This window comes from Crinia signifera, chromosome 8 (genome assembly GCF_055691185.1).
Source record: "Crinia signifera chromosome 8, ASM5569118v1, whole genome shotgun sequence".
Lineage (NCBI taxonomy): Eukaryota > Metazoa > Chordata > Amphibia > Anura > Myobatrachidae > Crinia > Crinia signifera.
The window spans coordinates 62513341-62566153 of record NC_139224.1 but is presented as its reverse complement, the minus strand read 5'-3'; the positions used below and the strand labels follow the sequence as shown (position 1 = coordinate 62566153).

The 52813-nt window shown below is 43.4% G+C and overlaps 1 protein-coding gene across 2 annotated transcripts; it reads right to left on the bottom strand.

Annotated features, from left to right (window-relative positions):
• Positions 1 to 10808: 10808 nt before the first annotated feature.
• Positions 10809 to 52544, bottom strand: GSG1 (germ cell associated 1). 2 transcript variants are annotated; one of them, XM_083156577.1, is made up of 6 exons: positions 52451 to 52544; positions 45667 to 45979; positions 30019 to 30066; positions 21191 to 21343; positions 12989 to 13100; positions 10809 to 12560 (listed from the first exon to the last, which is right to left on the bottom strand). In XM_083156577.1, the coding sequence occupies exons 1-6, from the start codon at positions 52505 to 52507 to the stop codon at positions 12269 to 12271; spliced, it is 975 nt and encodes a 324-aa protein (XP_083012703.1). In that variant the 5' UTR covers positions 52508 to 52544; the 3' UTR covers positions 10809 to 12268. The 2 variants fall into 2 exon arrangements, with proteins under 2 accessions (XP_083012703.1, XP_083012702.1); XM_083156576.1 differs by lacking the exon at positions 52451 to 52544 and having other exon boundaries at positions 45667 to 46054.
• Between the last annotated feature and the right edge of the window lie 269 nt (positions 52545 to 52813).

Genomic DNA, 52813 nt, shown 5'->3' with positions numbered 1-52813 from the left:
GGATACTTTAACTTCAGCAGTCACCAATAACACTGACATGCCACAGCCCCGGATTTAACCCCACCATGGGCATTATAGTTTCTCATGGCATAAACCTGGTGCGCAGGCAGAGCTGGATGTAATACTCAGATCCCTGAGACTCTGCATACCGCACCATCTTTATCCAGGTACCTTTAATGATTGCATCTTTAAATAAAATGTGTCTAGCCCTACCCCAGGCCCTAAATTTCTAGGTGAATGAGTAGACTTGAAAGATTCTTTCACAGTGTAGGGCACAGGTCTTCAACCTGAGTCCTGAACCAACATCCCAAAGACCCAAACACAGTTATTTTATTGCTTTTTGAATTACGCAACAGCATACCTCCCAACTGTCACGATTACAGCGGGACAGTCCCGATTTTCGGGTCCTGTCCCGCTGTCCCACCCACGGCAGGCATTGTCCCGCTGCGGGGGGGTGGCAGTTGGTAGACCCCCCAATCTAGTAGAATAGACGCTGTGCGCATGCGCACAGCGTCTATTCTCGTATGAAAATGAGGCAGCAGCTAATTAGCATAAGCCGCGCCCTCATTTGCATACACCCGCCCCCTTTTCGGACGCTCTCCCTATTTCTTCAGGTCAAAAGTTGGGAGGTATGCAACAGTAAATAAATAACACCAATATCATCTGCTATGTACTATGTACTTACCTAGGTACACCTGTGTTTTTGTTGTTGTTTTGTTTTTTGTTCCCTTCCTGCTAATATACTCATACTGTACTTATGGGCATTGCATTTTTCGTGGGGGCTATTGCTTTTTGTGGAATAGAATAACTATGTATCTTATGCACTAAATGTAAATATTTTGATACAACATTAAATGTGCCCAGAAACTGAAATATAAATCTTTATCCAATAAAATTTGTCTGACTTTTGTTTTCTTTAAATGAATGATCCATATTAAAATGGTTACCAACTGCAAGTCAAGGGACAACTCAGAAGTGGAACTACCATTGTTACAGCAGTTGCATTGCTGCCCCTCTTACCCTCTTCCTGTCACCCACTGCTTTTCCCTGTCACACTCTGCCTCTCCCTGTCACACACTGCTGTGCTGCATATTTTAAACGTGGATTGGGGTACAGGAGGGTCCTAAATTATATTTTTGCACCTGGGCTCACCACCCACAAGTTCTACCACTAGGACAACTGCAAGCCGTATAGCACATAATGGGGTACAGCTATAAATGTCTCACAGGGTAAAAATCCCACAGATATAATGGGGGAAATTTACCAATATGAAAAACCTAGTTTTTCGTATTGGTATTTTCCCTACGACTGCATACGACTGTTTAAGTCGTATGCAAAGTCGTGTTCCGGAGGATCAGTTACAAAGCAGTCAGATACGACTGCTTTGTAACCCACCGATGTCGTAGGAATTCGTATTAGCGGCCGTATATACGGCTGCTAATACGAATTATTTGTAGCAGTCTGCACGGATCAGTCAGATCCGTGCAGGCTGCAAGGTGTAAAAAAAAATTAAATAAATAAATAAAAAAAAAACGGCTTGGGGTCCCCCCCACAGCCGAAACCAGCACCAGGCTGACAGAGGCTGGAGCCGGTAATTAAAAATCAGGGAACCCGACAAATAGGGGTTCCCTGATTTTTAACAACCAGCCCCAGGCTCCTGCTCTGGGGCTGGTTCCCAAAATACGGGGGACAAAATGACTAGGGGTCCCCCGTATTTTAAGAACCAGCCCCAGGCAAAACCAGCCAGCAGGGTAATGCCACAGCCGGGGGGAGACTTTTTATGCAAGTCCCCCCGGCCAAAGCACTAACCCTACCGACCAGTCAGCCTGGCCAGGGGCCCTGGGGGAGTGGGGACCCCCCCAATAAAGGGGTCCCCCCCCCTCCAGGACTTACCTGACCAGGCTGAAGCCTGGTGCTGTCCTCGATGCCCCTGGGCGGTGGGCATCGAGCTGATAGCGGTGTAAAAAATAGAAAAAACTATTGTTTTTTACTGTGGCACTACAAGTGCCAGCAAGCCTCCCCAGCAAGCTGGGACTTGGAGAACCACAAGTCCCAGCCTGCTGGCCATTAAAGGGCCCGCTGGGTCTTGTAGTGCCACAGTAAAAAAAATAGTTAAATAAAACACACTGACACCCATTTTAAATAAAAGTTGAATACACACATTACATACATACTGATACTTACCTTTCTTGATCCCGTAGGTAGCCCTGGTCCTGATGTCGTCCTCCAGGTCCATGTCGGCTGTCTGCGTCGTCCTCCAGGTCCATGTCGACGGTCCGTGTCCTCCTCCAGGTCCATGGCGGTGTCCGGGTCCGAAGAAATCCATGTTGGAGCTGTGGAAGGAAATCCTACTCACCTGGTCCTGCGCTGAAGAAGTCTTCTCTTGATCCGACGTAATCCAGGTAATCTTCACAGCTGTCGGCGCTCCCCGCTGTCTCCGCATCGCGCTGAGGAGAGATGCTGAGAAGTTTCATATTCGGCGCCTCTCCTCAGACTGAATTCTATTGGCCGCCTAGCAGGCCAATCAGGAGCCGAGAAAGTCGGCTCCTGATTGGCCTGCTAGGCGGCCAATAGAATTCAGTCTGAGGAGAGGCGCCGAATATGAAACATCTCAGCATCTCTCCTCAGCGCGATGCAGAGACAGCGGAGACAGCGGGGAGCGCCGACAGCTGTGAAGATTACCTGGATTACGTCGGATCAAGAGAAGACTTCTTCAGCGCAGGACCAGGTGAGTAGGATTTCCTTCCACAGCTCCAACATGGATTTCTTCGGACCCGGACACCGCCATGGACCTGGAGGACGACACGGACCGTCGACATGGACCTGGAGGACGACGCAGACAGCCGACATGGACCTGGAGGACGACACAGGACATCAGGACCAGGGCTACCTACGGGATCAAGAAAGGTAAGTATCAGTATGTATGTAATGTGTGTATTCAACTTTTATTTAAAATGGGTGTCAGTGTGTTTTATTTAACTATTTTTTTTACTGTGGCACTACAAGACCCAGCGGGCCCTTTAATGGCCAGCAGGCTGGGACTTGTGGTTCTCCAAGTCCCAGCTTGCTGGGGAGGCTTGCTGGCACTTGTAGTGCCACAGTAAAAAACAATAGTTTTTTCTATTTTTTACACCGCTATCAGCTCGATGCCCACCGCCCAGGGGCATCGAGGACAGCACCAGGCTTCAGCCTGGTCAGGTAAGTCCTGGAGGGGGGGGACCCCTTTATTGGGGGGGTCCCCACTCCCCCAGGGCCCCTGGCCAGGCTGACTGGTCGGTAGGGTTAATGCTTTGGCCGGGGGGACTTGCATAAAAAGTCTCCCCCCGGCTGTGGCATTACCCTGCTGGCTGGTTTTGCCTGGGGCTGGTTCTTAAAATACGGGGGACCCCTAGTCATTTTGTCCCCCGTATTTTGGGAACCAGCCCCAGAGCAGGAGCCTGGGGCTGGTTGTTAAAAATCAGGGATCCCCTATTTGTCGGGTTCCCTGATTTTTAATTACCGGCTCCAGCCTCTGTCAGCCTGGTGCTGGTTTCGGCTGTGGGGGGGACCCCACGCCGGTTTTTTTTTTATTTATTTAATTTTTCTATTTTTTTACACTGATCCGTGCAGGCTAAAACGCAAATACGACATGAAAATGGTGTTCTATTTTCCTGTAGTATTTGCGTGGGTGTTTTACACCACTAAGCAGCCGTATTATCAGTACGGCTGCTTAGTAAATCAGAAACCACCATTCTTTGAATGGTGATTTCTGTCGTATTCTATCGATGGTGTAGACATTTGTAAATACAAATACGAATGTTCCATCTTTAGGACTACGAATTGTTGTATTTTTGGGATTGTAAATCCCGAAAATACAAATTCGTAAAAAAAAGGTGTATTTCTCCCTACGAATACACCTTCTTTCTACGAATCCATTTTGGTAAATGTCCCCCAATGAGTCAGATGGAAAAGTAGTAAGCTAGGGAGTACAGAATGCTATTTGAGAAGACACTGTTCCACCTGCTTTTGGGGGGAAATTGCATGGATGTGTGAAGTGTTGAACTGGGGGTTGAATGGCCCACCAGGAAATGCAGATTTAGGGGCCCAAGCTTTAGGGGCCCAAGCTTAAGGGGTGTTGCTCGTAACCTGATAACTTGTGGTCAACAACAATAAAATAAATTGGAAATAGGGGTTAATTTATCAAGCAATGAAAAGATTAGAGAAGTGGACCAGTGAATTTGCCAATAGCAACCAATAAGTTTGAACTAGTATTTAGCAAGTATAACTTATCCTCTACTCTTTCCATTGAGAACCAAGCACCCAAATTAATCTTTGGTCCTTTGGGACTACGTTCCGGACTCTCTAATGATGTACAAATATATCATGTGAGTGCATGGTCTGGAGTCTGACCCTTACAGGAGGAGTGGGTTGGATCCTCAAGAAGTGGGGGCTACCAGAGTTTGCTCTGTAAAGTTGCAGGCTGAACCTAGATTTTTGCAAATGATTATTGCAAAAGCAATGACATTCCATGCTATGGGCCTAATTTAGCATGAATTGCTAGTTAGAGAAAAAGCAGTTGCCTTTGATCAAACAAAAAGTATAACCGCAGAATTGCGAATATATCAACCAACCAGTATTTTCCATCTAAACACACGATGGGTGTTTTTGCCCAGTGTGTATGCTGACAGATGATGGAGAAAATTGCTGGGATGAAAAATGCTCAGTGCATACTCACTGAGTGTTTTTCGCCCCTTTTAGTGATTTTCCCCAGGGTAGACGGTTTTCCATAGCAGGATGCTATGGAAAGCCATCCACTCCACTGCTGGTAATACCAGCAGATGAGCGGCCGGGCCAGTAACGATGCGGGAGCCTGCATCAGCACTCACCACTCATCACTGCCCTGTACACACTGGGCAGCTTTTGAACTGAAAGCAGTTGAAACAAGTAAACTAAGCGACTCAAAGTCACCCAGGGTGTATGGGCATTAAGACTAGGGCTTCCACTAATCTGCTAAAGAACCAGGCTGACCCACTCAAAAAATGCTTGGGCACACCTGTGTTTTCACATTTAGGGCAGGATGTACTAAAGGGAAAATGCGGTAAAACGGGGCTTTTACCGCATTTTCCTATTTACCATCACCCGTCCGCCCCGTCTTCGCCTGGCAGGGTATCGCCACCCAGAGGGTGGCGATACCCTATAGAAGCCTATGGGCTTCTATCGCCGCCCGCCGCCGCGCGCCCCCCCTCCCGTTCTCCTTTGATCTCCTCCTCCCCCAGCAGGTGTCACAGCCGGGAGGACATCCGGCTGCAGGGGGGAGGAGGAGACGCAGGGGGACACTGGCAGCCGCCGGGATGTGACGGAGAACCCCGCAGACCACATCACAGGTATCGCGGGGGTCTCCCTCACCACAACCCGATGCTAGCCGCATTTGTTAGTACATATGCGGCAGCATCGCGGCGGCTGTCAGTTGAAGGGCGGCGAAGTATATTAATACATCCTGCCCTTAAACACTGGCCTCTTGTCATTTGAACTGTAACTGCAGTCGTTTGGATTCGGTATGAAATCTCGATGGTCAAAATCGCCACAGGGTGAAAATCCCAAATGGGTCATAATATCGACAAGGACAAAATCCCGACAAGGTCAAAATCCCGACAAGGACAAAATCCAGACAAGGTCAAAATACCGACATTTAGAATGTACAGGTGAAACAGACAACATGACATGGGTTTTTCCACTGTTTTTTGACCCGAATGTCGACATGGACACAGTTGGAAGTGAACCGCAGCCCCTCGCTTTGCTCGCAATGCTTCTGGCACGGTGCCTCGCTGCGCTCGGCACACTATTTTATTCTCCCACCATGCCCAAGTGCAGGGCTGGGCAATTGCGGCCCTCCAGATGTTGATGAACTACACATCCCAGGATGCTTTACATTAGTTTTGCTATGTGGCCATGCTGAAACTGATGCAAGGCATGCTGGGATGTGTAGTTCATCAACATCTGGAGGGCCGCAATTGCCCAGCCCTGCCCTAGTGGATGATAGGGCATGAAATACCGCCTGTCGGCACATGTCAGGTCAAAAAACAGGGGAAAAAACCATGTCGACCTCACGACCTGTCGACACAAAGTCATGTTGACTGTTTCACCTGTACATTCTATATGTCGGTATTTTGACCTTGTTGGGATTTTAAATGACGGGACTTTGTCCTTGTCGGTATTTTCAATGTCGGGATTTTGTCTTTTGTCCTTGTCGGTATTATGACCCATTCGGGATTTTGACTGCATCCCAGTCGTTCAATAGTCTAACAGACTGTGACTTCTCTAAATAGCGATCCGTGCTGAATAAGGCCCTAGGTACAGATAAGATGCACGAGTGTGCCTTATTTAAACCACCCAGAATTTTATTCTCAATTTAGAGAATCATAGTTTGTGAAGGGTGCGATGGGCCATTGCCACGGTGTTTCAATGTCGGCAAACATGTCTACCTATGTCTAGGAAGGAGATACAGGTAAAGGAGGATGAGAACTGTTATCACACACTTAAATAAAACAGAAGGAAAGGCAGATGCTAAAGTGGGGGGAACGGGTGGAACTGAGAACCTATATTGGTGAGGTGGAACATCCACCTTGGCCATGATAGTAATTCTAAAACTCTAAAAGCATTATAGTTTGCAGGGGGTGCCGAAAACGAAACCACTGGCCCTGGCTCTGCCTAATATTGGGAGGAGAGGGGGGAGGAAATATATGGCAGAGAGAAATAAGTACCACCACCTCTCCAGGACCACTTTAAGCCCGGAGTCAAAATATCAAATCATTAAAGGAGAGGAGAAGTGGACAAGTGGCAAAGCTGCCCGCAGCAACCAATCAGATTCGCTCTCATTTTATAGAATATACTTAAATAAGCTAGAAGCTAATTAGTTGATGTGGGCAACCAGTCAGTCCATTTTCCACTTTCCATCAAAGTCTCACTTGGTTAGACAAAAAAAAAAAATCAATAGCGCTGCCACAAACTGACTTTAAAGGAACTAGCAAACAATCTAAAGAAAAACGTTCTATAAAGATGGTAACATTTCTCTAAACTCCATTAGATTACTCATATTGAAAACGTACTTATTATTGTGACTTGTTTCTAGATATGTTTAGCAGAAATCTGCACAACAGTCATTTCAGGAAAGTGTAGTTGCGGAGTGAGTTATCCAAACGTAAGTACATGGAGGAGAATAAGCATATGACCCAACACTTGCTGACAGTTTTACATGTGTTATTTCATATACTCTGTCTCTAATTTGAAACATTCCTTAAAATGTTCCTTTCCATATGTTGGTTTATTTTCATAATTTCCAGCATGAACTTGTTAGGCATTTTGTGTCACTTATTACAGGGCCTCGGATTCATTGAAATCATTATATTAGACACCTGGAAGCTATTACTCACCACTTAAATGAAACAAGAGTGAAGTGAGGAAAGACGGCAGATATAAGAGGTGCTTCTCTTATGCAGGACCCACAGGTTTCAGACAGGGTCATAACTAGCTGTGTGCCAGCAGTGACTTGCCCCCAGCATATCTGCACTGCACTGTGTTCCCCAGCTGCTGGATCATCAGTTAATTATAGCGCAGCCTGCTGTCTAGGACACAGAGGGGGAGTGGTGCACTGATGCTGACTCTACTTCTGTGGGCATTATGTGTGGATGGTGAAATGTGTCTAAGGGGCTCCACATGGCACTGTGTGGTGTAATGTGAATAATGGGCACTATTGTGTGGTGTAGCCACTATGGAGAAAGAGAAAAAAAATGTCTCTGCTTTGCGAGCCAACTTAGGGCTGTTTCACACAGTACGGTTCCTGCCGCACGGTGAAATCCCGTACGGCCAGGGAGCCGCGCCGCACTCAGCAGTTGTGAATGGACACTATTGTGTCCATTCACACGGGACGGCCACGGCCCGGCCGCACGGCTGCAGCCGGATCCCCCCACTGGAAGGGACGGCTGCCGGGCTGTGGCCATCCCTGCCATTATAAAATTCTGAGTGCGGCGCGGCTCCCTGGCCGTACGGGATTTCACCGTGCGGCAGGAACCGTACTGTGTGAAACAGCCCTAACGCCGCCCACATGAATGCTCACACAAACCCCACGCGTGCTGGACAGTGAATGTCCCCACATACATGCAAATAGATGTTTTGCATAAACAATCATTTGCAGCCTTGTGTGCGGGGCCAAAATAATTCAATAGCCGCCGACCATTGAATGATTTCAGAAACGCTCGCTAATCTAAGTCACTCTCTGAAGACTAATGGTGTGTACACATGGGTACAATCTGCATGAGATTTTGACTATATAGTCAAAATGTCATCGGGATCGCATGCAGATCGCATGGAGTTTTAACCCTTGCGATCCCGATGCGCGTTCACGTATCGCAAGCAGAAAGTCTTGGCTGCCTTGACTATATAGTGCAGATTTGCACTATATAGTCAAAGTTGTATGCAGATCGCATGCATGCCGTGCGATTCGATCCCGATGCGATCTGATCAAGAACAACACACGTGGCCAAGAATTGTCCCCTTAATGCGCATATTGTAGGTGAGAATGTTTTTACAGTCTTCTGACTGCTTAAGGCAAAGAAGAGAAACACAACTCTACTGTAGTTAGGAATGCAGAAACTACATTTTTCAGTTAGAAATCTGTAAATCCTTAGTGTGTCTTGTATGGTGCTGTATGTTTATAAAAATAGATCGAATGGCTAGAAATAAAAGAATCCCGTGTTACAATAAGTGCACAGCATCATCAAATATAATGCCGAAGTGCCCAATATTAGTTATTTACACAATAAATCGGACGAGTCTTCTTGCCTTTTTATAATATGGGAATTACTATAAATTACTTCCTGTTCCATTCAATCAGTAAAAAATTATTGGTGGTCAATTACTAGGTCATATCACCAAAAAGATTACAGAGGAGGATCTCAGACAATTCCCATAATCCTTTGGTTTCTTTATATCTTTCATTCAGTGCTTTGAATCCCCTTTCATAACTAATTTCCCTACAGTTTTGAAGGGAACGCCTAATCCCAGGATTACAGATAAGGCCCTGATTTGTTTATTGGAGATTATGTAGTCGAGGTTAGCATGCCTCAAACATGTGCAGAACCAAGGGTGGGGAATGAACCTTTAGAGACTATGGCATTGTTCAGTTATGGCTACATCCAAAAAAATGTGTTCAGGTCAATTAACCCATTGAAGGAACTGTCTTATTTTAAATGGAAGAACCGGTTTGAAACAAGTTGTACTCCACATAACTGCCAGTATACACCAGCTCCTTTATTAGATACAAAATACAGCAACTGAGCAAGGCTCCTAGGTGTATTCCGTAATATGGTCATAGCGCAACTACACTTCATACCCTTCACTCTCCTATAAGGGGCACATTTATTGACTAGATCCTTCAGGACCCCTCAGCACTACTACACATGCACTGTGTGGTCTGCAGGCTGTGTATTTGCAGTAGAGCTGAGGGGCCCCCGAAGTAGTAGAGCAGGGCCAGACTGGTTATCTAGCGCTTCTGGAAAATGCAACCGACAGAGATGGGAGGTTTGTGCAGCTCTGCTTCCCGGCACAATGTTAGATTGCATAAAGAAATGGGAATGGAGGGCTGAGAGACTACACCCCCTTGACTTGTAGCCACACCCCCTTTCAAAGCCTCACTCCATCTCTGTCAAATATGGATCCTGCAGATCCCTCTCCCATTAAACTCTGCGCAATGTAGCCAATAGAAGTTAGCAATAGCTACTGGGGCCCAATTCAGGTATGCTTCACATTCCATTGGAATAAAAACATCATAATGTTTCTGTCAATAGATATTTTAGTATATTTTATCTTAAACACATTTTATTCAGTGCCCTCATCCAGAGCAATTGTATATATATATATATATATATATATATATATATATATATATATACAAACATTATGCATGTACAGTATGTAGTTTAAGCAGAGTAGAATAAACATGTGAAGAGAATCGCTGCACAGGACAGCATTTATACACAAGAGAATCTAATCCTTCACAAAAAAAGCAAAACGTTTCCAGAGGTATTTCCTCCTTCAGCAGACTTCCATATACACATACTGTAGATTCCTGTGCTTAGCAGAGCTATCCCCAGCAAGTGTTGACAGTTCAGTTTCTACAACAGTGATTCTCAAAACTCATAAATAAGTTTATTTTTAAAACCCAGGTGAGAAACTGAAATGGCTCATCTAGTAAAAACCTTAATTAGTGAGGAAGTGAAAAGATCTGTCACACACTTGTATTTTGTACAGCCAACAGCAGCATTTTATAAGGTGTTGAGCTGATCTCACTTAACCTTTGTATGTACACAACTATAAATATTGCAGATCGCTGTAGACTGAAGTCTTTGCTGTGGTCCATAATGAATATTCATAGGCAAACGCAAGAGGGTTTCCGGTTCCCCGGAAGCCGCCATCTCTTAGCAAGTATCTCAAATTATGACAACAATAGCAATGCTACATAATACGGAAGATGCCGCTACATTATGCATTTACGTAAAGTGTCAGACTTGTGGCACCTGCCCAGTGGTAGCAGCTTCTTCTTTCAAGTTTTCTGTGTGTGTGTAGTTCTGAGGGGTGAATTTATGAAGCTTGGAGAAGTGTTATCTATCCCCATAAAGAACATTATGAGCAAGGTGATAATGGTTCAGCCAATCAGCTCTTACCTGTCAATTTACATATTGTAGCTGATTGGCTGAACCATTATCACCTTGCTCATAACGTTCTTTATGTGGATAGATAACACTTCTCCAAGCTTCATAAATTCACCCCTCAGTCCTCAATCATTGCACAGGACCAAAGAGCAGTTGCCAGGAATTAGAGACAGGAGCCTAATGCCGGGTACATACCACAATGATCCTGATAGTTAGCAGACATTGCACGATCTGTTAACGATCTGCTAACGATCAGGATCGTTGGAGCACACGATCTGCATATGATCTGCTAACGATCTGCATCCAATCTGAATGTGTATCCAGTACTTTTACAGATCCTACCTGCAGCAGGTAGGATCTGTAAAATGACCAAATGAACAGCAGGGATGCGCATCGGATGCAAATCAAATCTAAACAAGCAAAAACATGCCAAATCTACATACAATCTACATAAAATCGGTTGGAATTGGATCCAGATTGATGGGATTTAGCCTTAATCGTTCTGGTGTGTACCCTACATTACCATGAGGTGGAAGAAAGTCTGCTTAGTGCAGTAATGGTTCTATTCTGTTTCTGTACAGTATTTATTATAGTATGTTTATCCTTTTAATGACCACATATATATATATATATATATATATATATATTTATATTTATTACATATGTTTGAAACAGCCATATACCATTGAAATATTTATACTGTATTGAATACAGTATCCAGTGTGTAAAAAGACAAATGTGTACATTAAGGTCCGGTGTCATTATTAGGTTCTTCTACAGCTCGTCCAGACTTATACTCTTGCTCTAATGCCCTGAATTGTGGACTGCTTGTGGACCCCCACCCCACACACTTGCCACTGATAGTCACATGCTTTAGTACCCTTCTTGGTGTGTATGCTGTTTATCTTAAACTAAACAAACATCTGCATATGAATTGTTTTTTTGTTGGCGAGCTGTTTGTTCTCAGCAGAGGGTCAATATGAAATCACCAGGAAGGACCTGCAGATGCAGTAACAATTGTTTCCACATTAGATGCTACTTAAGGCCCATACACACTGGGCAATTTTGAGCTGAAAGCTGCTCAAAGTTGGTGTTTTGAGTGTCTTTCAGCTCAAAGCCGCCCAGTGTGTACGGCCAGGTGATAAGCGGTGAACTGTGATGCACGCTCCGGCATCATTGCCAGGAAAGCTGTTCATCTGATTGTATTGCCAGCAGATTAGCGGCTTTGCATAGCGCTGCGCTATGCAAAGCCATTCCAACAGTGTGTATGCACTGAGCAGTTTTCCTCCCAGCGATGACAGGGGTCATCTCTGCACATACAAGCTGGGCAAAATCGCCTAGTGTGTATGGACCTTTACTAAAACTCAGTCACAGATTTCGAGAAAAAAGAGCGGAACTGGGAAAGTGCAATGTACATGAAAGTCTGTACAGACAGTTCTGGGAAATCTAAAGGCCAGTCCTGCTAGCCATAACATGTTTTACATATATTGGTGGATATTTAAATTGCATCCACTGCAACTGCATAAAAGCCTATTGTAAGAGCAGTCTTCTGCAAGAACAGTTCTGTGTTCATCTCCAGTTATCTAGCAGCGTTCCTCTTCCAAGGACTCTTCCACATCTTGAAGGTCCATTGTATGGTCCCTGAGCAGGACTTTCTTATGAAGTTCTGAGTAGAAGTCCACACTCTGTGACACAGAGTGGATAGGCTTGTCTCTATAGAAGCTCATCTCTTTGTGATCTAGGAAGCACGTCTGCTCTTTCAGACTCTGCTCAAACGCTTTCTGGTTTCTTCGGAACTCCAGCACAGTTTTGGTGTATGTGTTGAGAGTTGTCACAGCAGAAGCCATACAGCAAGTGAAAGAAGCCCAAGCAGTGCTAAAATATGATAGAAGATGATAAGCCGAAAAAATATATTTTCTCTTATGTGTACAAGTTATTGGGGTATTCAATCTGTGATGAGATTTCCCAACAGAGGAAATATCAGCACTCACCTATTCAATGCTTCCGTTAACGACAGCCTTGAAGGGTGTCAGATCTGACCTTTTTTTTGAAAGTCGGATCTGTTTTGTCGGAAACGGCCGCGGATTGTCAAATTCACGGCCGCTTTCCGACAATCCGTGGATGTTTTTGACAATCCACGGATTTTCCGACAGTCGGAACATTGAATTCAGACTGTCGAGTCACTGTCGGATCGGATGAAAATGGCCAGGATTCTGACAGTTGGAATCCCAGATTGAATATCCATAAAAAATTAGCTTCAAATGCAGCTCGCATATCAATCCACAAATAATATAGAAACTTACTAAAATGCCCATCCATAATCCCAGGAATGTGGTCTCCAGTCCTCTGGTCCAAGACTGACTGTAGCTTGGAAAACCTGAGTGTACATCATATGCGCAACCATCCCTAGAAGTCCTGTAACATAAACATTATATAATGAAAACAGATACATGGTGATTATAATCCAAAAGGAATTCTAGTCATTGGGCTGGATCTTGTCCCTCAGGTTCATGCCTATAGATAGTATGGTTGTCATAAGAACACATCTACAGTATGTTAGACTACGACATTCAAACTTACTTAACCTAATATTTTGAAATAATCCCAGAAAATAAAGGTTAATTGTGCATCCCACAATGGTCAGTCAGTGAGGGCCCACAGAGCAAGTGGTCTCATGCATACGCATTTGCACCGTTTGTACTCTCCGGGCATCTTAATAAACTCTTTGGTCACTGTTACAGGAGGCAGAAAAAAGTGCCTACTGAATATCACAGTATCACCACTACCTATGGCCCGCTATAATAATTTGGCTATGCCTAGGGTTGCCGACTTTTGTAGAAGCCTGGAGAGGAGACTTTTTAGCAGGAGTACATCTACATGCTACATCACAGTGGTGTACTAGAAAACACTGTAATGTAGCATTTCATATCAGATACAACAGCAGACACATTCAGAATATGGGCATCTTTTGTAAAGTTACACAAAAAGATGCTCAGCATAGTGAAGTGTGGTGTGAAAGTGTCTCTTTCAGAGTTTTGTGCACCAAAACTCTGGTGCACACTAAAGTATGATAGTTACTTTAGTGTGCACCAGAGTTTTGACTAGTAATAATATGAAAAAAACAAGGAATATATTATAAATATCTTCTTTGTATTATTCTACTAATTTTCATAGTTGAAACTGGAGTAAAAGGTTTATGGGCGAGATGCTCTAAACTAGAAATGCGGTAAAAACCCCATTGTCGGTTTTTAACGCATTTCTGGATTCTCAAAATCCCCCCCCCCCCTTTGCAGTGTCAGCGCTGCGGAGGGAATTGGCAGCAAAACCTGGCGATTCCCTGCAAAAGCCAATGGGCTTCTTACTGCAGCGCTGTGCAAGCATGCCCCGCGGCCCCGGGCCCAGCATGTGCAGACGGACTCCTGGGTCTCAGACCCGGAAGTCCATCGCCGTGGCTGCATCGCAAGGGACAGCTCTTATCCCAAGAGCTGTCCCTTGCGTTAATAACCACATACAGTATGTTAGAGCATATGTGGTTATTAAGAATGCGGTGCCCTTCGATACAGGGCAGCAGATGTTAGAACATCCTGCCCTATGACAAGTGAGCCACTGCTCTCCATGCCTATCTTGTCCATACATTTCTGATCAAATCTCCACAAATTTCCACCAGTAAATCCTGCTGTATCTTTATATAATACCCACATGAACCCTTCGGCTTATGTACAGCATATGTGTATGCAAATCTGGCTCTGGTGCAAGCATCCCCTCATATCAGTGCTATAAAAGAGAACATCCTGACGGTGCTGATCCTGAAATGATTTTGGATTTCAGATCCATATTTCAGTGATATATGATTGCATGCCTTGTTACAGTGGTGTCATAAGGGGGTGTGCAGCTCACACCCAGGTGCCACCCACTGAGGGGTGACATCAAAATGGCAACTCCTGAGCCCTGCATTGTAACATTACGTACCATTTGATACTCTGCTGTGCATTCAATTGGGGTTTCTGTTTGGTGGGATGTTTTGGGGGAGTTGTGGGGGGGGGGGGGAACATAGCATAAAAATTAGTTGAGTCGAGAGATAGTAAGTGGGCTGTGGTATGTGTTATGAGAAAATTGTGTTATGAGATATTTATCTCACAACTATTTCTTTACAAAGCATATAATTATCCACTTCACAAATTGTCATTCGTGTACCTAGCACATTGACTGATTACTCAGCCTGGGAATGCTGATTGCAAGTTTAGGGTATAGCCTGATGTTTTCCTATAACCATTATAATCAGTAAAACCTCATTAAGGTCACCACTGTTTAAGTAGCAAATACATAAATCTGATCTCAGGGATGAGGAAGATGAGTGAAGGCATATAGGAGCAAAAAGGCTGAGACTGACTTGGGTAAATGACTGAAAAAAAATAATCAGTGCTGGTCCCAACACTCTGCACATAGTCATTGAGATCTTGTGTGGCGTGCTATTAGTTTTATTATTATTATTATTTATTTATTTTTCACCCAAACTTTTATGTGTTTTGCAGCACACCTTTTTTGTTTGGCTATTGAGTTAACCACTTTTTTGTTATTTATGAAGTTAAATATTCTCCTTTACATTTGTAGAGTAGTAAACGCACACGAGGTGGCAATAAACAATACTAAGAACCCACAGAGATCTTTTGTGTTGTTTATCCCTTATGATGATGGTGTAAAGGTAGTGAGCCAAACCTTGGTAGACAGTTCATAGGGTGATCTATTTACAGTAGTGGGGATGGCAATGGGGTCAAACATAACCCCATTTTTGTTAATAACATGGACAACTATGAAAGATCTAATAACAGCAATAAAATTAATATGAGGGTATAATGCATGCATTAAAGCATGGGTCTTCAAACCGTGGCCCTCCAGATGTTGTGGAACTACATGTCCCAGCATGCCCTGACAGTTTTGGCATGCTCTTATAGGAAAAAATGTGGCAATGCATGTTGGAACATGTAGTTTCACAACACCTGGAGGGCCACAGTTTGAAGACCCATGCATTAAAGTCTTAACAAATGAGAATCGCTGAGCAATAGGTTGAAACAAAGCTTCTGCTATAGGTAGCTGCTTCCACACAAGTATAAGAGGGAACAAACTAGCGAGAAGCAGTGGTAATGGCAGACAGTGTTATCCTATATTACAGTATCCACTTTATAGCAGCTTGCTGGCAAAGTGGGAAAGGTGGTACATACTATATGTGCTCCAATGCAGCGCCTTGTATAGTGTCAGTGCCTATAAGACTTTTGTAATTTTATTTGTTGAAATGCATCTTAGTCCCATAGTGTTGCAACTAGGATACACATGGACACTGTGCTAATTCATTTAATACAGCCATTATGTCATTTGGACATTACATCCCTCAATATTACAACAATTTTGCATTCTCATGCGAGGTTGGACAGTTTTTTAAACAGAGATTTTCTATTGTCAAATAGGGGAGTGGAAACATATTGTGAACTATAGCACATGGCCAAACTTGCAAACAGAAGTCAAGCCACCATCAAATCAACTCAAACGTAATTTCCATACAGAAATGTATGACAGATCATGTTTATAAACACAGAGCAAACTCATACAAAAATAAATTTTTCAAATAGACAACCTCCTTAGCAGTGTGTTTGCAGATACCTACACATATCTGTGTGATCTGGATCTGTTCAGTGCTTCTGTGTGCAACTGTGCAAATTACAGGTTAAAAGGTAAAAAATAGCTTGCCCCTGTAATTATAACCAGCATCAGGCTATTTTAGCCAGACCACCCTGGTCCTGAAAATACATGAAAAAAGGGTGTAGGGGTCCCTTGTATTTAATCACCTCAACTATAAGGGGATTAATGCCAGAGTCATGAGACACGCTTCGCAGGGTCACATAGAAACAGAGAATTTGACGGCAGATAAGAACCACTTGGCCCATCTAGTCTGCCTCTTTTTTAAACATGTTACCTCAAACCATATTTGATCCTTATTATATGCCTATCCCAAGCATGTTTAAATTGTACTACTGTATTTGCCTCTACCACCTCTGATGGGAGGCTATTCCACTTATCTACTACTCTTTCTGTGAAGTAATTCTTCCTTAAATTTCCCCTCTATTTTCAGTGCTTTTTCCCTCTTGTTCTGCTGCTCCTCTTCCTGTGAAGAATGTCTCCCACCTGGACCTTGTTAAAGCCCTTGATATATTTGAAAGTTACTATCATGTCCCCCCTTTTCCTTCTCTGCTCCAAAGTATACATATTAAGATCTTTTAGTCTTTCCTGGTACGTTTTGTGATGTAGGCCATGCACCATTTTAGTTGCCCTTCTTTGTACAGTCTCTAATATATTTATATCCTTCTGGAGATATGGCCTCCAGAACTGAACACAGTCACTTCAGGCAAAATATTATCTCAAAACTTGTGTGTTTGTTGAGGAGGGGGAACAACGTAAATTTTATCTATAATAGAGAAGCATACTGTATTTTATGCTAAGGTCACTTGTTCCACATTATCTTATTTATACAGATGTTCCTTATATATTATTGCTGCAGTCATGCCAAACATCCCCTCTGTCCCAGGTCCCTTTTTGTGTCTTTTCTGCACGAATGTGTGTCTCATTCACAATATGATGCAACAAAACTGTTACATGAGACTGCATTCATTTATTTGATACAGTATGTGACACGTGTACAGTACATCTTTGTGCGACCGAGTCTGTATATGAAGTGCAATGACCGAGGTCTTTTTCACACCAAGTTCAATTGTTTTTCCTATACAGATTTAAGACTCAGTTGCACACAGATATAGAAGTGTTACACATGATATTAATCAGTGCTGTCTTATTAAGCAGGGTTGTTGCATCCAATTGTGACTACGACGCACAACAGAATGAAAACCTAACATTGTCCTTAAGATGGGTACATACAGTACTTTCCCACGATGAGAACCAGTTACACAGCAATGTTATGTAGTGATACATCGCACTGGCATATATCCAATATAATCTGCTGGACAAAGGCACAATGTATTGTTATATGCAGCATTTACCTACATTGTGGGCATGATTCCTGTCTGATCAGATGGGGCCAGAAGTCAGATTAGACAACTATTAAATGAATTCTCTCCACTTCAGTCGCATGCGAGGGGATGCGTTCTTGTACAAAGTGTGGTATGACCATAGGCGTGCGCAGCACATTTTATTAGGGGGTGCACCATCAAAGGGAGTGTCTCGTACAAGTTATTGGGCATGTCTAACACCACCCATAAGGCGTGTCTAACACCGCCAATCAGGCATGTCCACCATCATCTATTGGCACTCGCTACAATATAAAACGTCTCTCAGCCACACCATAATCTCCTGCCTATTTCAGTTTTAGTCTTCTAATTACTCTGTGTAAAGATACATGCAAAAAACCTCAAAAAATATATGGATGGCACAGGTATGTAGTAACATGACAATGGTCTAGTACAAGTAACATTGCAAAACACACATGACTGATTTATGGGCGCTTATGGAATACAGTAATTTGGTAAAAGGTATTGCTAGTGGCAGGGTGGTGTTCATAAGGGTAGTCACAGCATTAGGGGGTGCCTGTGCACCCCTAACACTCAATGTGCTCACACCTATGGGTATGACTGTCCAATAATCGGGATCCCGACTGTCAGTATACTGACATCAGATGCCCGACAGGGGGGCAAGCGCAAAGAAGCCCTTTGCGGGCTTGCTGTGCTTGCCATGCAGCTGGCTCGGTGGCTCGCTTCGCTTGCCACAGGTTCAATTCTCCCTCTATGGGAGTTGTGGACCCCCAAAATGGAGAATAGCCCCTGTGAGTCAGAATCCTCCCTGTCGGAGCACCGGCAGTTGGGATTCCAATGTCGGTATACTGACTGTCGGGATCCCGATTGTCGGGCAGTTGTCCAGCACCACTCATACACAACCCCTCACATGCTAGCAAGGGGATTCTGGTGGCAAGGTGGAGTGGGCATTCAGCGGGGAAGCGATAATCTGTTAAACCTGCAAGTATAAACAGACTAGTATAAACAGGTCTGAAGGAAAATAGAGCAGAATGTAAAGGGCAATAAATGTGTTTTGATTGGAAATTTTATTCTGGATTACCAACTAATTGAATATAAATCTGTGTTTTGATTGGAATTATTTTGTTCTGGATTACCAAATAATTGAATATAAATCTGTGTTTTGATTGGAATTATTTTGTTTTGGATTACCAAATAATTGAATACAAATCTGTGTTTTGATTTGAACATTTTGTTCTGGATTACCAACTAATTGAATCCTAATCTTTTTCTTCCCTTGTGGTTCTTTGTCAGGATTCTAGAATTAAATCTTATTTATCTAATCAGCGATGTAGCTATTACATTTTTGGAAATGTATGATATTTCTGGTTTTGCATGTTTATCAATTTACTGTATGTATTTACATTTTTCAATCTAAGTAGTACATTTCTTATTCATTTTATATTACCAAACTAGGTGATTCATCGCGCCCTACGGTCTGCGCCCCCTTAATTTGTGAACGTTTGTATTGTGAGAAATATGGTTAGAATTGTATGAAAGATGCCCTGTATTGCAACTTGAGTTATAGGTGAAATATGTTAAATAGAGAGCATATGATTTGGAAGGGGGTGTGCATTGTTTTGTTTAAATAAAAAGCGGTTACAGAGTAAGATGTACATTGATAGTGTGGATGGTACAGTGACATTTGTGGGTGTGGGGGGGTGTGCATGCGTGTTGTTTAGGTGTGTGTGTGTGCGCAATAGTATAGTAGGGTGTTTTTGAGTCAGCGGCTCCCCACTGGCAGAGGTCAGGACACAGGAAAACAGGAGGCTGGGTAGTAATAGGGGTGTGTGGTCATAAGGGGGACTAAAGAGGAGGGTGGGGGACACTGTGCAGCTTCTGCCAGTGGGTGAGAGTCCAGCATGGCAGCACAGGAGTACAGGAGGGTGGCCCTGAGTCAGTGTCTCCTCCTACTGGGTGGGAGTTAGGGTGCATGAGAGCAGGAGGGGTCCGCGAATCGTGGGAGGGGGGGCACGAATCGCGGGAGGGGGGCCCACGAATCGCGGGAGGTCGTGCGGGGGGCCCGTTAATCGCGGGAGGGGGCGCGGGGTGCCGCAAATCGCGGGAGGGGGGCCCGAATCGCAGGAGGGGGGCCCGTGAATCACGGGAGGGCATTGCGTGGGGGCCCGTTAATTGCGGGAGGGGGCGCGGGGGTGCCGGGAAAAGGGGGGTCACGGGAGGGGGGTCGCGGGGGTTTGTGTGTGCAGTGAATCGTGGGGGCCACGAATCGGGGGAGGGGGGTGTGGGGGTCCGTGAATCGCGGGAGAGGGGCTCGGGGGGGCACGAATCGCGGGAGTGGGGTCCGCAATTCGCAGGAGGGCGTGCGGGGGGGCCCGTTAAACGCGGGAGGGGGCACGTGGTGCCGCAAATCGCGGGAGGGGGGCAGGAATCGCGGGAGTGGGGCCCGCGCATTGTGGGAGGGCGTGCGGGGGATCCGGTAATCGCGGGTGGGGGGCGGGGGGGTCGCGTATCGCAGGAGGGGGGCGCGGGGGCTGAAAATCGTGGGAGGGGGCGCAAATCAAGGGAGGGGGCGCGGGGGTGCCGCGATTCACGGAAGGGGGGTTGCTGTGGGGGGGTGGTGGGGGGGGTGTGTGCCATGAATCGCGGAAGGGGGGCTGCAAATTGCGGGAGGGGGGCGCGAATCGCAGGGGGGGGGTTGCGGGGGTCTGGGGTGGGGTGCTGGCAGAGGGGGGGGGGGAGGTGCGGGCAGACCTGCCGCTCACCTGGTGGCTGTGGAGTAATGGTGGATGGTGGGCAATTTACAATTAAAAATCGCATCGCATTGCCATATACAATGGTATACAATTTTTAATTGAATACAATGCCATACGACTGAATATCGTGGGCACAAGTACCAAACACACACATTCTGGATCACGTTAGTCAGAATTCTATCACCAGAATCCTAATGGATGTTGTGGTAGTCCTGATTCTAGAATTGGTATGGATCCTGCTGGCATACCATTCGCAGGAATGCTGAACGCATCCATTTTATTGTTTTTTTAGGAAACATCAGCTTGCATCAACATAATAAAAAAAATGCTTTTCAAAAAAAGGAAGAAAAAGGCAGGCTGAACTCGGCTGAAGAAGATCAACTTAAACATAAGAAACCAAAAGTTATACTTGTAGAAGAAGAAAATAAATAAAATTTTTATGATTTAGATAAGCAGCTGAATTATTAGTAACAGTGACAGATCCATATATGGGACTGCAGCACAGTTCAAAATTCAAATAGGGGAGAAACACTAACTACTAGCGAGTCCGTTTGGAATGGCGGTTGGGTAGTGGGTGTGGCTCACCTATTTGAATTTTGAACTGTGCTGCAGCACCACAATTGGAGCCTCCCCTGATTAGTAGACTTTTTTATTTTACCATTTCAGTATTGTGTTTGTTAGGCTATTAAAATCACATTTTGACATTAACTCTCATTACCTGAAAGCACTGAGGACATTGCAGCAAAGGCATTAAGTTTCAGTCCACATACAGGGTTCCCGGTGTAAAACATTTCCAATAGCAACAGCACAAAACTAATTACCAGTAGGGTAATATATGCCAACTCAGACCCTAATGAAAGCCACAGGATCCCTGTAAGATAGAACACAAGGTTCAAGACATTTTCTAATTCACAGGTTCTCAAACTTGGTCCTCAGTACCCCACACAGTGCATGTATTGCAGGTCTCCTCACAGAATCAAGTGAAATAATTAGCTCCACCTGTAGCTCTTTTAAAATGTCAGTGAGTAATGAGTGCACCTGCCGGGTGACCTGGAAAATGTGAATTTTGTGGGACCGAGTTTGAGAACCCCTGATCTAATTTATCAACATACTGTACAGTATCAGCAATATGATGGCAGGGAACAATGCATGCTATAAACTACGTCAATCTAACTTGTTTTGTGGGTGTAACTTCCAGATTAAAGCAATGCTTATGGCATCTACGTGTCATTCTATTACAACTGCAATTTAAATGATCAACAATTATGTACTTAAACTATTACATCTTTATGTCTGAATAATTAGATTATCAATCATCTGAAAACAGGTTTTAAAAGGGTTATAGGAAACACAATGCCTACACTTCTAAAAAAAATATACAGAAACATTACAGAAAAGTACTAATTATGTGGTACAGTACTGTACATCATATTTATATATGCACAATTATGTTTTAGTTCCCACTGCCAAGAAGTACAGAGGTCCACGCATCCACTTAAGCAAGTTCATAAGGAAGCTGCACATTTGTACCATTAAAATTGGGACAAATAAGAAAATAACAGAATTACTATAACATTTTTACATTTAAATCCAAGCACTCCACTACTAGCGGTAGTGAGCAGCAGCAGAAGGAGGAGGGTCTCCAGTGACTGGCAGTGAGGAGGTCAGCTGATCACCCAGACCAATCCCCACTGACCATTTGCTTCACCTCTGACCCGCACACCTGTACCTGAATCAAGGTGTGTGCTCCACTCCCCAGTGTTGATTGGTGCTGCAGCCGGCAGCCAATCACAGACAAGCAAGGGGGATAAATCTGGCCTGCGGCCTTCCTTCCTTGTCTTGAACAATTGCTTATCTGCTCTCAGTGTTCTCCTGTGACAGAGAAGTTCCCAAGACTCCGAGATCTCCAGGCTCCCCTGTGTCTCACTCCAGCGTTCCCTGCACCTGCGATACTTACCTGGTTCCGTTCATCTCCAGAAGACTCCTGCCATTCCACCTCTGCAGTCGAGTAACCGGTGCACCGCTAATTACCATCATTGGCTTCCAAGCCATCAGCGACATTCTCCATCTTGTCCTGAACTACCGACAGGCTCCGTCGACTCCAGAGTTGACACTCCTCTGCTGTGTATCATAGAGACTTACCATCCACGTCCTATTGCTCCAGCACAATACCTGAGCCTCCCACCAGTTGTCGACACCATTGGTCGACATCCCGTGCAATCCTCTACAGTCCCCAGATTGCATCTCCTTCGCTGTACTCTCATATCCGTTTCCAGTCTCAAGTATCATCGCCCTTGCCTGCGTCCAGAGGACCAGGCAGGGGGCCGCGACCTGCCTGTCAGACGCAGCTAAGTCCAAAGTTCCTTGCGGGGCTCCCTGGTGAATACCGCTGGCAGGTTAGGCTCCGCGCCCCTGTTTCTGGTCTCCGCCAACACTCTGGTTCGCTGTGCCCTGATCTCCCCGTGTATGTCCTACATTAAGCCTTCTGCCTTTGGCTCTCCAGCGCCCTCCACTGGTCCACCACGGTCACAGCCGGGAACACAAAAACCGCCTGCGCTGACAGTTTGTTCAAGACCGATGGACTCGGCTCAAGACCCCAGTATGGGACCAGCGGTCATCCAAGATGTTACCGCTCGAATAGAGACTCAAGAAGCCACTCAGCAGCGAGTGATAAAGTTCCTCCAAGAGATATCCATTCGATTGGACACATTGCAGCAATCATTGCCGACTCCTGTGTCAACTGCCCAGGGGAATCTGTCACCACTCGCTGCTTCACCTTCTCGCCTCCTGCTACCGGTTCCCAGCAAATATGACGACGATCCAAAACTCTGCAGAGGGTTTATCAACCAGTGCCAGATCCAGTTCGAACTCCTCCCGCACAATTTCCCTACCGCCAGAATCAAGATAGCCTACATCGTCTCTCTGCTAACTGGCGCCGCCCTCAATTGGGTATCACCTCTATGGGAGAGATCTGACCCCCTGTTGTCAGACTATGGCAAGTTCATACAGACTTTTCGCCGTATATTTGACGTACCTGGACGCTCCACTTCAGCATCCACAGATTTACTACGGGTCAAACAAGGGTCCCGATCCATGGGACAATATGTGATCCAGTTCCAGACTTTGGCATCTGAGTTACAATGGAATAACGAAGCTCTGACGGCTGCGTTCTGGCTAGGAGTGTCAGACTGCATTAAAGACGAACTGGCCACCCGCGATCTCCCTGATTCTTTGGAAGACTTAATCTCCTTGTGTATAAAGATTGATCTCCGCCTCAGAGAAAGAGGTCTAGAAAAACAAAAGAAGTTAATTCCCAAGTTTACTCCCCGAGTACGATTAGAGTCCCCTGCGAGTGAAGAACCAATGCAAATAGGTAGATCACGCCTGACTCCTGAGGAACGTTCCCGTCGGCAGCGCAATAAACTATGCATCTATTGTGCTGCTCCCAGTCACTTCATCAATGATTGTCCCGAGCGATCGGGAAACTCCAAGGCCTAACCTGTAATGGAGGAGTTAGGTTAGGTCATGTCTCAAAGTCTCCTCCCTGTACTGACTTTACCCTTCCAGTGTCCCTGGAGACCCCTGCTGGACTTAGATCAAGCTCCGCCTTGGTCGACTCCGGGTCGGCAGGGAATTTCATTTCTCAACACCTTGTTACCAAGTTACAAATTCCCGTGATGCCTCTACATCCTCATCTCATTGTCAAAGTAGTGGATGGCAGTAAAATTCCGGGCAGTGAAGTTCGTTCCTGTACCAGACTGGTTCATCTAAAAGTGGGCACATTACACCAGGAGCAGATTAAATTCTTTGTCATTCCCAAGGCGTCTTATGATATTGTGTTGGGTCTCCCCTGACTCAGGCTCCACAATCCTAATATCAATTGGTCGCTTTTGCAATTAGAGCAATGGAGTCCCCATTGTCATCAGCATTGCATTAATCCTGTGATACCTGTGCGCTCTGTCGCCGCCACCTCTTTGCCTGGTCTCCCTGAAGTTTACAGAGACTTTACTGATGTGTTTTGCGAACAATCAGCCGACACACTGCCACCCCACCGTCAGTGGGATTGTCCAATTGATCTTCTCCCCGGGAAGACTCCTCCCAAAGGACGTACGTACCCATTATCGGTCCCCGAGACTCAAGCCATGTCAGCATATATTCGTGAGAACTTACAGAAAGGGTTCATCAGGCCCTCAAAGTCCACAGCGGGCGCAGGATTCTTTTTTGTAAAAAAAAAAGATGGAGGTCTGCGACCATGTATTGATTACAGGGGGCTAAATAACATTACAATCAAAAACAGCTATCCGCTCCCCTTGATCACAGAATTATTCGATCAGGTGAAAGGCGCCACCGTCTTTACCAAACTGGACCTCCGTGGGGCGTACAACCTGATACGAATCCGCAAGGGAGACGAGTGGAAGACTGCATTCAATACGAGAGATGGCCACTACGAGTATTTAGTGATGCCCTTCGGCCTCTGCAATGCCCCAGCTGTCTTTCAACAATTCGTTAATTAAATTTTCCGGGACATGCTGTACGTCTGCCTCGTGGTCTATCTGGACGACATTCTAATATTCTCCAGAGATTTGCATTCACATCGTTCCCAAGTCAAAGAGGTTCTCCACCGTCTCAGAAAAAATCAACTCTATGGCAAAATCTCCAAATGTACATTTGAGGTTCCCTCTGTCCCATTTCTAGGATACATAATTTCCGGGTCGCAACTGAGCATGGATCCTGAGAAATTGGAAGCCATAACTGGGTGGTCTCAACCCACCACATTGAAAGCCGTACAACGCTTTATCGGCTTCGCCAACTATTACCGAAAATTCATTCGAGGTTTCTCTACTTTGATCGCTCCTATTACCGCTCTCACTCGCAAGGGAGTCAACCCGTCTGTCTGGTCCCCAGAGGCTTTATCTGCATTCCAGTTGCTGAAACAGTCATTTATCTCTGCGCCTATCCTGTCCCAGCCTGATATGGAACGACCTTTCTCCCTAGAGGTCGATGCCTCTAATATGGAGGTAGGAGCAGTACTATCCCAGACATCCGAGGATGGGAAGCAGCATCTGTTTCTTCTCACGTAAATTCTTACCAGCAGAGAGAAATTACTCCATAGGCGATCAGGAGTTACTCGCTATCAAATTAGCACTCGAGGAATGGAGGTATCTCCTGGAAGGAGCCAAGTTTCCAGTTATTATATACACTGATCATAAGAACCTCCTGTACTTGCAATCGGCTCAGTGTATGAATCCTCGTCAGGCCCGGTGGTCCTTAATCTTCTCCAGATTTTCTTTCAAAATCCTGTATCGTCCTGGTACTCAGAACGTGAAGGCTGATGCCTTATCCCGCTCCATGGAAGAGGATCCTTTAGTACCAAAAAGTCATCCCATCATTGACCCCATCGCATTTGCTCCTACGCAACTTTCTCCTGTGCCTCCTCCTGGCAAAACTCTCGTGCCCCCTGAGCTTCGTTAAAGACTGCTGTCCTGGGCTCACAAGTCCTTATTCTCCGGACACCCTGGCGTCCAGGGTACCCTCGAGATCCTCCAACGGTCTTACTGGTGGCCCCAGATCAGAAAAGACGTCAAAGAATTTGTGGCATCATGTCCTGTTTGTACCCAACATAAAACTCCTTGTCAAATTCCTGCTGGGAAACTTTGTCCCTTATCTATTCCGACGCATCCGTGGACGCACATCTCAATGGACTTCATCACAGAGTTACCGAAGTCCCAAGAATACAACACCGTCTGGGTGGTAGTTGACCTTTTTCGAAGATGGCCCGATTCATACCCCTCTCTGGGTTACCCTCCGCTCCTAGTCTGGCGCAATTATTCGTACAGCATATCTTCAAGAGCCATGGCCTGCCTACAGAAATCGTCTCTGACCGAGGAGTGCAATTTGTGGCACGCTTTTGGAGGGCACTGTCTTCAGCCCTTCAAATAAAACTGAAGTTTTCGTCTGCCTATCATCCGCAGTCCAATGGCCAGACGGAGAGAGTCAATCAGGACCTTGAGACCTTTCTGCGGCTGTATGTCTCGTCTTCCCAGGATGATTGGGCCAAACTACTCCATTGGGCTGAGTTTGTCCACAACTACAGGTACCATTCTTCCACAGGTCACTCTCCCTTCTACATTGTCTATGGCCAACATCCTAGACCACCCAGCTTTGAGGCGTTAGCAACCACCGAAGTTCCAGCAGCTACTACAGCCCTAAAACACTTCTCGCAAATTTGGAGAAAAGTGCACTTCAACCTGAAAAAAGCCTCTGTCCGTTACAAATTCTTTGCTGATCGTAAGAGGCGTGCAGTGCCGGAATTACGTCCTGGTGACAGAGTGTGGCTTTCTACCCGAAACATGCGGCTGAGGGTACCCTCGATGAAGTTTGCGCCCCGATTCATAGGTCCATATGTCATCAAACAAAGGATCAATCCGGTAGAGTACAAATTAAAACTACCCAAGTCCCTGCGCATTCCCAACTCGTTTCATGTCTCCCTGCTACGACCTCTAATCTTAAATCGATTCCAGTCCTCCTCTCCAGTATTACCTCAAGTCAGAACTGAGCGAGGAGTTGAATTTGAAGTAAATAAAATCGTGGACTCTCGCCACCGTTATGGACGCCTTCAGTATTTTATTGACTGGAAGGGATATGGTCCTGAGGAGAGAAGTTGGACCAATGCCGAAGACGTTCATGCTCCCTGCTTGAGAGAGAAATTCCACCAAGAGAATCCTTCCAAACCAAAAGGGTGTTCGGTGCCCACCCTAAAAGGGGGGGGTACTGTCACAAACCGCAGATCTCACCATCGGAAACATCGGTCATTACCCTCTCGATGGTCTGTGTTGCGTGAGAGGTCTGTCATCCGCATGGCAGCTGATATGTGGCGTGATGTCCCCAGTGTCCCCGCGGGCCGTTGCCATGGTTCCCTGCCTGGTGCACGCTGTTCCCGGGCAGCATGGGCGCCGCCATGACACTCACGGTCAGCTGATCACCCAGACCAATCCCCACTGACCATTTGCTTCACCTCTGACCCGCACACCTGTACCTGAATCAAGGTGTGTGCTCCACTCCCCAGTGTTGATTGGTGCTGCAGCCGGCAGCCAATCACAGACAAGCAAGGGGGATAAATCTGGCCTGCGGCCTTCCTTCCTTGTCTTGAACAATTGCTTATCTGCTCTCAGTGTTCTCCTGTGACAAAGAAGTTCCCAAGACTCCGAGATCTCCAGGCTCCCCTGTGTCTCACTCCAGCGTTGCCTGCACCTGCGATACTTACCTGGTTCCGTTTATCTCCAGAAGACTCCTGCCATTCCACCTCTGCAGTCGAGTAACCGGTGCATCGCTAATTACCATCATTGGCTTCCAAGCCATCAGCGACATTCTCCATCTTGTCCTGAACTACCGACAGGCTCCGTCGACTCCAGAGTTGACACTCCTCTGCTGTGTATCATAGAGACTTACCATCCACGTCCTATTGCTCCAGCACAATACCTGAGCCTCCCACCAGTTGTCGACACCATTGGTCGACATCCCGTGCAATCCTCTATAGTCCCCAGATTGCATCTCCTTCGCTGTACTCTCATATCCGTTTCCAGCCTCAAATATCATCGCCCTTGCCTGCGTCCAGAGGACCAGGGCAGGGGGCCGCGACCTGCCTGTCAGACGCAGCTAAGTCCAAAGTTCCTTGCGGGGCTCCCTGGTGAATACCGCTGGCAGGTTAGACTCCGCGCCCCTGTTTCTGGTCTCCGTAAACACTCTGGTTCGCTGTGCCCTGATCTCCCCTTGTATGTCCTACATTAAGCCTTCTGCCTTTGGCTCTCCAGCGCCCTCCACTGGTCCACCATGGTCACAGCCGGGAACACAAAAACCGCCTGCGCTGACAACCGAGAGGAAACATCTGCCATATCGGCTTGAACCAACCCGCGACAACCCAGTTCCTGCAGCTGACACATTTAGCCTGCAAACGGAGCTTCATCCAGCAGTTACCACACACGGTGGTTTGTGCGCCTGACAACAGCGCACCCAAGAGCGGCTGTCACCTGCTGCTCACCCTTTGGAGTATCGTGCAGTCCGGCTGCAGTCAGATCCACTGGCCAGACAAAGCAAGTGTGGAAAATACACTGAGCAACTTACATGTCAGATGTTCACAGGAGGTTGCATTGTCCAATAAAAGACTGACCTTTATATATAAAAACATCAGCATTTAAGGAAAGGACTTTACCTAAGGCTTGCTGGAAAGGATTTTTCTTTCACTAATTACACCACCACTGAGTGTGATCTGTTGGAAACATTTGCCAACCTCAACGCCCCACTTGTCCTAAAAAGGAACTGGTAACTATAGTTACAAACATTATGCACTTGCATCTGAATGGCTTTTTAGAATAATTGTGGTTATTGTGCATGCATGCATCATTGTTTTATTGTTTATTTGAACATATGTTTTTATGGTTTCTTGTGATATTTGGTAAATAAATTGTTTTAAGTGTACAGAAGGCGCCTACTGGTTCTTTTTCTTTGGAACGTATTGCGGTCTTGTTTCTGCCTGCCGGTACATGCGCACTAGGCGCAAAATGGTAGTTAGTGGCGAATAACGGTCAGCTGTGTTTACCGGCTGGGATGCCTAAATATCACAAGGAGGAGAGCCACAACCACGCTTCTGAAGGAGGTTAAGGATGATCTGAAATGCATTAAGCATGGCTCCATTGGTTGTACTGCTTTCATCCCAACCTTGCCAGGAGGATTCCTGCTTTTTCCGGAACTGCAGTGACCATGCCCATCCCTAGATGCTGGGCTTTAGACCTTATTCAGGTCCTTTTGCATCAGCCCCTTCATTTGCACGGGGCAAATGTTTTGCGTCTGCACATGCACAGAAATTCCTCTCTACATGCACAGACACAGGGAGCGTGCGGCCACAACAAACTGTTCACAGGGTGCAGACACCCAACATTGCGTGCGAGGGGGCGGCGGTCTGTGGGCTGGGGGGACTCACTCATGGGAATCCCCAGCGTTTCATGGTCGTTCCCATGGAAATCGCCAGAGGACATCAACGGATGTCAGCTGCCCACACACTTCCTTCAGAATGCCCAGAGCAACCTTTCCTCAGAGCAACCTTAGATGTGCGCATGCCTTCCACATCATTCGATGGTTGCCGACCATCGAATGATGTGGATGTTCCCACGCAGCCTGCAAATGGATGTTTATGTTAAACAAACATTCGCAGCCAATTTGTGCGAACACACGCTGTGAGGGGGAAGGGGGCAGGTGGGCCGGCATTTGCAGAATAACCCCCTGTATGTATTATGCTGTTTTTTATATCTACGTTTGTAAGAGCAAATTTTTTTGAATTTAATTATCCTACTTTGAATGATCTGCACTATTGTCTGTTTTCTTGGTCTTCCATTTCAAAGGGGGAGATTATTTCTGAAGGCAGGAATAATCATTCGATGGTTGGCAACAAAATGAGCCGGGAATCATTTATTCATCAGAGTAAGACAGGATATGTGCCCTAAGGCAAACAATGAGTAACTGGAATATACAGTAATAAAGGCCCATATGTACCTCTTTCAGCTGGTGGAGTCAGTTCCAGAAAGCTTCGACATTTCTCATCTGCAGTGTACAAAAAACAAAGATTATATGTGCTATATGATATCAATTAAGGACGTAGATACATAAGATGAGAGGGTTTTTTTATTTTACATATTCTATATAAAGCGTTTTTAAGGGGCACATACATTTTAAAAAGAATTGTGGGCTATTTAGTCTTTCTTCCTGTCAGAAAAATCTCTCTTGATAATTATTTTCTAAACACACACACACACACACACACACATATATATATATATATATATATATATATATATATATATATATAAATAAATACAGTATATATCAGGGGGTTCTCAAACTATTTGCTCTGGGACCCCGTCAGACAATAAATATTATTACAGGGCCCCAGCAAGTTACCACAGAATGGCCACCACAAATGTGTGGTCAGTGAAATGAAGTGACCGCTACTGTGACAGGGAGGCAGTGGGTAATGGGGGGGGGGGGGGGGGGGGGATGGAAAAGGGTGTAGGGGGATAGAAGAGGGAAGCAGAGGGTGTTTACTTAATGAGTTATCCCCTGTCCCCCCTCAACAGACACATTAGTCTGATGACCAGCAACATGGAGTCGTGACCCCATGCTGAGGTGAACGGGACAACGGGACCCACTTTGGTGTCAGGACCCACAGTTTGAGAACCGCTGGTATATATTATACACTGAACATTGGCACTCACCTTTCCTAGTTTTAGGGTGCCCTATGGCTTGTGACCACATTGCTTAAATAGAAATTGCATGGGTTCTGCACTCATTTACTAATTTTAATAAACAGTGGAGATTTAGTTCATGTATTGATTAATGCATTTAAGCCTGAAGCCCCCTGCAGGCTTAAATGCATTGATCAATACATGTACTAAATCTCCACTGTATATTAAAATTAGTTAATTTAGTGAGTGCAGAACCCCTACAATTTATATTTTAGAAAGAGAGTGAATGCTCTTTGTGTACAATGTACAATGTTTAGATCTATGAAAAGTGAAATTCACTTATGAAGAAATCAATAAAATTGTCCATATATGCAACCCTTATAGATAAAGGTGTCAGCTATCCAGTAAGGTAAAAGCCTTGGTATAAGGTTAAAAAATATGCACGGAAATACAGTAGATAGGGGTTCAGGGACTAAAATTGCTAAATACGATTAAATATGTAAGGGACAAGTATATCAAATAAATAGGAAATGTATTAATATACAAATAGTAGGAATGCATACATTATTGCATTATTATAAAAAAAATAGAGTATAAGGATTATTACAAAAAGATGATGAGGTAACTTACTTAGTAGCTTAGCTTAGAGGTAGAAGGTGATCATAGACAGCACTATATATATATATATATATACATATATATATATATATATATATAAATATATATATATGACTGAGTCAGATCATCTCTAAAATGACAAGTCTCGTGGGGTGTTCCTGGTATGCATTGGTTAGAATTTTACCAAAAGTGGTCTGAGGAAAAACAACCAGTGAACCAGCAACAGTCATAGGTCCCCAAGACTAACTAACCCATGTGGGAAGTGAGGGCTAGCCTGTCAAGACCGATCCTTCAGAAAAGTGACTGTAGCATAAATTGATAGAAAAAGTTAATACTAGCCATGACAGAATGGTCTAAGAAGTGCACTGTAGTTTGCTGCATAATTCCAGACCGGTCACAGAGCCCATTCTGTCCCCTATCCACTGCTGAAATTGTCTACATTGGGCACATAAAGCACCAGAACTGCACTATGGAGCAATGGCCAGATCTTATGGGTAATGATAATGGGTAATGGATGGCTGGGGAAGAGATGGTGCCAGGATGAACTATGGGAGGAAGACAAACCGGCAAAGGAAGTATGATGCTTTGGGCAATGTTCTGCTGGGAAATCATGGACTGGACCACAAAGCAGCGCCAGTAGTCTAATGTCAAAATTGTAAATCTTTTGTTCATCACGCAGGGTTTTTATATTGTACACTGTAGAGTATGCAAAAAGAGGATACCTCAGTGTGTTGGGTATACTAACTAAAGAACCATTGCTTAAAATCTTGGGACCCTAATTAACTACTAAGTGTCAAAATCTCAGGCCCACTCACAAATGATCTTCTAATACATTTTAAAATGTTACCAACCAACATTAAATGATCTGCAAACTGTAAGGTGAATCTGATGCCTATGGTACTGTATGCACTTTAAGTTGATTATTAAGAAATCTTGATTGTAACTTTTAACATAAAATCAATATTCTTTTCATCCGTTGCCAATGTTGGAATGACCCACAGGGAAACAGGGTAAACCCCCAGTGACCCCACTGCTTGCCCCCTCCAACAATCAGTTCTAGTTTGTGTACTTAAATTACATTGTAAAAAGGGAGGAAGGGTTTTGAGCAGCGCTTTTGAAAAATTGAGAAAAACAGATTGGTTAGATCTATCACAAATTTTAATAATTAACTAAAAGAACATATAGCCAGTGATCTGTGTATATTAAAACAGAGTTAAAATGGATTCAATGTTTCTCACCACACCAGACCAAATGAATGAAATGACCAGGAGAGTCCCAAAGTCCAAATGGAACGACACTGGCGTCCCCAATTGAGCAATAGGGAGGGAGGACAAAGTTGATCGTCCAGGAGTGGCCCAAGGTTTCACAAATTACCAACTCCTACCGCTGGATGGAGTATAGCGGGATGATGTCCTCAACCTCTCTTTTCCATTGCAAAGATGTTATATTTGTAATCCAAATGGAAGGGGAGTTCAGATGTAGTTGCAGCGGGTCTGCAATCCCAAAGTCTTTTTGGTGGTAAAAGAATGGTGCGGTCCTAACCGGTTTTGATACTCCAGGTAGCTTTATCAAAGGATCTTTGGGATTGCAGACCCGCTACAACTACATCTGGACTCCCCCTCCATTCACACTAAAGACCCGGAGTGATGTCTTCCTTGTATCTACTGTATGTGTGGGGGTAACTCTACAACTGACGGCCACCCGGGCAAGTTACTGAGGTTAACGCTAGGCAGTGCCGGACCCTACAGATAATATATATAAATATATATATTTATCAGAGGTATCTGACCACACCCCTAAGAATGGCACACAACCTCTGCAATCCCCTGATGGGCCCTTTGTGTCCCAGTCTGACATGGACAGGGTCCATGGGCCAGTGTCTATCCTGCTTATTTAATCATCTGGTCTAGGGAGGTGTGATGGTCTGGCAGTATTTTTCTGGATCCCGCATTGGTGACTTGCACAGAGTGGCTATCATACCATTTCCAGTGCCATGTAATAAGTTCTCATGTGGAGATGGACCACAAACTGTTTAATAGTAGAAGATTGGTGTCAACTAAATGTTGCTTTAATCTTTAAACTGAAAATCAGCTCGAGGACATTACAGACATACAACCTACGAGTTGTATGTATAATGTTTGAAGAGATATATAGGGATGAGAAATACAGTATACGGTTTTGTGCAAAATAATAAACAGTGTCAGCACAGTTTTGTTAATGAATGTTATTCCAATTTGGTTTTTATGAGGAAATAATTTTTGAACTGGAATGTGGTTGTGCAAATAAACACAAAAGAATAAGCTTTCGATACTGTTCCACATGGATTCAGTATTAAATCCCGTCGGTCGGGAACCCGGCGTTCAAAATCCCGACGCTGGAATCCCGATCGCCGAAATCCCGACAAGGGGGGGACGTGGATCGCCCCCCCCTTGCGGGCTCGCTGCGCTCGCCACGCAGTGGGCCCAGTGCCTTGCTACGCTCGGCACACTAATTTATTCTCCCTCCGGGGGTGACGTGGACACCCCCGGAGGGAGAAAGTGTCGGGATTTCGGCGATCGGGATTCCAGCGTCGGGATTCTGAACGCCGGGATCCCGACCGCCGGGATTTACACTGCATCCCGTTCCACATACAGTACCTATCCAGTACTTTATAGAGAAGAGAACATGTCAAAGTGCAATTATTAATGCAGTATATTCAGACTGACTTAAATATTCTTTTTTATCCACTGAAATGGTTAATATTTTTCTAAAAACTGCAAAGAAAGAAATCTTCATCTTTTTAATGACTGAATTAGGATAGGAACACCAATTATATCCAATACCAAGTGTCAAGCCACTTTCCAGCACATTGGTGTATTCTGGGCCACCAATCAGCCACTGGTGCACTGTGCGGTTACTGGCATGATGTCCCTGTGTGGCTGCTTGTCACCCAGCACCCCCCCCCCCCAATGTTCAAGGGACACCCTGGATCACCTGACCTCTAGACACCTGTCCACTGACTCCAGCAAAGTCACATGATTTAGGTGAAATCAGATACTCACTTCTGGTCCTGTGTGTGCTGCTGCTGCTGCAAGCTGCAACCAATCAGCAACAATCTGGGGGGGGGGGGGGGGGTATAAATCAGCCTCCAAGAATCCTTCTTGCCTTGAACAACTTGTCAGTTCCCCTGCAAGTTCTGCAGTGTCAGATTCCAAGGTTCCAGGCTTACCCTAGAGGTCCAGATACCTGTTTTCTGCTGTTCTACCTACCTGGTTACTCACCTGCAGCCAGAGACTTCCACATCTCCAGTGTATTCCAGTCTTCTGTGCCCAGCCCAGGATACCCTATAACAACTCCGGATACTCAGGCTGCACCATCGGTTCAGAGACCAACGCTACCATCGGCTACTAGATAAACACTATCATCGGCTCCCAGGCTGCACCATCGGTTCTCAGATTGACCCTACTATCGGCTCCTAGGCCGCACCATTGGTTACTCAACTGACCCTGCAATCGGCTCCCTGGCCACACCATCAATGGGAGATTGGTGGCAAAAAAAAGTTCAAAAAACTTCAGGAAATAGCCTATACCATTGTTTTTCAAAATTTAAAAGTGGGAAGATAATGGGTTCATAGTTAAAAATAATTTTAAAGCAAGGTACAGTAGTTTATTCAATAAAGCTGGGTGTATTACAAGTAGTAATAGGTAATATTAGATTTTATGGCTTCATTTGTTTTAATTATTTAAATCAAGTTGAATAGAAATACTTGACATTGTCAGTCAGTTAATAATGTTAGCTGAAGATAGTTTGACAATGACTCAGTGGTTTTTTAAAGTGTCATCAGGAGACATGACATACATTCTTCCAGTTGGAATTATAAGATTGACTTTGCATAAAACATCTAGTAGAGGCATTCATAGTATATCAGGCTTGCTTGGATAGAAGATGATGTTGAAGATCCAACTGGATGAAAGAAGGTCACTTTTAATTTAGCTTCATCTTCATTCTTGTCCATTACATAAACAAGCCATTTGGGTAATTATATATTAACCGGGCGGCCGGCTATGCTACGCTGACAAGGTAGCTTTGGCTATGTTATCAGCGTAGTCATTTCCGGGCGGCCGGCAAAACTCTGGCGTTGGGTGGGGATTGTGCAGCGGGTGGTGGTGCCCGGGCAGACAGGGGGGGGGGGTTTACTTACATCGTCCTGTTGAAGGACGAGCAGCGGGGCCGGCGGCGTGGATTCAGAGGCGACCGGGTGGGGGCGAAACCTCTAGGCAGCAGTGAGCAATGGCGGCGATTTAGCGTAGTCACCGCTGGGGGAGCATCACATGGTTTCCCAGCTCCCCCAGCGGCACTACGCTAATAGCGTACATGCCGGACTGTCATGACGGGCAGGACTGCGGGGAGACGAGTGCTGGAGCCACCGGGGACATCGTGGATGGTAAGTACACACTACACACACACACAACACGCACTTACACAATCATATGCCCACTATCCGCGTCATGACCCCAGTGTCAACAAGGGCGTGGAGTTAATTTTAGAAAGTGTGGCGAGCACAGCGAGCCACCGAGCCCGAAGCGTGGCAAACGCAGCGAGCCCCGCGTATCAGCGTCTCCTCGCGGGCCTCGCCACACTTTCTAATATTAATTCCACACCCACGTGGACACTGGGGTTATGACGTGGATAGTGGGCATATGATCCTTTATGTGTTAGCAGGGCTCCAGTTATGTAATTTGCGTAACTTACGTCATTTGCGTAACTTACGTAGTTTACGTAGCCAGCATAGTGGTGTATTGGTATTCTCAATACACCACTACACAAACTACGTAATGGGCGTCCAACTAACATATAAGTACCGCAATTTGTTATACACAATGGATATACTGTATAGGCATTCATTTGTGTCAACTGAAGTTTAGAGATTTTGTAACAAATACTGTAGACGATGTAGATTTAGAAAAGGTTTTCACAGATAGTTTGATGTACTTGAATTCAGGGAACACAGCATTATCATGATATTATACCTGTTGATATAAGTACTGTACATCCAAAATATCTGTGAAAACCTTTTCAAGGCTACAACATCATATCAAAATATGCCGGTTGTACTTTTTTTTTTTTTTTTAACAGATTTTTTAAAAGTTTACATACATTAGCAATAATTTGGAAATGGCATGAGATAGTTAAATGAAATATTGTTTTTCTTTAGACCACATATATACTCTCCATATACCAAATTTGAACAACAATTTTTTTTTAACAAAAAGTGTGTTGAATTGACACAGAGTGACCCCTTAGTTCAATTTATTCCAAATGGTAGTGCTTTAGCTCACAATACATCACACAGTGCCCTGGTTCATATTATGCCACATTGTAGTGTTTTATATTATATCTTATATTGAGTGATGCATAAACTTTTGAATGTTAAATAATAGCCCCATGGCTGCAAAGCCTTCAGCGCTGAGAAGATTGCAGTTTATAGTAGGTGTAAAGACAGTATAAAAGGGGATGAATAGACTGGGAACAACCAGCTCCTACACAAGTGGGGTACTCCCTAAAGCTGGAATTCCACTTTAAATGGAGAACTTAATTTCAGCACACTGTTCCTTTTCTGGGACAGCTATAATATGGGAGATCAATTCCTGCCCCAGCTCACTATGTATAAGGGACTACATACGGGGAGATGAGTGTTCTGAGCGATGCTAGATCACTCAGAATGCTCAGATCGCTCAGCACACAGTGCAGCACAGCGATTTACCACTGAGCGATCTGTCAGGGCCAGTGTTCTCCAGGAGAACACTGGCTCAGACACTGGCGATTATAGATTTATCCAGCCTGCTGGATATTAACCGATTGGGAGATAGCGACGAGCAGGGCAAAGCATCACTATCACTATGGCCCCTACATACACAGCAATGTAGGTGCATTTTCTAGTGAGATCGCTTAGAAAATGCCCGGGGATCGCTACATGTATAGGCGCCAATAGAATCATACTACATAAGCTCAGCTGTGTTTGTGAAATGGGTGGTGGATCAGAACAGTGTGGCATTTTATAGAAAGGGAAAGACAGAGATTGCCAACAATATGAAACATATATCATAGCTGCTACCAAAATGCCTCATTTCCTTTGACAGTCCCAGGATCTTTATGAGGTCTCTGAAATTAGACCTAATTTTGAGAATTATTGACCAAATGTACAATACAGTTCAATTCTACATGAAATATACAAACCTTACTATTAATTCATATTTGCTTCATCTTTATATGGTAATATAAACAGAATAAGGTAATTTTCATAGCAAGAAAACATGTTATACTCAAATTCAACAAACACATGGTGCTGGGATTTGTAGTGCTTCTTGGTTTGCCGACAACATATGAAGTAACTTGCTTAGTAGCACCAGCTTAGCAACAAAGTGTCCATGGAAATGATTGTAAATGCTGGCAGCTGCGATATACTGTATTAACAGTCATTTATGAAAACTGTGCTACGAAGATTTGTTGACCTTAGCAACCAGACAGTTATTGTTCTTTGTAAACTGTACAATGACAGCAAGAATTTGATTGGCTGCTATTGCTAACACCTCCTTTTCCAGCCAGTTCACTTGTATGGCCAACAGTATATATGGTAATTACTGTAGATTTTATAATCGTTCATCTAATTAACAAGTCAATTACTCAAAAGTTGGATTCCTCCTATTATAATTAAGATTTCGTCACCTAGTAAACTACATTTGATTTAAAAATTGGAGCATATTTTTATATAAATGGAAAATATTTATTTGATTTGTAGATAAGATAATAAAGGAGTTGATAAGTCTACAGCACAGGATATAAGCTAATAAATTAAAAATATATAGGACATGTCAAGACCAATTTAACATATAGGTTTTATTTATGCCTTGGGCTAAACCGCAAATGGAGTTATGGACATTCAAAATCTAATTTGAGAAACACTATAGGTTGCTAAGGAAACCTTCAGGAATGTTCCATATTCAGTTTGATACTGTTGCATGGATGTACAGTGGGGGTTATTCAGTATGGATCTCAAAAGCAAAATATTTCTCAAATGAACAAAATCACGTGCACTGCAAGTGGGGCAAATGCAAAAAAGGGGGTAGTGGAGCGCTAACAATTGTATGATTGGATCAATTAGGTATTACAATGACGTTTTTATTAAACATAAAATATAATTGATAAAATAGTAGGTGCATTTGTTAGCAGCAGCAAGTGTATAAGACAATAATGGGCATTTAACTCAATATTAATTAATCAAATAAAAGGACATAATGAGGTTAGATACTTATATATTGGAGAGCCCCCATTGGTTCTTTCTAGGTTCCTGATATTTAGTCAGATCTGGTTTTGTCCGTACTTGGTTAAGTGAAGATTGTGGGAGTCCATAGACCTTGCTGGATCACATGTAGCGCTGGAGGGTGTATGATGTCCTCAGAATAGTAGAGGTATCCTCTCAATTGGTGCGATTTTGTAATCCAATTTATGCAGGTGGTGGTGTCCCAATAATTGTATGCAATTTTCCAGACTAAATTTCAGGGCTGATACAGAAACAAGAACCAGCGCGGCAAAGGGGGTCCAATGTCCTCTGAGTCCAAAAACAGTTAAAAAACAGCAGTGCTTTCTGGGGCAAATGTAACATGTGCAGAGATTTGGGTGAGTTATTTTGTTTCTGTGCAGTATACACTGCAATTTAGATTTCAGTTTGAACACACTCCACCCAAATCTAAATCTCTCTGCATGTTACATTTTTCCCACCTGCAGTGCACATGGTTTTGCCCATTAGAGAAAGATTTTTGAATAACTCCCAGTGTTTGGAAATATGCTATCAATTTGCTAAATTAAAATATCTAAAATAACTTCCACATTGCAAAAATATATTTAACTTGTGCAGGGACATTTGAAAATATATTTAAGTACATACCAACTAAAATACAAATCAAAAAGCCCTGTACTCTTAATGCAATTTGCACAGGACACTTCATGGCCTATTTATTTATTATCAAATACGTTATGGCCCACAAAATTAGAATTTATTATTCCCAATACTTTTCTAAGCTATATATTATAGATCAGATGCAGGACACCGGTATAGGCCCTCATACATCAGCAAATAAAAAGCAGAATAGATTCTGAGATTTAAAGATTTCACAATCCACCAATTCATGCCCATACATTAAGGTGGCCATACATCTACAGATCGATTATTTTTCAGTGATTTGCAGATCATTTTCAGCAAATACAGATCTGCCAATCTCGAAAGGCCCATCAGTTTACTAGAAATGGTCATCAAAACTTCTGATTGTTACCACACACTAGCAATCTACAGCTCCAATTGATTTGTGAAATCCAACACGTTGGTCAATCTGATTTACCAATCATCATAACTTTTTTTGTGTAATCTACAATCTGTGAACTCCATACATTGCAGATTTATTCATACAATCATCTGCAAATCTCCAAATTGCCCCCAATGTATTGCTGATGTCAGGGCCGGCGCTACCACTAGGCAGCTTTAGGCAGCTGCCTAGGGCAGCGGCCACTGGAGGGCACCTCTTCAGCCCAACAATTAAGTCAAATATAATCGTGGCAGCAGCATTCTAAAAACCGTCCCTGGTCCCTGCTGCTGGCGATGGCTGCCTAGCGCTGCTACCGCTGGTCGTGAGACACTGGTCCCAGAAGATCCCGCCCGCCCCTCACCATTGGCGTCAGTGGGGAACAGTGGCAGCAGCGCTAAGCAGTCAGCGGCTGCAGCAGGGACTAGGGACGGGTCTCCCCACCAGCTGAGCTGCAGAAGGAACCGCTGCACGGGTCCTGACCCGTGCAGCGGTGAGTGGCACCAGCGAGGTGAGTGTCATGAGCGGCCTCCTATACCCCCGCCACCCCCCAGCCCCGGGAAATGACGCGGCGCAATCACCGGCACCCCCCAATGTACAGCGGCCGGGTGAGCATCACAGCATTCCCCCCCCAGCATCGCGGCGGCCTTCCGCCGCAATCACCAGCACCCCCCCACTCCTGTACAGCGCCCGGGGGGCGGGTGAGCACCGGAGCGTCCCACCCGCCTGGGGCGCTCCGGTGTCTCGCACCGGCACTGGCTGATGTAGATGGGCCTTATGCCATGGTGACAGCTAAATAATTGTGCATACCATAAGACATATTGGGGAAAATTACTAAGATGGGAGGGTCCTTATGTAGTACCCGGGCACCCACTAAGCACTTTGCGTAGTGTGATATTCTCCAGAGGAAGATCGCATCGCATTACCCGCTTTAGTGTTATAGGATGCGTGCGATGCAATCTTACTAAGTTATTTTTTCCCTGGTAGCGGGGGCGTGGCTACGGAGAGCAGGGAGTGAGACGTGTTGCATGAGTCTCTCCTGCTCCATGAGCTGTATTGATCTTGAGGAACGATGCTGCAGCGTAAAATTCCTCTTGGCCACATCACAAGGAGGAAACACAAATATAAGAGAACTATGTACACTAGATGCCATTTATGCATACAGGAAGCTGTGTTATATTTAAAATTAAAATAGATGACTTTATTATTTGACACACTATACTCACAAGAGACACATAATTTAAGTATATAATAGGTTGAATGAATCACAGAACGAGATATAAAATGTCTAAATTTAGCCACATTAAAAAAAAAAGGAAAAAAAAGAGGGAAGGGAAAAAAATAAAATAAAAATAAAATAAATATATATATAATATAACGTAAATACAGGTATATATAAGTAAATAAAACACCCCATACCCTTTGTCCTGTTTAATTAACTTGAATATCACTTTAGAGGTCTTTCACTATAAGATAAGTTAAAATAAATATATGTGGCCAGGAAATAGAACTCTGCAGCATCTAAACCCCCCAGACATATTTAATTGGAAAGAAACTGTATTGGATGGGTATAAACCTATAATCTGGGAAATAATGCATATGTTAACAATCTGTAATATAATATGTTTTTAATGAAAAATGAATAAATAAAGATTGAATTTAAAAAAAAAAAAAAAGTAATTTTTTTCCCTCATGAGGCCGTTTTACTGCACCGTCATCTTTATAGACATGTGTAGCTCCCTCTCACAGTACTGTACACTGGTAAGCTCCTGTGCGCAAAAGTACACAAACCGGACCAGGGCCAGGAATGGTAACCGGCACCCGGGGAACCAGTGGTCCGCTGGAACGCTGACCTTCTTCCCGCAACACTTCCTTTACAGAGAGCCTCATCGGATGGCCGTTCACGCAAGTCTGCGTAACGGGCAGCAATTGCTTTCTCTGAAAAAACAGCACAGCCTCCTCCTCTGATGTAGGCAGGGTGAACATGGACATATGCTCACCTGCCATGCCTGCGCTTTGCACACCGGTCACTGTAACACTGGGAGAACTCTGAGAAGCATCCATCATTGTCAGCTATTTTCCTCAGAGTGAGTGACCGGGAGCACGTACGCAAGTTCAGAAAGCATAGCTACGGTAACTGACAAACGTATATCAGTACTCTATGCATATAAACTACTGAGATCGCATGGCACTAAAACGGGACATGTGATGCGATTTCCTTCCGCAAGCGTATATTGGGCACCCATCTACTACATAAGTACTGATGGGAGTTCCATTTCACATGGGTTGTTGCTATGGGATACCAATCAGAATATATTTATGATTTATTTAGCACCCTCTAGAAGATAATAGATACTGTATGATCTGATTGGTTGACCATAGCAACATCCGATGTGAAATAGAACTCTCAGCTCACCCTGGGGTGCCTCAATTTGTTTTTTTGAAGATGAATGCAAATTAATTATGTCATCATTCTACTAGGCAAAACGAATGCTGGTAGCTGTCAATCATAAACTATGTGGACAAACAGAAGTAAAACATGTCCCTCCCCACATAATTAAACCTAAGGATGACATATTAACACAATCTACTTAATTGTATATATTTGTCAAAATTTCTCAATTAGAAACTTTTATCCTAGGAGTGCCATGAAAAAAATTCTGATACTCATACATACATCAGTGATGGATTGGGGCAATTTGACAATTCTGTGGTGATTGCCCTAAACCATTGCTGATGTACCTGTCCTTGTGTTTCCCTCCTATATCCCTATAGATTGTAAGCTTGCAGCAGGGCTCTCCTACCTCCAAGTCTGTCCGTTGTTACTCAGTTTGTTTTATCACTGTCTACTATTGTAAAGCGCAACAGAATCTGCTGCGCTATATAAGAAACTGTAAATAAATAAATAATAAATAAATGTACAGCATGGGCTTCCTCAATTGATGATTGTGATAAAAAGTGATCTCAATCCCCACTGCAGATTGACTAAAGGCTCCCATACATCAGCAATTGCTGAAAACAATTCACAACTGATGTGATTCAACCCACCATTTCAAAAATTCCCTAATCCACCAATATGCACCAATAGAAAAACAGATCTGCCAATCTTGATTAGAAGTGGTCAGCAAATCTGCTGATTGTTACCATACACTAGCAATCTGTAGCCCCATTTGATCTATGAAATGAAAAATTGTTGAAAACCTGATTTAACAATCCCCATCGATTTTTGAACCCCATTGCAGATTTATTTGCACAAATATCTTCAAAATGCCAAACTGCCCCCAATTGATTGTTTGTCAATTTACAATGGGTTGGACTTGCAATTGCTTATGTGTGGTGATAGGTCTTTTTGCAACAATTTTGTCAATGATACAATTATTCCACTACTATACAGATTACAACGTGGTAGTATATGGTTATTTTCAGATTTGAAGATCCAATGTGAAGCTCAAAAAAAAAATTGCAAATCTTTTGTAAATTGCTGTAGTGTAGTAAACTCGCGGTACACCAAACAAGTTTTTAAAAGTGCCAAGGCACACCATCAGACCTCCAAAAGGAACCCCCCCTCCCGCCGATGGAATCTCCTCTCTTAAGGTGCCCATACACTTGTCCGATTTGGAATGATTTTGTAAGATCCAGATGGATCCGGCCAAGAAATCGTCCCAAATTCCCCCGCCCCCACGCTGCCAGCTCCCCGTGTCTTTAGGACAAGTCGGACTAGTGTATGGGAGCCTTAACATGCAAGGGAGATGTGTACACTAAAACACATACCCTTGCATTCCGCCGCATGGGTGAAAAAAATTATTAGATGGTCGTTTACCATCAAATGATTTTTCACCCGTTCACTAATTAGTCAGTGTAGTTTATTATAGCCGCAGATCGCCCAGCGTGTTTATGGGTACGCCTATAAACGCTGGTCTTTCCCCTGCACACCTCCTCCCCTGACCATCGGGTATGGGGCAAAATCGTATTTAGTTTTATTTTTGCCATGCCTAAGGTTGTTATCTTATGATGTTACCAATCTCTAACTTCCATCACTCTGGAGCAGTGAAGGACATGGAATGTGAGAACTTGTGTAAAGCTCCCATCAATCAGCAGTAATTTGGGGCAATTTTGAGATTTGCAAATGTGTCTTTCTATGTCAGTTCAACCAGGTGTGTCCACCATCCTTCTGAGATTTTTACATACATTTTTTAGTTTAGAGAGGATCTCAGAGAAACTATTTATGCCGAATATTTTGACTATCTGACAATTAGTTTATTCGGTACTTATATGTTAGTTGGGTGCCCACTAAGCTATTTGCTTAGTTTTACGCGTCCACTCGCCACGCTTCGGGTTCGGTGGCTCGCCACACTATATAAAATCAACTCCATGCCGACATGGATAGTGGGGGTATGAGCGTACTAACTATAGTGAGTGCCCAACTAACATAAGTACCGTTTATTCAATATTGATAAAAAAAAAAAAAATTATTAACTGACTAACTGTTGCATTTTTACACAGTGAATAGAAATATCTTGGGTGTTTTTTAAGGAATCACCACGAAATTTAGCCCCTAAGGTACCTTTTCCTCCTGGTTCAAAAAATTCAAACCAAATTACTTTATCTGACTTATATTTCGCATTAAAGCAAAAATGCACGCTTTTCTAACACAATTAAAAAGGCTAGGTTAAATCAACATTAAATATACAAGTTTTTTCAAAGTGCTTAACAAAAGTATACATTGCTACCAACAAAATATCAGCATGGTACTCTGTTTTATATTGGAGGGAAAAAATTACTCCGACAGGAGCTACTCCATCTTTACTCTCTTAACTTTAAAAAAAATCATAAAAATCAGACGGCTGGTGGAGATTTCTTATTTGTGTGGGGCTGATCTGATATGAAATGACCTAGTTGATTGTATGAATTACAATGTATGTGGTTCACAAATAACAGAAACCAGTAAGTGACTTTGCTTAGTAAATTAGGTTGTTTCACAGATCAATTAAGGGGGGTTTTCAATCCCGGGTCATGACTATCGGTATCTCCCGACATTCGTGACCCTGTCCCATTTTCATCCCGCTCGCCTGTTTATTGGCAGGCAGGATTCAATGTTCTGCTTGCCAACTGGCAAAAAGGGGGAGTGTCTGCGTAAACAGCCATGGATTGTCAAGATACTGCTGTGATCTCAACAATTCATGGATGTTCTCGGAAAAATGTGCCGACATCTTTTAAAGTGGGGTCCGTTCTGCCGAGATGCCTCTTCAATACTGTCGGGAAAGATAGCATTGAATAAGCGCCTGCCGTTGTTTCCCCTGTTGGAAATAGCGGTGGGGATTGAAAACCCCCTAAGGTTATAGTTTGTAATCAGAAGATTTACAGACCATTTCTAATAAACGGATGGGCCTTTTTTAGACTGTCAGATCTGTATTTGCTGAAAATGAACTGCAAATCACTGAAAAAATATCTGCAATGTACTGTATGGGTACAGATTGGTGGGCCGGGGAATCTTTAAAAATGGAAAACAAATCTCAGAATCTGCAAATTGTTTTTTTTTTGTGATTGCTGAAGTATGGGGGAATTAAGTTTATGTAGACTAGTAGACGTAGAATGCCCACACATATAAAAATGAAACTCCAATAAAACCAGATTTTTAAACATGTCAATTGGCGATCCCTATTAATTTTTGATTGGGATTGCCAAAAGGGGGAGCACACACATTGAAGATGAATTGTGACAATCATCTCCAGAACGGAGGATTGTCACAATTAATTGCTGATGTATGGGGCCCATCACACTCATGGACATGGCAAATAAATCAGAAATGTAGCTTTCATTCTATGGTTTGCAAATAGGATTACATCTTACAATTATGTAGAAGCAACATGGTGTTCTATTGCCATTGCAGTCATGACACATTTTGATATTGTGACCCAAAAGATGAATTTTATGCCACTCTCCCCCAACCGGAAAATTAAATGCAAACATATTTATGCTCACAACAAATCTAGTTGCATTCTTACCTGCCCCCAAGATGTTCTCCTCACAAGAATACCAGATCCCAGTGTGGAAATAACGGAAAGCAAATCGGTCATCTCCAGTCTCCCAACTGTAATGGACGACATTTTGCCCAGAGGCATTGATGCTTTCCATGGCCATGGGGACCACTATGCACTTGGTGGCTTTACCATTGCCACACAGTGGCTTAGGGACCTTCTGGGTGCCTTCACACCAGTAGCTGCTAAGAAGGGCAGTGGTGGAGAGAGCCAGGGATAACAAATTGAAGCTCACTGCCAGAATAGCGCGTCGCCAGTGGACAACCTCTTTGAGCTCCATCTACATAAGGAAAACAGTATGGTCACTATTAAATACAGACCACAGTAATCAATAATTATATTATCTAGGACATTCACCCCAGGATGCTTTGCATTAGTTTTGCTATGTGGCCATGCTGAAACTGATGCAAGGCATGCTGGGATGTGTAGTTCATCAACATCAGGAGGGCCGGTGTTGCCCAGCCCTGCCATAGAACCACAATCTTCCTTTGCGTGGGTTTGAATTGTATTTCCCGCCAAGTTAAATGCATGATACAATCAAATGGAGTCCTGACTTGAGTGGACCATAGGGAAAAGATACAGTACATGAACACCATTCAAGCCCTACAAATAAGATGATTGTTGTTCTATGGCAGGGGTGCTTAAACCAGTACTCGAGTTCTACCAACAGTCCACATTTTCCAGATCACCTATCTGGTGCACAGCTGTAGTCATTACTAACTGTCACTTTTTTCAAATACGCTGCATTCGTTCCTACTATAACATGAACTGTTGGAAGATCGTGAGGGCAAGTTTGGCCACCCCTGTTCTATGGAATACAGACTGACTAGCACAAGGCAAGTCACAGTATGGTTTTAGCACTTTGATTTACATTGACTAACTTATATTTTAGACAATTGTATTTTGCTGTGTTTGAAGTGTGGTGAAACACGCCATTCGATTTATGCACGGATTGCATGTTATAGGACTGGATTGGTGGATCTGTCCTTTCCTCGTTTCTGTAGAAGAGATTGCGCTGGAAAGAGAGGTTATTTCAGGCCAGGAGGAGGGGAGGGAAGGTGTGCTAATAAATTAATCTTCAGTTATCTAAATTTCTTCATAATTTTTGTATATGATCTTCACATGGTTTAGGTTTCTGAGGTTTTGAAGCCCGGAGCTATGTACAGTAGTATAAATTTTTTTGTTTTATGTTTAGTATAATTTATAATATTCAAAGTTACTTTATTTCCTTATGAATAATATGGACTTGATTTTTATTGTAACAGACATTGATGCAATAAAAACAAAACAAAAAAAATCAACATTGCAATAGTCAGCGGTTAAGGTCCCCATACACGCTGCGATAAGCAGTGTGCAATGCGACATGATGCAATGCATGCTCCCGCGGGTTTCGCATCGCACAGTACTATACTGTAAGTATGTGCTGCACATACTTTTCTACTGCCCGCGGATCGCATCGCACGCAAATCGCATGCAAAACGCACGTGTGCGATCCGATGTGATGCGATCGGCCCGATAAGCAGCATGCAATGCAATGCGTTATCGCAACGTGTATGGGCACCTATACTTGTAAATGACTGCTTTATGCAATGTGTTATTTTAGGATGCTACGATCTCTCTGCAGTTCATTAATAAGTATGCAGATAAGAAATCATCTTTGCAAATTAAAACATTTTCCCCATGAATCACATTATTACCTGACGTATGTTCAGTACCTACTGCTTGACTTGCATTTTTACATGTGTGTCTATGAATGTTGCCAAGAAGCTATTTATATAAGGCAATTAACATTGTAGGTGTTAATTAACGGTTATTATATAATCCTCAGATACCGGATAATAAAGTTTAACATACCGTATGTCAGAAAGCACTGTCTGAGATGCTTGGTGAAATTCAATAGGATGAGAGATTCAGAAAGTGAGAGATTTGGTAACAAATCTACATTTTTTTTTAAAGCGGCAATCATTTACACCTCAAAATCAAACTAGCTTTGAAGTGTAAATGATTGCCACTTTAAAAAAAAAATGGAAATATCTTACCAAATCGCTCTTTCTGAATCTCTCATCCTATTAAATTTCACCCGTTATGTTCCAATGCACATTTCAGTGTATTAGTTTGAATTATGGACATACAGTATTGATCTGGCATGATAGTATTTCATTAAAATGTTAATTACATTACAGTAGGGAATTTAACCCCTACACCCACTTTTTTCCTTTTATTGGTGCATTTGATTATCATGCACATAGGGCACAGAGCTTATCCACGCAAAATATAGGTGATTTTATTGTAGAATTAAATATAAAACACTATAAAATCCAGCATATCATTCAAGCAGGAAAAAAACATTCATCTGCATATATCTCATATTGTGCCAATATTAGCCAATGTCCCAAGATCCATGTCCAATCAGAAGGTTACCATAGTTCACATATATGCTTCTTACTAATTCTAGAAAGTCTGCAATACATAACATGACTTATTTTTAGTAAATAATTAAGCATGGTTATATTTTCTTGTAGTTTGGATTTAGAACAGACTTTTTTAAAATTATTATTACTCTTTATTTATATGGCAATACAAGGGATCTGCAGCGCCCAATTACAGAGTACATAAATGAAAGGTAGTGGGGGAAATTTACTAAGGTGGGAGTTCTATTTCACATGGGATGTTGCTATGGGAACCAATCAGAATCTACTTCTTATTTATTTAGTGCCTGCTAGAAGATAATAGATAGAATCTGATTGGTCTCCCATAGAAACATCCCATGTGAAATAGAACTCCCATCTTAGTAAATTTCCCCCAGTGAATATTATGGAGGACAATTACAGGGTTAGGGTACATAGGGTACATATACATAGCTGCATGCTGAATTTGGTGCCATCAAAAATGGTTTAAGTAAAAGGAGGAAAAGCACATGATGAACGAGGGCCTGCTTGTGAGAGGCGGACAAACAGGGGTGACGCAGATGGGGTAGACCGACAGTAGCATGGAACAGAGGGTTAGGGGGAGATTTGGCTGGGTTTGGTACTATCCATGTGGATATAGAGTGAGAATAATGTAGTGCATTTGATGGGGGAGAGGATCCGGTCTGCAGCACTGAGTATAGAATGGAGTGGAGAGAAGCATTTGTCAGGGATGCCAGATAGGAGGAGATAACAGTAGTCCATAGTTTTTTTTTTACAGATTATCTTTGTTTAGAACAAAGTATCAATCGGCATGTGACTCAAAACATCATGTAAAAAGGGTCTGAATATGAATTGCTTTCCCACCAGACAAAGATGCACTTAGTGCATCTTTGCTGTAGAGAAGTTGATCATGCAGGGAGATTGTTCTGGGCTCCAGCCCAGAACAATCTCCCTGCATGATCAACTTCTCTACAGCACAGCCTAATGGTTTGTAAGTGTGGACATAGTAAAATGGGGAAGACCAGAGGCATGGTTTAGGTGGGTGATATCAGGAACATGTCCCTTTTATTAACAATATGTAATATGCCTGTGAGGTGCAGGCTGATCCGGAATGTCTGAGAGTCTGCCTGTATTTGTAAAGCGGCCCTTACAAGCAAAAAACAATAAAACGCATTGGTTGGAAGAGGAGCTCTCGCTAGATGCATGCAGAACTGGTCAGCCAACTTTGCTACTACTTTCAGTTGCATACTGATCTGATGGCCTACAATAAAAACTCAGGCCGGCCAATGGCTAAACCCAAATTGTTTACAATAACTTGCAGCATGAGAGTTATTTTGTCCTGCTGTGAAAGCATCATTAGGAGTCAATTAAGGAAGAGTAAGAGGACAATTCATTTAGATGTACAGTAGTGATTTACAGTGGGTGAACAAGCGTGGTAGCCTCAGGCTATAGCGCCTTGGGCTATTCAATTAGAGCCCTTTTTTTGTGCTCGGTAAATTAGCCTGCAGTAAATTACCATGGCTAACTGAATTCCTCCTAACTTTTTTTTAGTGCACTAAAAATGTGTCAACTTTAAATAAATTTAATTATTGTGATAAATGTCATATATAAGTTCTTATATTCCACAGTAAACAACCCAACCACTATACCAATGTGTCCCTTCCTTTAGAATTTTATAACCAAAGTGAAAAATACAAATGAAAAAAAATGTCACTCTTAAATGTTTTTTATTAGGTTGAGGGCTAACCCTTAACTACTAGGACTGTATACACCATTTGGTGTTTTTTCAGATGAAATTAGACAAATAGTGCCATATTATTCTATTTAAATGCACATCTGTTCACATCTCATCTCCCAGAGAAATATTAAGTTACTAGGGTTAAAGAATAATTATATAAATGTATACCTGGTTATTGAAGACAGGTCTGGACAATATTGATACTGCTAAAAGAAATCTGTTTGGCGGTGTAAGTAGATTGTCATTAATACCAGCACTGGCCACCTTATTCCAGATTTTCCTATTTTCAGGATATAGTAACTTATGGGGCCTACACATGGGGAGATGTGTGCTGAGCGATCTGACGGATGCTAGATTGTTCAGCAAGATCGCTAGCACACAGCAATATGTGCTGTCAGCGCCAGTGTTCTTTGGTGAGAGAACACTGGCAATGATTATTAAGAACAAGCGCGCTGTTTCTTAATCATTCGGCGACAGTGTGGCCCCTGCACATGTAGTGATGTGGGACATTTTCTAAGCAATCTACAGCAATTACATCAGATAGCTTAGAAAATGCCCCTAAATCGCTACATGTGTAGGTCCCATTACAAATGCCTGTTGCAACAGGAACTGAGATAAGAACTTCTTATTTAGAACATGGACATAAAAACAAAATTACACTGCAGTTGAGGAAAACCAAAAAGCTGGACATTTGATAAATCTTTACTGGGGTCACACTAAATTTGACCTTTACAGAAACATTATATTGGGCTTATTTATCCTTTGTAAATGTCTGGCTTGTCTAGTCCAGTTATACATTGTTTATCTTTAGTACATTTGCAATATGGCTGCCTGAATGTCCAATGGTGACAGTCCTCGAATGTTTCTGTGAGAACACAACTTATGCTGTGTTCTCATTGCCGCCCATGCAAAAGCCCAAGTTTTTCTTGCCGGATTTTTGGCGGGGCACAGAGCTTCTCAGCTCAACAGACCCCCTTCATACTGCACCTCAGACATGGGATTTTCTTGTGTCTGCCCCTTTCACACTGCTTTCCATGGTCTGCCTTCCAATAAGTGTGCGGAATTCGATTGGGTGTTGGGAAATTTGTACAAATTGCTGTGATTGGCTGTTTAAAAACCAGCTTTTATTGGCTGGCTGTCACATATCACATGATTACATGCCTCAATGAACTTGCTTTTTTGCATTTTGTGAGAAAAACCCGGGTCTGTGCTGTTCACACTGCCATACACCCATGTATTACCCTGGAAAAACCCTGCAAAAAAAAAAAACGTGCCTATTTCACAGGGCGTAACACCCGGGAATTTCACAAAGACCCTTTCACACTGAGACAGGACACGGGAAATTACTGCTTGCCCTGGCAAATACCCGGGTTTTTGTGGCAGTGAGAACGGGGTATTACTGCATTTGTTGAAAAATCTAAATACCCAGACACATAACATTTTGATTAACGTTTGTATACAACAGGTGCATTCTGAATGACAAAAGAAGCGAAAGAGTTCAGATATTTATACTAGCCGCTTTGCTGTGTCTGTTGAATATTTGCAAAATGCAATTAGTGTAAAGAGAACCTGTCAAATTGTCCTACACTACATTTAAGTGTACTTATTACTTAGTGCCTTGTGTGCGTGCAGGGTTGAAGCTGAATGATTCAAGCATTTAAAAGAGGGAGTGCCTCTGTACTGAAAAGGGATCCAACCTGTATATGCGTTTACATGTATTTATACTTATTTTAACCAACCCAATAGAAATGTATTGCTTGGACTTTGAAACAATTAGGTGTTTGCTGATTGGTGGCTATCTATGATCGTCAATCTGTTGGCATATTTGGGAGAAAACAGCATGTTAAAAATTCCTGACATGCCAATCAGGAATAGCTAGCATCAGTAAATCAAGGATTCCCAATTTACTGGATTTTCCTATGTGTCCCAATGTTGCCAGAATGGGAATTAGGGCAGTTCAAAAATTGATGTATGGGCCCCATTGCATGAAAAATTTATTAAAATACAAAAGCCAATAGTAGCCAGTTACCATGTTTGCTTGGTTAGACCAATGGGATTGCTTGGAATGGATTATGGTCATTACAACTATGGGAACGAAACAAAGAAGGTTATCAGGATCCCATTTACATAAAACTATGTGCGATACTTTAGGCAAATGATTATAGGACATATTTTACTTCCACCCACAAACAATACATATAGGCCCTTATTCAGGTCTGATTGCAGTACAAATTTGTTCTCAAAATGGGCAAAACCATGTGCACTGCAGGTGGGGCAGATGTAACAGTGCAGAGAGAGAGTTACATTTGGGTGGGATGTGTTAAAACTGAAATCTAAATTGTAGTGTAAAAATAATGCAGCCAGTATTTACCCTGCACAGAAACAAAATAACTCATACAAATCTAACTCTCTCTGCACATGTTACATCTGCCCCACCTGCAGTGCACATGGGTTGCCTATTTTGAGAACAATTTGTAATGCAATCAGATTTGAATAAGAGCCATAGAACAGTCACATACACGCATTGAGAACATTTTCTGTATTGATATGGTGCACTACGACAGGCACAGGATATAGCAGCAAATTTAGTAAGAAAGCCACTTACCGATGTCGTTTTTTGCAAGAATCTAGCAGATGTAGCGACTTCCGAAGATAGGTGCATGACAAACAGAGGTACCAGGACATACAAAATATGAATATATTGTAGTATTGTGGACCAAGGAAACAGGACGATGTGCACAACGTCTTGAAATCAACTAGCTGATTCTAATGTGCCCATCTAATCCCAAAGCCAACAGACCAACCGGACTCATTGCTGTGAGATCATGAACATCTGCTGCAGAGTAATGGAGGTTCCTAATCCATAGTGCAATCAGGTCCAGCTGTTCCCATCTAAACCCCTTTCATTCATTCTGAGCACTGATCATGTACATACTGCTAACTGAACTACTCACATATTATTGTAATA

Coding starts and splice junctions, on each gene's coding strand:
- GSG1 (XM_083156577.1), bottom strand. CDS start 52,507: ATGCACCTATCTTCGGAAGTCGCTACATCTGCTAGATTCTTGCAAAAA. Junction 45,980..52,450: donor TCTTGCAAAAAACGACATCG/GTAAGTGGCTTT, acceptor TTCCTTATGTAG/ATGGAGCTCAAAGAGGTTGT. Junction 12,561..12,988: donor GATTATGGATGGGCATTTTA/GTAAGTTTCTAT, acceptor ATCATATTTTAG/CACTGCTTGGGCTTCTTTCA.